The sequence below is a fragment of the Vulpes vulpes genome, chromosome 1, assembly GCF_048418805.1.
Source record: "Vulpes vulpes isolate BD-2025 chromosome 1, VulVul3, whole genome shotgun sequence".
NCBI lineage: Eukaryota > Metazoa > Chordata > Mammalia > Carnivora > Canidae > Vulpes > Vulpes vulpes.
The window spans coordinates 127,069,212-127,140,246 of record NC_132780.1 but is presented as its reverse complement, the minus strand read 5'-3'; the positions used below and the strand labels follow the sequence as shown (position 1 = coordinate 127,140,246).

Here is a 71,035-nt window from a genome sequence, read left to right as displayed (position 1 = left end):
GGGGCTCGAGCTGTTAGAGCTTAGCAAGTGCAGTCACCTGCACCGAGGCCAGGTGAGGTTGATTTTGTTGAATCACGTTGCTGAGCCTTGAGGAGCCTCAGGGGCAGGGGTGCTGTGAGGCGTCAGTGAGCCTGTTTACTCCTGAGGCCCAGGAGAGAGAACTGCACTTCTCCTTTCTGTGGAAAAGCCCCCACCCCTGCAGGGTGTGGCAAGAGCGGACCTGAGGAAGAAGGTTTGCTCAATAGGAAATGAGCTCCTGTGTTGAAATGCGGAAGTCCTGCTGGGCTTCGGCTGGACGGTGCTGAATTACAAAAAGAAAAGAATGTGTAAAAAGTGAACCTGAGAGTGGAAAAATGCAAGTGACCCAAGCATCCATCAGGAAGACATTGGTTGGGGATCCCTGGGTGGCTCAGCGGTTGAGCTTAGGCCCAGGGTGTGACCCTGGAATCTGGGGATTGAGTCCCATGTCGGGCTCCCAGCATGGAGCCTGCCTCTCCCTCTCTCTGTGTCTCTCATGAATAAATCTTTACCAAAAAAAAAAAAAAAAAAAAAGGAAGACATTGTCTATTTATGTCTCTGTTCAGGGTGCCAAACAACAACAATGTTGGTTAAATAAATTGTAGAGTTGTCCATGCTGTGGCATATTGTGACGCGCATAGAATAAAGGACGTAGAGCTGGATGCAGTGACCTGGAAAAATCTCCTACTTACACAGTTGAGTGAGAACAACAAGCTGGCAAAGGGAGTTTACTATAATCCCATGATTTGAAAAATATATTCTATAATCCCATGGTGCCCTGTGAAGGATGATCACAGGGGAACGTTAACGGTTACCTGTGAAGAGGGGAGGGAGGTTCACATGGGAGGTGAGGAGCTTGGGAGTTGAGGTGGGATTTTTAATTTTTAAAATTGAGTTTCTGAATGGTTTGAGTTTTTTTACATGTAAGTTGAATAAATACTAGCTAATGCTTACTAAGGGACAGGCACTGTTTTAGACCTATGAACTTATTTAATCTTTCCCATAAATCTATGGAGGGAGGTATTATTAATTTCCCCCTTGTTACAGATGAAGCGTTTCAATGGCTACCAAGGCCACACAGGTAATAAATGGAAGAAGTGGGATGAGAACCGAGGTCAGGTGGCTGCAGGATTTGTGCGCTAAACCTGCTACCCGTACATTTCTCATCGGACCACTAGCTAGACCTGCAGGGGGGCCTGGTGGCTCAGTCAGCTAAGCGGCGCCTTCTGTTCAGGTCAGGATCCCAGGGCCCCCTGCTCCGCGGGGAGTCAGCTTCTCCCTCTGCCCCTCTCCCCTGCTCATGCACATGCACGGGTTTTTCTCTCAAATAAATAAATAAAATCCTTAAAAAAAAACAAAAACAAAAACCCTATGTGTAATAGGATACTAACTAAAAAAGCAAACTATACATATAGAAAAAAAATGGAATTTAGGTTCTCCAAAGCTGTCCTTTTAAAATACTGATCTGATCCAAAGATTCATTCTGAATTCCGGCTTAGATAGGATAATCCAGGCATAAAATAAGAGATTTCAGAGCATGGGAAAGCCTTGCTTCTCTTCCCTACCACAAACTATTGGTTAGCATTTCTTGAATAAGGGCCAAATACTTTTACTACTCAAATAGAGATAAGGTTTAATATGCAAATATTTCTCGACAAGATGTAACCATTTCAAATTTAATTGTATAAATCTCAGATTTAATACTACTTAGGTGTGTATAGCAATTATATATAAAGAGCAGGTAGTGATAGGGTAAGGGTTTGAAAGACAGGAAGATGAATCTGAGAGCACTGTAGGTTGATATAGGGAGGCTAGAGGCAGCAGATTATCTGTACTAGGTTTGTTTTTTTTTTTTTTTTTAAGATTTTATTTCTTTATTTGAGAGAGAGTATGAGAGAGGGAGAGCACAAGTCAGGGCAGGGGTAGACTCCCCGATGAGCAGGGAGCCTGATGCAGGCCTCCATCCCAGGACCCTGGGGTCATGACTTGAGCCAAAGGCAGACGCTTAACCAACCGAGGCACCCAGGCACCCATATACTATTTTTAATGCCACTACTTTACAGTGATAAGAGCCTTGCTTTTTTAAGTACTTGCCCATGTACTTTACACATTTGATCTTTTTTTTTTTTTTTTTAATTTTTATTTATTTACGATAGTCACAGAGAGATAGAGAGAGAGGCAGAGACACAGGCAGAGGGAGAAGCAGGCTCCATGCACCGGGAGCCCGACGTGGGATTCGATCCCGGGTCTCCAGGATCGCGCCCTGGGCCAAAGGCAGGCGCCAAACCGCTGCGCCACCCAGGGATCCCTACACATTTGATCTTTACAGTTTCCTATGCGCTAGAGAAAAAAGATCTACCCATTTTACAGATAAAGAAATCAAGGCTCCAGGAGGTTGTGGCTTGGCAAATTATCAAACTGGAGCTGAAGCCCCAAACTCCTAATTGTCCTTCAAGGACTCTTGAATCACACCCAGATGCCTCAGCCACATCACAGTCATATCCAGGGCTAGGCCTGAGTCAGCATTAGTGGAAGACAGTCTAGTCCATAAAAGCTCTAGATGTTTAGGTCGTGATAGGGTCCCAACCAGGACCTGCCGGGGGTTTCCTGGTGCGGCGACAGAACAGGAGCCCTGGTCAACCAAGAGGTGAGGGTGCCAAGGTCTTTGCTCTCACCCCTTCCAGCACAGCACCCCCATTTCTGAGATTTTCCTCCTACTCCTTTCCCTTCTGCCTTTGCTTCCCGTCCTTCCTCAACCCCAAACTCACATTCACAGTCGTGAAAAGCAGGAAAATACATATTTTTAAGAAAGGAATTTGTTCTACCAATGGGGTTGGATTTGTAATCCTATTTCCTTGAGCCCAGTTAAAAGCCCTGATAATTCTTTGAACATCTTTCCACTTAGTCACCTAATTAGGATGGGTAAAGTTCCATAACTCAATTGCTTCACTTTTTGATTAAATTCAATTAACCGATTTACTGCTTTGTTCAATCTTGAATTTTTCCCATAGTCTCTCTACCTGCTAGTGCTACCAGCGTTTTATATATTTAAATGAGCTCCAGATGGATTCTGTATATCTCCCAGGGTTCTGTTGGACTCTTGGCCACACCTCCTACAAAGGCCATGCTAATGACCCAAAGACAGGGCTCTGCTCCCCCAAGGCCTGCGAGCTGGAGGAGAAGGAAACACCCAAACCCAAGGAATGTACTCAGCTCCTGTGGGGTAGGGCCCGGCTCCCGAGCTTCCCTGCAGTGTGTGTGTGGACTGCGAGCAGTAGGAGGGAAAAAGCACCAGGAACAAGAAAATTAACAATCAAAAAGCTAATGTGCATTACAAGGGAGGCAGCTCGGGTTTTCACGGTTTCCACGATTTATTCGGGCCTTTGCCACAACCGGCATGGTTCCAGAACGACCACCAGGGTGCAGGAGTGTGCCAACGCCGGATGCTTCAGTCTGGGGGATTAGATTTCAGAGAAGTTCCTCACAGAGGAGTTTCTGTTCAGATTTTGCAGATTAAGGGACCAAGGCCGAGTGAGGCCTACAGTAGGCAACCTAGCCTCAAGGTGGTAGCGGCAGGATTTGAACACTAAACACTAAAAGAGCCACCCAAGAGGCTCTTTTAGAACTCACCTGACCTTGTAGCTATGATTTCTGCATTTCCCCCCTTACAAAGCAGACTTTTAGAAAGTTTTTAAAACATATTTTATTTATTTATTCATAAGAGACACACAGAGAGACACAGAGACCCAGGCAGAGGGAGAAGCAGGCTCCCTGCAGGGAGCCCAACATGGGACCGATCCCAGGACCCCGGGGTCACTCCCTGGGCCCAAGGCAGATGCTCAACTGATCAGCCACCCAGGCATCCCGAGTCAATTTTTTTTTTTAATTTTTTATTTATTTATGATAGTCACAGAGAGAGAGAGAGAGGCAGAGACACAGGCGGAGGGAGAAGCAGGCTCCATGCGCCGGGAGCCTGATGTGGGATTCGATCCCGGGTCTCCAGGATCGCGCCCTGGGCCAAAGGCAGGCGCCAAACCGCTGCGCCACCCAGGGATCCCCCAAGTCAATTTTTTTTTTAAAGAAAAATCTTTCATTCTAAGTAATCTCTACACCCAATGTGGTGCTAGAACTCACAACCCTGAGATCAAGAGTTGCATCCAGCCCAGCGTATACCCCAAGTACATCAATTTTATTTTATTTTATTTTTTTAGATTTTATTTATTTATTTGACACACACACAGAGAGAGAGAGAGCACAAGTAGAGGGAGCAGCAGGCCGAGTGAGGGAGAGAAGCAGACTCCCCACTGAGCAGCAGCCCAATGCAGGGCTTGATCCCACCAACTGAGCCACCCAGGCGCTCCTCAAGTGCATCTATTTTATTTTATTCATGAGAGACACAGAGAGAGGCAGGGACACAGGCAGAGGGAGAAGCAGGCTCTCCAAAGGGAGCCCCATGCAGGACTCGATCCCAGATCCCGGGATCATGCCCTAAACTGAAGGCAAATGTTCAACTGCTGAGCCACTCAGGCGTCCCTCTTTTTGAATATATCTAGAGTCTTCTAGTTCCTTTGGATTTCTGTATGAATTTTGGAATCTTTCCATCAATTTCTACTAAAAAATTCTTGCTAGGATTTTGATTGGGATTGCATTGAATCTATAGATCAATTTGGTAAGATGCAGTATCATAGCAGTATGAGCTTTCTAATCCATGAACATGGTGTATTTCTCCATTGATATGGGTCTTTAATTTCTCTTAGCAGTTTTGTAGGTTTTAGTATAGGGCTCTTGTGCATCCCTCATTATATTCATTTCTAGATATTTGGTGTTTTTATATTATTATAAGTTCCATTTTTAAGATTTTTCACTTTCTAATTGTAAAGCATATAAAAATACAGTTAATTTTTGCATATTGATCTTCTATCTAGCAATTTTACTTAATCTATTTATGAATTCTAATAATTCATTTGCGGATTCTTTTTTATTTTCTACATATATTATCATATCATCTGTGAATAATGACACTTTTAGTTCTTTATTTCTCATTTTTATTCCTCTGTTCTTATGCTGTATAGTAATTGCTAGAACCTCTGGTACAATATTAAATATTGGTGGTGACAACACCACCAATTAGTCATTTTTCTTTTTTTAAATCTTTTTTTAAAGATTTTATTTATTTATTCATGAGAGAGGCAGAGACACAGGCAGAGGGTGAAGTAGGCTCCATGCAGGGAGCCCGACGTGGGACTTGATCTGGGAACTTCAGGCTCTGGTCCTGAGCTGAAGGCAGATGCTCAGCAGCTGAGCCACACAGGCATCCCTAATTTTTCTTTTTTGATATCAGGGCATCGTAAAACAGATTGGAAAAAATTCTCTTTTACTCTTTGAAAGTATTTGAGCAATATTTTTATTGTATCTTTCTTAAATATTTTGAGTAACTCACCAATGAAGCCATCTAGACTGGGAATTTTCTTTGTGAGAAGATTTTATTTTTAATTTTATTCTTAAAGATTTTATTTATTTATATGAGATAGAGAACGAGTAGTGGGGAGGGGCAGAGAGAGAGAGAGAGAGAGAGAGAAGATTCCACACTGAGCAGGAAGCCCGATGCTGGGATAGATCCCAGGACCCAGGAATCATGACCTGAGCCAAAGGCAGACGCTTAACTGACTGAGCCACCCAGGCACCCCCTGTGGGAAGATTTTAATTACAGATTTAATTTATATGACTATTCAGATTTTTTTCTTTCTGCTGTACCAGTTTCATTTATTTGTATTTTTTAAGGACTTTGCTAATTTCAGCTAAATTATTAAATCTATTGTACAAAGATAGTTATATCATCTTACTACCTTTCGAATGTTGTAGGATCTGTAGCAATATTCTTTTTTTGTTGTTTTAGATTTTATTTATTTATTTGTGAGAGACACAGGGAGAGAGAAGCAGAGACACAGGCAGAGGGAGACGCAGGCTTCATGCAGGGAGCCCGACGTGGGACTCGATCCCGGGACCCCGGGGTCACACCCTGGGCGGAAGGCAGATGCTCAACTGCTGAGCCACCCGTGCTACCCCTGTAGCAATATTCTTATTTATATTCCTGATATTGATAATTTGTGGGTTTTCTCCTAATGAGTCTTGCTAAAAAACTTCTTACATGAAATTTTTGTTTTAGAATAATTTTAGATTTATAGAAAAGTTGTGGAGACAGCATAGAAAGTTCTCATACCCTTCCCAATTTGTCAAAACTAAGAAACTGACAGTGGCATATTACTATTAGCTAAACTCTAGACACTCATATTTCACCAGATTCTGTCATTAATGACCTTTGTCTTTTTTGGAAATCAAACCAGGGTAATATGTTGTGTTTAATTATTAGTTTCTTAGTCTTTCTTTGTTTTTCATGACCAGGAGGTCTTGAGGAGTATTTATAGAATGTCCCTCAAGTTGGGTTTGTCTTCTGTTTTTCTCATGATTAGACTAAAGTTATGGGCTTTTGGAAAGAACACCACGGAGATGAAGTGCCCATCTCATCACATCATCTCAGCGGGTGCATAATATCCACATGACACGCCTGGTGATGTTAGTCTTGATCACTTGGTTAAAGCAATACCCGCTATATCTCTCCACTGTAAAGTTGCTACTTTTCCCTCTCCATATTAAAAAAAACAAAACAAAACAAAAAACAACCAAGTGGGGATGGGAGGAGGCTGAGTTTTGCCTGTTAGAGTGGGAGATATCTACATACATTATTTAGAATCTTTCTGTAGGGAATATTTGTCTCTCCTTCATTTATTTATTTATTTACTCAGTCATTTCCTTATGTTAGCGTAGATGGATCCAGAGCAAAGCAGTAAATAGTCAGTACTACTATTTCCAAGTAGTATAGACAGGCAGCTGACTGGCACCAAGGCTCAAGCCAATAGTACTTGTTTCCTAGTTTCTTTGAGATTCTGAGGCTCAGAGTCGGGACTAAAGTGTCTTTTGGATGACTGGACCTGTGAGGGACTGAGATAGGCTGATGTCGGTGTCACCCAGCTTCAGGATCAAGAATGGAAAGAGGCCACTGTGAAGATTTGTATTATGTGGCAAATGCATGGTTGACACAGGAACAGAAACTCTTTCATCTTTCAGGAGTACAGTGAGAAAAATGAAGACACAGAAAAGAGCACATGTTATACTCGTGACACTCTTTTTGTAACCCCCCAAATATGGGAAGGAGCACCTCAGCCCTGTACTCACCAGAGTTGTTCAGGACTCAGGTCTCCGGGATACTGAGGAGAATCAAGAACAGTGGAAGGGGACACCTGGTGGCTCAGTGCTTCAGCATCTCCCTTCAGCTCAGGGCGTGACCTGAGGTCCTGGGATGGAGTCCCACATCCGGCTCCCCGCAGGGAGCCTGCTTCTCCTTCTGCCTGTGTCTCTGCCTCTGTCTCTGTGTCTCTCATGAATAAATAAATAAATAAAATCTTTGAGAAAAAGAAGAGCAGTGGAAGGCTGAGGAGAGGGAAGTGAAGACAAGTAATTATAAACGGCAACCAACGAGAAGAAAAATAACTGTATGTATCCCCAGAGCCACGTACTGCCTGGCACATAGCAGAGCTCACTAAATACCTACTGAATAAATGAATGTCTCAGGATCCGTGAGATCCATTTCCTCATTGTACAGCAGTGAGGGGCATGGAACAAAGAGTTAGGTGTTTCTGGGCATTTGGACTTGGTACAAGCCCCAAGCAAATGAATGACTATTATGAAAAGTTAAACGAAACTAAAATGTCTATGTTGTTGAAATCATAGGGAAGACACTGAGCTAATTCCCTGATTAGGACATCAGATTTGAGGATGTGACAGTGAGGTGATGAAGCTCGCTTGCTTGCTTGCTTGCTTGCTTGCTTGCTTTCCCTCTCTCTTTCTTTTTTTTTTTTTTTTTTTAAGCTCCAGTTGACTGATACCAAGAAACTTGTGGGCAGTCCTCCAGCAGAGCACCCCTTGTCATGCTTGGTAACTTCTAACCTTCTAACTTCTAACAGGCAGAGGGGAATTCCAACCCATTTTAGGGGCATTAAGAGAGAGGTTTCTGGTCACTATCCATTAGGTAAATCCTGGGATCATGAAAAGAATGGTAGAGCTCAGACACACCAGTCTAAGGGTTACTGGGCCAAAATTGGCTAAAAGCTTCACAGGCAACAAACAAAAAACCCATATAAGTGTTCTCAAAAACCCAGAAACTCACAGTTATACACAAGATAAAGCGTGTAGCAGAAGCTAAAGCTGCTTCATGATCATCTTTGGGTTATCAGCAAACCAGGCATCTTTATACCACTTCATTTCTTACCTAAGCTGACCCTTCAAATTTTCCTAATTTTGTTTTTTAAATTAATATTTTAGGGGCGCCTGGGTGCCTCAGCGGTGGAGCATCTGCCTTTCGGCCCAGGACGTGATCCGGGTCCTGGGATCGAGTCCCACGTCAGGCTCCCTGTATGGAGCCTGCTTCTCCCTCTGCCTGTGTCTCTGCCTCTCTCTGTGTCTCTCATGAATAAATAAACTCTTTTTTAAAAATAAAATTAAATTAGTATTTTATTTATAAATAGTTATAATAGTTGCTTGCTTCATTCACAAGGTCAGAACCATGGAAGGTTGGATTTGCAGAGCACTACCCTGCAGAGCAGAGCACCTCCTGCTTTTGTAGGTGGGGAAGGCGAAGTCCAGGAGAGCAATGTATGGATTCAAGGGGACCCATGAGTTAGAAGCCACACTGGGACTACAGCCTCAGCTATAACTCCCTGTCTAAAACTCTTGCCCTGCTGCTGCTCCTCTGCCATGAGTAACCTCGGAAGAGATTCAACAGCCAGACCCGAGACTGTCCTGCTTTCCTACTATCAGTGCTCAGGAACTGAGGTGGAAAACTTTAACATTAAAAGGTTATGTTAAAAAAAAAAAAAAGTCATTTGTGTAGAAAAGAATAGCTTGGGCTTGGGAAGAAGACTATGTCCCATGAAAGGTAGAAATTGTTAGTCATTGAGGACTCAAGGGAGCAGGATCATCCAAACAGCAACCCTCCCTCATTTGATACAAGCCCCCAGAAGAGACCACACTCAGTCACCTCACAGGAGGTGATGAGCAAGCATCATCATTCACCACCAGAAACTAAGCAGGATCTAGAATTTAATATTGAAACCCAGTAATATGAGAACCTAGTAGTTTCAGCTAGCAACTCAAACTTAAGTTGTCCTCTAAAAATGAGCAAACCTTATGGACATGAAAGTTCAGGCATCACTTGAGTCTTAACAAACGAGCCATGACAGTCACCATCTTGGTTACCAAGCAACAGAAATACATCTCCCTAAATGACTCAGTGATTAAAACTACGAACAAAATACAAAAATAAACAGTAAGAAGTCCAACATTTTGCAAGGGTATAGAGACTTACATTTATGGGGCAAATAAATCAATGGAGAGCTAAGCCCCCCAAAAGAAGCAAAATTTGATCTTGAGCTCAAAAAATAGACCCAAAGAGAGCACCTAAAAATGTAAGAAAAGGGAGGTGAGTGGGTTCAAACTGGTGGGGAAAGATTAAATAAATCAGGAAGGGAAAAGATGATAAAATCTGAAAAAACAAACAAACAAACAAACAAACAGAATTCAATGCCAGCCAGCAGAGGCTGAGCTCAAATAAAGTATCAGCAATATTCTTCCTTTGGGGGCTGAGAAACTGTACCTGTCTACAGGGTCTTAAATGCCAAAAAAGGGGAGAGTACTCAAGTTAATAGCCATCCGAAGAAAATAAAATTGAGTCGTTAAGAGATTTCACCATTTGTCTGAATTAACTTAGAAAGTACTAAGTGGTTCTACCTCTTAGGGGAGGGCGGTGGGGTGTAGGATGCCCCACAATTCAGAGAAAGCTGAACAGTTGCCGGAAATCCTCTCCCCTCGAGAACCTGAATAAAAGTACCAGCAGCCAAAAGTAGACAAAGTATATTTTATTTTATTTTTTATAATGTGAGCATTTTTTAAAAAAGATTTTATTTATTTATTTGACAGAGAGAGAGAGAGAGAGCACAAGCAGGGGGAGCGGCAGGTGGAAGGAGAGGGAGAAGCAGGGAGCCCAGTGCGGGGCTCCATCCCAGGATCATGACCTGAGTGAAGGCAGGTGCTTATCCGGCCTGAGCCACCACCCAGGTGCCACCCAGGTGCCCCCAGACAAAGTATATTTTAAAGAATCTGTGCCTTCATTCCTTTCATGTACATGATTCTATTCCAGGAGTGACTTCACAAATAACCAGTCTCTCCGTGGTGAACACACTATGCAAACAGTCCTTTTTTTTTTTTTTTTTTTTTTAATTTATGATAGTCAGAGAGAGAGAGAGAGAGAGGGAGAGAGGCAGAGAGAGAAGCAGGCTCCGTGCACCGGGAGCCAGACGTGGGATTCGATCCCGGGTCTCCAGGATCACGCCCTGGGCCAAAGGCAGGCGCCAAACCGCTGCGCCACCCAGGGATCCCAGTACTTTTGTTTTTTAAAGCAACTATCTTTATGAAATCCAAGATCTTTATTTTCTTCCCCTTCTAAGTTTTTTTTTTTAGTTATCAGTTTGTCCTATGCACTATTTCCTATCTCCACTGCACTATTTCCTATTACCGTGCCTTTTGTATTTCCACTGTTCTGTTAAACTTTTATCCTTTAATATTTATAAAATGGTGATATACCTTCTTTTCTTTTCTTTTCTTTTTTTTAAGATTTTATTTATTTATTCATGAGAGACACAAAGAGAGAGAGAGAGGCAGAGACCCAGGCAGAGGGAGAAGCAGGCTCCATGCAGGAAGCCCGATGTGGGACTCGATCCTGGGATATCCCGGGGCCCCAGGATCACGACCTGGGCCAAAGGCAGATGCTCACCCGCCGAGCCACCCACGCATCTCAAGTGCATTCTTTTTTCCATTTTTGGACCCTCTTTTTTCTCCCCTTCACATATAATTTCTTCATCAGTCTAACCTCATACAATATCCAATTGGCATTATAATCCATATGAAATTGGAACTTAGGTAAAGGTCTCTGTGTCCACCTTATCTCGGGCAACTGCTTTGCCTAGATCCGTTAGACACATTGATCTTGCTCAACAATTTGTCACACGAGCTGCAGTGTGTTTTCATTTCTACCCAATCCACACAACCTTAAACCTTTTTTTTTTTTTTTAACATCATAATCATTTAAGCTTTCAATCCCTGGACTATATCTATACAGTATTTCTTTTTTTTTTTTAAAGATTTTATTTATTTATTCATGAGAGACACAGAGAAAGAGAGAGAGAGAGAGGCAGAGACACAGGCAGAGGGAGAAGCAGGTTCCATGAAGGGAGCCCGATGTGGGACTCAATCCCGGGTCTCCAGGGTTACACCCTGGGCCGAAGGCAGCCCTAAACCGTTGAGCCACCTGGGCTGCCCTATATAGCATTTCTCTCTCTCTTTCTCTCTCTCTTTCCCTATATAGTATTTCTCTTTTTTTTTCTCTCTCTCTCTCCCTTTATTTCTTTCTTTCTTCAGTAGTCTCCACGCTCAGTGCAGAGCCCAGTGTGGGACTTGAACTCACAACCCTGAGATCGAGACCTGAGTTGAGGGCAGACCTGGTGGCTCAGCAGGTTAGCACCTGCCTTTGGTCTAGTGCGTGATCCTGGAGACCCGGAATCGAGTCCCACATCGGGCTCCCTGCATGGAGCCTGCTTCTCCCTCTGCCTGTGTCTCTGCCTCTCTCTATCTCTCATGAATAAATAAATAAAATCTTGAAAAAAAAAAAAAAAAGGCCTGAGCTGAGAGCAGAGTCAGATGCTTAATCTACTGGGCCACTCAAGTACCCCTACGTTTTCCTTTCTTAATGAACTACTTGCGTTTATTTGTTTCAATTAATGCGTTAGTAGAATTTGTAGCCATTTTTGCAATTAATGACAGTTTTTTGTTTCAATAGCAAAAAAGGGAAAGAAAACTTAACTTGGTCTTTGTCACAGTGCTGCCCACTCCCAAGGAGAGCCGGCTGAGAGAGCCAGGCGCCTCCCTCTGCAGACCTTCTGCACTTCAGGTTGTCCCTTGATAGGAACATCAGGCCTTTTCTCTGGGATATGATACATATTGCACAATAGCCGATAATCTTTCGGAACTGTCAGCCCAGAAGATAATTTAAATACCGTTGGAGTTTCTGGTAAAGAAGAGTAGAATGAGGTAGAAAAACATTCTCTTTAGAAACCAAGTTGCGTGTAACAAAAAAAGAAAGCAAAATGATGCTGGCAGTCAGGATGTCTGTGTCTCTGCCTCGTCATCACATCCCAGGCAGCCAATACTTGGCCTGTTAGGAAAACTGCAGGACGTGCAGTTGGGGGATTACAAACTTAGTCATATTTCAAGGGGAAAGTATGACAATTTTTAAAAGTTAGAAAAAAGTCAGAGGGAGTTTCCTTTTCTAATCGACTGTTATGATCATGGTGGAATTTTTGTTGTTTTTATCTCTTTCGGAGGAAGGATGTTCTGTGATGTGAAGCACAGGCGGTAGAGGAAGATAATGTTTAAAAAATCTAGTTCAGGAAAGTCAGGGTTGGCTTGAACATTTAAGAGAAGCTTCTCACATCATCTCTCAAAGTCTTAGGGGAGGTGGTATTAGCAGACCCCACTTTGAGAACAGCCTTTCCCCCAGATCTCCAAAAAACGTGATCTAAGAGGAGGGCTTGGAAGGTACATGGCCAAAGCAGATTTTAATGGGAATAAAACTGGACTGGCTTTGTGAAGAATTGAACCAAAAAGCTGACCAGTGAAAAAGCCAGGTGAGGATAGGCTATTTTGCTAAGTGATAAGTTATCTGATGATACAAATAAAAAAATAAATGTATGTGTATGGCCACCTGCTAGGACCACCTCTTTACCTCCAGGGCCAGGCTGTTATTTCAGCTAAATCTCATCAAGTATCTCATAGTTGGCTAAGATGCTCACGGCAGCAAAACAAAACAGAATCCGATCCTTTCCAACATTGCAAAACATTGGGGATGAAGTCTCACAGACATGAGGGCACTGAGGCAGGGGGTAGGTGCAGGTCTTTGGCAGCATCTCCCCACACACATTTCTTTATTCTTTTTAAGATCTTCTTTGTTGGCTACTCTGTTGGTTTTCGAAAAGGTCCTTTTCATAGAGAGAGATTATTTTCTGGATCCTGGTTGATGTGAGATGCAGCTGACATCTGGGATGTGCCTTTTCCTTTACGTCTCCAGGAAAAGGCGAGCGGTGTTTCCTCCTGGGGACTGGTAGCCCCGACCTAGCCAGAGGATCTTCCTATTTCTTCCTCTTTTCCCCATTTTTAAAAATTTCTAACTTGCATTTTGCAGCATTGGTAAGACAACAGGAAGCTTGGGGCTTCCTCTCCAGGGCATTCAGCTAAAGGGATGTGCTTACCGCATCGATAACAGTAGCCCAGTAGCCGGAAAAGAAAGAAACACACCCACCCTCCAGAAAGCATGACCCTCCTGCTCACTCTCTGTGCCCTCCCCAAGTTTGGCCCTACTTCTCCCTTGAAGGCCTTTGGGGTTGCACTTTTCAGGCCAGTCCAGTGTTCAAGCCAATTTTACCTCCACTTAAATTTGGCTTGGCCAAGTACCTTCCCCAAGCCCTCCTCTTAGATAATGTTTTTTGGAGATCTGTGGGAAAGGCATTAGCAGATCTGAACTGTGATCTGGATTTGGATCTGTGATCAGTTTGGATCTGCTAATGCCCCTTCCCCTAAGGCTTTGAGATGATACAAGAAGCTTCTCTCAGTCTCAGCGACATGCGGGGCGGGGGCGGGGGATGGCCTCAAGTAAGTAGTGGTTAATCATTGTGACACAGACTCAGCTGGCATCAATGCTGCTGTGCGGGGTCTTGTACGTACAATGGTTGGTGTTGCCCTTTATCAGCTACACACTCTTGAAATAAGCAAAGAGAGAGACTGTCATGTCCTGGGATAAGAGTTTTATTTTTTATTTTATTTTTTAAAGATTTTATTTATTCATGAGAGACAGAGAGAGAAAAGGAGGCAGAGGCAGGGAGAAGCCGGCTCCCCATGGAGCAGGGAGCCCGAAGCAGGGCTCGACCCCCGGACCTGAGCCCAAGGCAGCTGCTTAACCAACTGAGCCACCCAGGGGCCCTGATAAGAGTTTTAAATATGACAGGGGTTTGGAATCTAGTTTTCCATATTTCCCACATTAAGAGACCTGAGGGCAGCCGGGGTGCAGGCCGAGCCCTGAGGAATATCCACCGACCGAGGGCGGCGGGAGGCTGCTGAGGACATCATCACACTGACAGGGAAATGGGAGGATTGGGAAAGTGGGAAAGCCCCACGCAGCTCTTGGGACCAGGCACTAAGGAGAGTTTGAGGAGTCCTGAGAAGTACAGGGCGAGCCTCCAGCGGGAGGTGAAGGACTGCGTGTGGCAGTTCCCCTCTGCATGTTCTTTATTTTTTTAAAAGATTTTACTTATTTGGGGGGGAGGGAAGGGCAGAGGGAGAGGGAGAAGCAAGGCGCCCCCTGAGCAGGGAGCCCTATTCAGGGCTCCATCCCAGGGCCCCGGGATCATGACCTGGGCCAGAGGCAGATGCAAGACCCACTGGGCCCCCCAGGCCCCCCCACCCCCCGTTGGTCTTTTCTGGGGTTTGGTGGCCCTTGTCACCACGCTTGGTAGCGCTGGGATCAAGAGCTGCGTGAGCTCCCAGAGACCTCCAGGAGGGAGGACGCGCTCCCCTGGGCCCCCTGCGAGCCCCCAGCCGATGGCCTGGTCCTGTGGGGCCACCCGTGGGGTGCTGTCCACAGACGGTGTGTGGACTTGACAGTCAACCTGCCAGAGCTCTTCTCTCCCCCTAATGACTTGGGCCAATCTGAAGGCTCTCAGCCTGAGCTTTTCCCAAATTAAGTGAAATTCTCCATATAAAAGCTTAGTCCAAAACTAAATGCTTAGTAACTGATGATAAGGTTGGAGTAAAAAATAACCTAGTTAGTGAGGAGTATTTTCCTTTTTCTTTTCTTTACCACACTTTTTTGGGACGCCTGGGTGGCTCAGCGGTTGAGCGTCTGCCTTCAGCCCAGGGCGTGACCCCGGGGTCCTGGGATCAAGTCCTGTGTCGGGCTCCCCGCATGGAGCCTGCTCCTCACTCTGCCTGTGTCTCTGCCTCTCTCTGTGTCTCTCATGAATAAATAAATAAGTCTTTAAAAACAAAAACAAAACAGCCACCGTTTTCCCTAGCCCTGTTGCCTGTTTTCGTTGGTGCCATGCCATCACAATACCCATACTTTTAACATATCCTATTTATGTATTTATTTAGTGCAAGCAGGAGGATTTGGGGAAGGGGCAGAGGGAGAAGGAGAGAGAGAACCTCAAGCAGACTCCACACTCAGCGCAGACCAGAGAGCTCAAGATCATGACCTGAGCCGAAATCAAGAGTCAGACCTTAACCGACTGAGCCACCCAGGCACCCCACGATACCCACACTTTTTAAAAGAGGGTCACCACACCTGAGAACATCTCCCTCTCCAATTTGGGTCACATCTGAATATATCTGTAATATGATGAGGGGTACCATCTTCCTCATGCCCATTCACAATGGACCACAGAGACAACCATGTCCTGGGCACTTGCCTCTGTACCTCTGGCTGGATCCTTACCCTTCTGTGGTTTTCCGACACAAGTACCGAGACTTCTCTGGTTCAGAATTACTAAACAAGTGGCCAACTGCCTTGCTCAGGGTCCCAACAGGAAACAGATGGTGAATGTGGGAATCATATTAACCCAAGGATGGCTCGAGGAGGATTTAGGAGACTGTGTATAAAGGGATGGGCAGGGAAAGGCAAACCACAGGCCTGATGCAATGACCTGGGGCTGGTAATGACGGAGCTGTTAGCCTTCTTTAGTGGCTCCTGGAACCTCGAGGCAGAGGTTTGTGTAGAAAGGGGCACCTTAAGGGGAGTGTGAACTTTGGTTGTAAGTGCCGCCAATTTGAGACAAATCTAGAGGGAGCAGTGGGAGAAAAATACACCCTGACCTCACCACCCTTCTTCCCTCTGGTCTGCCAAGGGCCCTTCTTAGCCAGTTACAATTGGAAACCAGAGAGTAACGGGGCCTATTGAGGTCAGCCTCCTGGAGCAGGACAGAAGCGTGGAGAGTGGATCTGTGGGGGTAAATGGAAGATACTTGGTACTTGGAACAAAAGTGGGCCCTGTATGGATCTGTGAAGACAAAAGATGACCAGTGATATGAAACAAGGATTATAGTTTATCCTTTTTTTTTTAAGATTTTATTTATTTATTCATGAGAGGCACAGAGAGAGACACAGGCAGAGACACAGGCAGAGGGAGAAGCAGGCTCCATGTAAGGAGCCTGATGTGGGACTTGATCCCGGGTCTCCAGGATCAGGCCCTGGGCTGAAAGCGGCACTAAACCGCTGAGCCACCTGGGCTGTCCTAGCCTTTTTTTTTTTTTTTCCAACAGGGGCCTTAAAAAAAATCAGTTGACCCTAGTAACCTATTTTGGACCTCCAGGAAAATCTTAACTCTTGTTTTAGGACTGGATTTTCAAAATCTGGATTATTATCACTCAGGTTAACAGTTCAATCGCTGACATTATTTTTGATTCTGAATATCCTGGCATGTGGCAACTGGAGGTGGCCTCCACTTCCCACCCACTGAGGAAGAACCACTTGCTGCCCACTCTGGCTGTCCGGGAGGCCTTAGGCAGACACCATCTGGTCCTGCCAGGGAACCTGAAACAGGCTGTGTGGGTCCTTGTGCCTGTGGCCTGCTCAGAGTGGATGGTAGAGTGCACTCTTCTCCTGTAGGCGGAGGGAGGGGTGGGCAAAGGAGGACAAAGGTACAGAATTTGCTGGTGAATCATAGCTCAGGACTGGATGCAGAAATCCACCTGCTGCTCTCATTCTTTTCACCATACTGAAAGAAACCTAGGCAATCACCTTTGGACTCTTGTGACAGACGATCAATTTAGGAAACAGCCTAAATTGACAGCCTTCCACAGTCACTGCCACAGACGGGCTCTGTCCCAACATCTTTGCAATTTGCCACTCTGCAAGGCTAGGCCCTAAGCACAGGTGGAGTGGGTGGTGAGCTACACGCTGTGACCTGAGTGGTTCTGAAAGGCCTGCCCACCCCAGACTACCTCCCTTGCTGGCGTGAGGGTGTGTCTCAAGTTCCCATCACTCGAGTCCCTCCTCTAGGCTAAGAATGTGCTTCCAGGAGTCCTCTGCTAATGCACATGCTGCCTGAAAGGGTGTGCTGCACATTTGTCTTTCTTTTTGCCTTCTCAACATTGAACTTCCCTTCCTGTTTTAAGAACTCCACCCCTTGTAAGTATTTATAGGAAGCAGAACCCATTTTCTACTGCCAGGGCAGGGGCACATGACCTAGGGTCAACTGACCGGGTCCACTTGCCCCAGACTGTGTGTCAGGAGCTAGTGATACAAGACGGCAGAATTTGGGAGGCCATTTATTTTGGCAGTGGGTGGCAGCAGCGACAGTGGCCCTGTCCAGAGCTGTCCACGGCACAGGGCAAACTGTGGTGTCCAGCAAGAAGGGGGTGGCTGCGGTCACGTCCTCATGATTATCGTCTATGGGATGATTTGGGCTGCGGTCCCAGCTGCTGGGTAGCATCCTGGCTCCTGCCCGTTTCCCAGCTCTCTTCCTCAGCCTTCCTGGAGAGTCTGGAGCTTCTCACTAGCCTTTTACTAAAGCCTCACGCTGCCTAAGAGTCATCCTCAGTTTCAAGAACCTAAGACCGTTATCTCTACGAGGGGGGGCAGGGGAGAGGCACAAATTAACTCAAGAGAAGCCATAAATGTACAAACCACACATAGATTCGTTTGTCGAATTAGCTAGTTGTCACCTCGGGAAACAGCAGGACCCCAGAAAAGTGTGTTTGTGTTGATGGGGACAGAGGCTCAGGGGAGTCAGGTCTTTTGGGCACAGGCTGACGGGGTCGCCCAGAGTGACACTGGACAGAGGCTCCAAGGGAACCCGAGGGACGTGCAAGGCCCAGGGCCAGGGCAGCGCTGGCCGGGGAGAGCCGCGTGGGCAGGAGGGGTGCAGGGTGGGCCTCGCGGAGTGGCCCTTCTGCCCTTGCAGGACAGCCCAGGGAAGTTTCTGTTTTGTCAAATTAAGACCACTGTTCATCTCTCTGATTTGCCTAAACATTTCTGCTGACATCTAGTCTCCATGGTAATGGTAACAGCCTGTGGGCTTCCCTTCCCCACCCCGCTCTCCCCTCCCCCCACGCTCCCCCTGCAATCGCCCCTCTCTGGGTTGAGAAACAAGGATAGAAAGTGCAAGGCCAGCAGAGATTGAGCTACCCAAAGGGCAAGGCCTGTGTCTTCGTCGCCTTTCCCCAAGGAGCTCAGCAATTGCTCTCTACTCACCGTGGAAGGAGAAGGAAAGCAGGGATGTCCTGGGGGCGGCTGCTCAGCCTCGGGGGAGTTGTGGTTTTGGGGAACAGTGGGGGTACACAGGTTAGCAGAAGCCACTCCTTCCTCCACCGCTCTTTCCTTTCCCTCAGAACAACGACTGTGCCTGGTGCTCAGTTCCTTGCATGAATAATCTCAGGGTCGGGTTATCTTAACTTTTCCATGCGCTGGGGGGGGGGGGGCGGGGGAGGGGCGGTGAGACTGCAGGTGTGAGCGCAGGGCACTCCGAGAGGGCGGTGCCCGAGGCCACTCAGGCTGCACTTGGCAACGCGGGCAGTGACAGGAGGCCACCGGAGGCCAGGAGGACTCTCATCTCGGTGCTCCTGCCCTGCTCTGCATTTGTCATCCTTGGTGACCCCTCAGGGCACTGTCTCTCATCTCCACAGGACATGCTCTTGGAGTGGTTCTTGCCCTAGGATGGCTCCAAACTGCCCCCCTTGAAGGAAGGGAAGGGAAGAAAGAAGGAAGGGAAGGAAGGGAAGGGAGGGAGGGAGGGAGGCAGCCCGAGTGGCTCAGTGGTTGAGCGTCTGCCTTTGGCTCTGGATGTGACCCGGGGTCCTGAGATCGAGTCCCACATTCCCCCCCCCCCCCCCGGAACGGAGCCTGCTTGTCCCTCTGCCTGTGTCTCTGCCTCTCTGTGTCTCTCGTGAGTAAATAAATAAAATCTTTATATAAAAGAAAAACATCTGGAAGACGATGAAGATCAGAGAAGTTAAGCAATTTACCATATAAGGGCCTCTGAAGACACGCAGAATCCGAGCTCTCTGTTACTATACGGGACGGGCGGTTTCTATTTCTAGGTTTACCATGTTAGCGGTCTGTGACTGTGGGCAACTTAACATCCCTAAACCTCAGTTTCCTCATCTGTAAAATACGGTCTAGGGGTGCCTGGGTGGCTCAGGGCGTGATCCCGGAGTCCCTGGATCGAGTCCCGCGTTGGGCTCCCTGCGTGGAGCCTGCTTCTCCCTCTGCCTGTGTCTGTCTCTCAGTGTGTGTGTCTCTCGTGATCTAACAAAATTTTTTTCAAAAGAAAAAAACACGAGCCGAGTTTCATTTAAAAAACATTTATGGAGAGACGTTGTTTTATCGTCGCGGGGCGCCGCTTAATAAATATTTTCCCAGTGCGGGAGGGCGCGCCCGGATACCACCAGCGTTGGCGACGTCGGAGGCTTCAACTTCCACCTCGGCTCCACCCCGGTTCGCGGGGCCTGTCGCCTGCACCGGTCGGTCGCCGGGCCGGGCCGGCTCAGTAGACGGACGGCCAGCGGCAGCGGCTCTTGATGAGGCGCAGCAGGGGCTCCCTGAAGGTGAGGGAGAGCACGGCGCCGGCCACGAGCAGCGTAAGGCCGCTGGGGAGGACGAGCACCAGGTACAGCAGGCCCGTGTCCACGCGCTCCCAGCGGCAGTCGCGGGGCGGGCCGCCGGGCAGCTCGGCGAGGCGCAGCACCTTGGAGGACAGGCTGCAGGTGACGGCGGCCAGGTCGGCGACGGCGTGCAGGCGCTGCAGCGCGGCCCAGCCGTCCAGGCCGCAGCAGTCGTAGGGGTTCTGGCTGAGGTAGACGGTGCGCAGGCCCCGCGCCAGCGGCTCGGCCACCGCGCTCCGCGGCAGCGCCGTGAGGCGGTTCCCGCGCAGGTCGAGGCGCCGCAGGGCCGGGCCGCCGCCGAGCCGCGGGAAGGCGCGCAGCGCGTTCCCCGACAGGTCGAGGTCCCGGAGGCGCCCGAAGCCCGTCAGGTCCAGCTCCGGGAGGCCGCGGCCCAGGCCCACGTTCCTGAGCGCCAGCACCTGGAGGGTGGCGGCCACGGCCCGCAGCGCGCCCACGGAGCCGTTGAGCACGCCGCGGTTGCCCGACAGGTCTAGGTGCGTGAGCGCCGTGCCCTGCAGTGCGCGCTCCTGCAGCGGCGGCAGCCCGCAGCCCTCCAGCGCCAGGCTCCGCAGCGACGCCGCGTGGCGCAGGTCCACGCAGGCCGCGCGGCCGCGGGGCGCGGGGCACAGCGCGATGCGGTTGTGGCTCAGGTCCACGGCGCTGAGGTTGGCGGCAGCGGCGAAGAGGCCGGCGGGGACGCCCGCGAGCCGGTTGGAGCTGAGGTTGAAGGCGCGGAGGCCCGGCAGGCGGCCGCGAAGGCCCGGCGCCACACGCAGCTCGGCCAGCAGGTTGTGGCTCAGGTCCAGCTCCGCGAGCGCCGCGGGCGGCTCGCGCGGCCGGAAGTGCAGCGACGCCAGGCAGTTCCGGCGGAGGCTGAGGCGCGCCAGGGCCGGCATGGCGCGCAGGAAACCGTCGGGCAGGTACCGGAAGCGGTTGTGGCTCAGGTCGAGCACGCGCAGCTCGCCCAGGTCGCCGGCCGCCGCCTCGTCCCACAGGCGCACGGTGCGCACGCGCGTCTCGTTGCCGTCCAGCAGGACGAACCGCGCCACGGCCTCGCGCGGCGCCGACGCGTTGTCCAGGCGCGCGTAGAAGCCCAGCAGGTTGTCGCGCAGCAGCAGCGTGCGCAGGCGGCCGCAGCCGGGCAGCAGCGGGAAGAAGAGCAGCTGGTTGTGCGACAGGTCGAGCGTCTCGAGCTGGAAGGCCGCGCCGCCCGCCGCCAGGAACCACTCCAGCGCGTTGTAGCTGACGTTGAGCACCCGCAGCCGCGTGAGGCGGAAGTCCACGATGCACGGCAGGTTGTTGTAGGCCAGGTTGAGGCGCCGCAGCCCCGCCAGGCCGTCGAAGGCGCCCGCCTCGATCTCGAAGATGTAGTTGCGCTGCAGGTCGAGCTCGCGGAGGTGCCGCAGGCCCTCGAACACCGACTCGTCGAGCCGCATGATGGCGTTGCGCGCCAGCGCTAGCGACTCCAGCGACGCCACGTGGCGCAGCAGGGCGGCCACCATGTCTTCCGTCAGGGCGTTCCCCGACAGGTCGAGCGTCCGCAGAGCCCGCAGGCCCCGGAAGGCGGCCGCCGCGTCCCGGTAGCTCTCGGCCAGGCGGTTGTCGGGCAGCGCCAGGCTGCGCACGCGGGCCTGGCCTCGGAAGGCGGCGCGGCCGATGCGCTCGAGGCGGCAGCCGCGCAGGCTGAGGCTCTCGAGCGCCGGGTAGCGGCCCAGCGAGTGGTTCCACAGGGTCCCGAGCGGGTTGGCGTCCAGGAGGAGGCGCCGGCAGGAGGCCGGCAGGTCGGCGGGCACAGCCTCGAGGTTCCGGCCGCGGCAGTCGGCCCCTCCGTCAACCTAGGTCCCCGGACACAGCAGTCAGCGCGGAGGAGGCCCCGGGGCGCGCGCCTCCCGCAGGGACCCACAGGGACCCGCGCGGCACCGCCGCCAGCGGCCCCGGACACCCTCTTTGCTTCTCGGAAGAAGCACGGGGAAAAGCGGAACGAGGGGGGAGCTTCGCTTTGTGCAAACGGTCAGCTCGGCAAGCCGTCCAGTGACCTACCTCCACGCCCCCCGAAGTGCCCACAGACACGCCGCCAGGGCAACGAAAATAAACCCCAGCCCGTCCTACTGGGCGCCCGGCTCTCAGCGCCCCCTGCGCGAGTAGGAGCAAGCATCCCGGCGGCAGCCCCTTTCGGTTCTGCTCTTCATCAAACGGGTGACTTCGGGCTGGTTCCCTAACCGTTGGGACCTTCGTTGCTCCACTAAAATGCAAATTACGGTTTTCTCATAGAAGCTTTTTTTTTTTTTTTCCTTGAGGACTCCGTGTGATTGTTTATGTCAAACAATACAGAACCCGGCCCCTAAGTGCTTGATAAACGTTAGCTCCGATGGTTAGCCTGACTCGATTAATCTACTGTTGAGCGTTTGAACTGTTTCTAATTTCCAGAGGAACATCGGAAAGAATGTGTCAACTTCCTTTCACACTTCCCCTCCCCTCCAATGTCTTGGGCATCTTGATTGGAATCGCATTATAATTATGGGTGAATTGGGGGGATAACTGCCATCTTTACAAAGCTCGATCTCCCCCAGAAATAAGGTGTATTTCTTTCTTTGAGGAAGTGCTGGCCTTCTCCTAACAGGGACTCTCTGGAGAATGTGGTCAGGGGCTTTTCTTCAAGCTGTGAGACCCTGTGAGACCCTCACCACAGCTGCTGCGGCTATGGCATCACACCTCTGTGATTCCCTGCACCCCCACGGAATGGCTGTAAGAGCCTGAGACCTCACCATGTTCATTCTCTGATAACATGGGGCTTAGGCAAGGGGGCCACCTGAGCTCTCAAACTCTCAGCCTTCAAAGAGCCTCACCTAATCCACTCTTGGAGCTCCCTGCCAGCCGACCCCTGACCCCTGCTCCTGCGCGCCAGGCTGGAGAGGGTCAGGCAGGGGGTCTAGCCTGAACCCTAAAAGGCTATCCAAGAACTCACACTTTATTCCCTCCTCTTTCCCGAATTAGCTCCCTTCACGGGAATTAATCTTCCATTGCTTCTGTAAGGGAATAATGGAAGTCTGTAGTAGCACAGCCTAACAACAAGAATAACAGATAAGACACGCAGCTGCTACTACATACAAGGCTCTGTTCTGGGAGTTTTATATACACTAACCCATTTCATCATCATGACAATGCAGGGTTAGGGTATCATTGGTTGGTACCACTACTCCATATCTCACAGAGGAGGAAACTGAGACACAGAGTGCCCCTCCTGCCACTGTCACCAGCCAGTAAGCTGGGGTTCAAACCTGGTCTGGCTCATAACCCCCACTCCATACTGGAAAATACCACACAGCATAGTGGTTAGAGGTTACTAAAACTGGCTAAGAATCAAGACCAGCTGGGTTTTTCAGATTTATCAGCTTTAAGAACATATTTTCGAACGTAGGTATTAACCCCAACATTCAAGTCTAGTATATAACAGGACCTACCTGAGAAATGTTTATTAAATGTATGTCTCCCAAGCAGACTTTTGGTATCATGGACTTATAGGCAAGGGAGAAAATTTCCAGAAATGTGCTCAGTTGTTATGAGCCAAGTCTGTTTCCACATATAGGCTGAAAGCCCCGGAGAGGGTAAACTGGAAAAGCTCAGCTCTCCACTCCCTGAATCATCTTAAGCCTGAATGTGATAAGGATGTTGGTCTGCAGCACAGCGAGGGCAGCTGTTTGCATGTCTGCTGTTGGCTCATAGACAAGCTCTGAGTCAGGGTTTACCCAACTTTACTTCTATGCCCTAGACAGGGATTCTGATACCATTAGTGGAGCTCAATCATCCAGATTTTTAACAAGGTGTTCTTGTTCCGGGTATCTGACCTAGGCCTGGCCCTTCCCAGGTATCATCTTAACCTTTGGTTAAGGAGCAGCTTGCACACAGCATCGTGCCAGCCAGCTACAGAGTGATTTCAGGTTTCTTTATTCCCTGCCCTCTTTGATGGACAATCCACCAGTTTTCCAAACGGACCAATCCTTGTCAGGACAGAAGCAACAGACAGCTCAGACTTCCCGGGAAAACTCACCAACTCGCAGCCGCCTTGGGAAGCTGCTGTGGCCATTCCACTTCGATTTCTCCATTCCAAGGTCAAGAAGTGAAAACCCAGGCAGAGCCAGAGGGGCAGTAACTCCATCTCAAGTGCAGCACTGTGGACAGAGGGCAAGGAAAAAATGGGTAAGAGAAGGACATGCTCAAAGGCTGCTTTGTGCTCTTGGTAGAAGGAGCCAGTTCCCAGCTATGTCTGGTCTTGGAGGCCCACAGCTATAAGGAGGTGGAAACCCACAGATTATTCAAATACCTCGTTAGCCAACACTTTCAAGCTTTCATCGCAACTTATTTTTGTTTTGCCTCTACATTTGATGTACAGGTGGCTGAACGCTGAAACTTTAAGATCCCACCAACAGAAGAGAGAGGCAAAGGACTTGAGGAACTAGGTCTGAAGTCACCTGGAGTTTGGCATGTTTTGTAGTTCTGCTGAAGTTTTCCTCCCAGACCTCAAATCTGCCTGAAGCATCTTCTGAGCTCCATAAATATTTGCCAAATGAATAAATGAGTGAAAGAATGCTGAAATGGGATTGAAACAATAATTGTAGCTTCTGGTCCCATAGAGTTAGTAATTACTATGTTGACATGAGGTTTTTAGGAGGGTAGATCTCACTGGTTAACTCATTTGGATACAGCCTTCTGGAAAAAAAAAAAAAAGGACTTTGGTATTTTGCCTGGATAAGAGAAAACACTGAGGGGCAAACGAAAAGTAATCTTCAGATATAGTAAGTATTATTGATGAACTTTGGTCGCCAGCCCTCTTACCTGGCCAGTAAACACAAAACAGGAACCATGAGAAGGCTTAAAATTACACATATAGCAACAATTTTAGAACTGAGAGAAACCATGATGGAAATCTACTATACCCTCTGCCATCACAGCTCTAGAGGAGAACGTTCAAAGGCCCAGAGACAATAGGGCCTTATTCGAGGCTCCAGATCAACTTAGGAGCAGGGCTGAGAACAGACCCCAGGGTCCCCCCTCTGAGCTCCAGGATGAGGAACCAACATAGTTTCCCTCCCTGAAGGTGCTGTTGAACTGACTGCCCTCCTGTTGGGAGGGCTTATAGCCCAGTGGCATTTCCGTCTCAGCTCTGCGTTCCTCACAATCAGAGGAAGTGCCTGGCCCAGCATTTCATCTGCCCCGTCCTCTCCTTGCCATCTGCCTCTGGAAGGACCACAGGGCCTGTTTCCTAGTCTCCGAAGCCAGCAGCACGAGCACTAATCTGAACCTCCTCACCCATTCCAGGGGACCCACATCCAGGCCACCTTGGGCCCCTTCCTCTTTCTCTTTCTTTGAATGAGTTTACACATCTCTGAGGCTAACTTTAACTTCCTAGTCAGATCTGAATACTCAGCAGTGAAAACAGACTAGCAGAAAAACAAAGTGAAACCAGGTAAATCAACTTTAGCCTTCACTTCAGGTCAGGTCAGCTCTCCTTACCACAGAGGGAACCTCTAATTCAGAATGCATCAGTCTGTGCCGGACACTGGGAATCCCCTTCCTAGCCCTCCTTCCGCTTCTGCACCTGTGCAGGAACTACTACCTCAGGGCATGTACAGGGCACAGATGGCAAAAGGAGAGCCATATGGGCTCTGTCCTTAGGATCATCCCAGGAAACACACACAGGCACAGGAAACAACCTTGGGATCACTGCCCACCTTGAGATAAGGTTACCAGATTTAGCAAATTACAGGATGCCATTTGGATGTAAGATAACAACTTTTTTTTTTTTTAAGATTTTACTTATTCATGAAATACACACACACACAGAGGCAGAGACACAAGCAGGCTCCACACATGGAGCCCGACGCCGGACTCTATCCCAGTTCTCCAGGGTCACACCCCGGGCTGAAGGTGGCGCTAAACCGCTGAGCCACCCGGGCTGCCCCAAATAACTTCTTAGTGTAAATATGTCCCATGCAATATTTCGGTCATACTTATACTAAAGAAATTCAATGTTTATATGACATTCAAACCTCACTGGGTGTCCTGTATTTTATTGAAGACAGATGGACGCCTGGGTGGCTCAGCGGTTGAACGCCTGCCTTCGGCTCAGGGCCTGATCCTGGAGTCCTGGGATCGAGTCCGACGTCGGGCTCCCTACATGGAGCCTGCTTCTCCCTCTGCCTGTGTCTCTGCCTCTCTCTCTCTCTCTCTCTCTCTCTCTCTGTGTGTGTCTGTCATGAATAAGTAAATAAATCTTTAAAAAAAAAAAAAAAAAACAGGGAACCATGGACTTGTCCCTTCCCTTCCTCCCTCACACCCTCTGTCAGGCTTGGGATGGTACATGCTACTGTGACAATGACCCTTCCAGAACAGTCAATTTCAATTTATACTGAAGACTGGAATGCTAGATAGGCCTGATGTCATGCCCAGAGTATGATTTTAATTTCTGGGTCAATGAGAAAATTTCTGCAAATTTAAAATCTATTTTCTCCTTCCTCCTAAACTTAGCCAACCAGGAAAGAAAAATTATTGCCCTTCCCTCTGGGCAAGTCTTTCTCTCATGAGGCAGCATGGGAAAATTATGGGATTTAGAATCAGACAGACCAGGGTTTGAATTCTGGCTCCAGTATTTGTTTTTTTGTCCTTGAGCAATTCATTTAAAGTCTCCAAGACTCAGATAATCCTTCTATAAAGTGGGGATAATAATAACTATTCAGAGTTTTTATAAGATCAAGCAGTATATGTGTAAGTGCTTCATTAACTATGAAGGTAGTTAATAACATAATTACTATTTATGAGTTTTAAACACCATTGAGCCCATTGACTGGTGGTTATGTGTAATCTCCAGGGTTATTTAACAGTTGCACAAAGAAGGGAAAAGAATGAAAAATTTGGATGGAAGAATAAATATATCATTATACCAACTGAATATGTGAAAAGTATGCAGGAAGATTGCATTACAATTCTATGTTAATTATTTTTTATGTTAATAAATTCTATAACAAGGTTAATCCCAGTAACAGATGAGTATGCTGTTGAGAGCTGTTTGTCCTGATAGATGTCTTACCCTGCTCTGTATCACAGGGAGCTGACTTTTTTTTTTAAAGAATTTATTTATTTATTCATGAGACACAGAGATAGGCAGAGACACAGGCAGAGGGAGAAGCAGGCTCCACACAGGGAGCCTGACGTGGGACTCGATCCCAGGACCTCGGGGTCACGCCCTGAGCCAAAGGCAGCCGTTCAACCACTGAGCCACCCAGGCGTCCCCGTCCTTGAGCTTTTGCTGGCGACTCCTAGACTCCAGTAACATCTTCCTGCCTTTACCTTTCCCCTACCTAGGGCAGATCACAACTTCCTGAAATTGCTAACCTCTGAGTTGACTACTTGCCAGTTACCTTCTCAGCCTTTTCTATCAGGTGAAGCCAATTTCCTGCATTAAATTTTCTCTTTAGAGACGCCTGGGTGGCTCAATGGTTGAGCATCTGCTTCGGCTCCGGTCGTGATCCCGGGGGTCCTGGAATCGAGTCCCACATCGAGCTCCCCGCAGGAGCCTGCTTCTCCCTCTTCCTGTCTCTGCCTCTCTCTCTGTGTCTCTCATGAAAAAATAAATAAAATCTTTTAAAAATAAAAATAAAAAATAAATTTCCTCTTTAAAAAATAATCTAGGTGTTTCTGTTTCCTGGTTGGACCCTAACAGATACAATGATGTAAGTGAGAATGGCTTTGGATCAGTCCTAAACAAAAAGGCATACAATGACTCTGAAAAGAATAAAAAGCTTTCAAAATTAATAACCATTCAGGTTGAGAAACACTATTTCAGGAGTATATAGGATTCCTCGAAGCCATTGCACTGCAAAGAGTACAAGATGAGTTTGGATGCCAAATCTCACTGAAAATCCCATGAACCTTCTACTGTGTACATACAACTGCTTCCCCCCACACACACCCAAAATTAACTTCCTTTGGGTGAGGATCACTCAACAGAGTCTCTAGCTATTAACAGAGAATCTAAGCTTGTGGCAATAATAACTGCCCTTCAATCTCTCTGACATCTTCTAGAAAATACATCTTTTATAAAGTCAAATCATCTTAACTACATATTTTGTAGAGAAAGAGAAGTGAAAGGAAAATAATTATAATGGAGGGCATACATGGCAGTATAACATTAATAATTTAAATGAGATAACCTGAAACCTCCCCTCACTATAATTAAAAGGGCCTGGATCCATGGTTCCCATTTCATGGACTGTGAACCATTGCAGGAGCCACAGAGGAACTGTAGCCACAAGGAACTGCAAATCAACCCAAGTAGGGCTTGAATAAGTATCACGTCTCCTCCTGGTCTGGGTGACCACTGGGAAAGTCCCCCGTATAAAAGCTGAGGTCCTGACACGAGAAGCAGATGGCATTAACAGACTCTGCTTGTATCTTCCTAAACCAGGTAACAAGATCGAAGAGTTCCTTCCAAGTGTGAAGGCAAAAAAATGGTAAGTCCTGCTCTCTTTTATACAATCGACAATTCTATATTCTTTTATTCAGTTGACAATTTCTATACGGTCTCTATATATTTTTTTTTATTTTATTCATGATAGTCACAGAGAGAGAGACAGAGAGGCAGAGACATAGGCAGAGGGAGAAGCAGGCTCCATGCACCGGGAGCCCGACGTGGGATTCGATCCCGGGTCTCCAGGATTGCGCCCCGGGCCAAAGGCAGGCGCCAAACCACTGCGCCACCCAGGGATCCCACGGTCTCTGTATTTTATCCAGTCATGGTTTTCATGATCATGGCTAATGCCAGAGATTGTGAGCTTCTGATTAATGAAAAGCTTTGAAAGACAAGGCACTATGGAGCCAGGTGCTAGCAGGACAAGCACTGTAGCACGTCTGTAAACACATCTCACTTGGAGATATTAAGATTATAAATCCTACCTTCTGGGAGAGTCAAGTTCTCTTAGTATTACATTTATATTTCTTCTTCATCTTCTAACTACTCTGTGTTCAATCATCACAAAATGTTCTTGTCGGTTCTTCTCTATGAAGTCCTTGCAATATCAGGACCTCCAATGCTTCATGGCATCCCCTATGCAGTCATTAGTCTTGAGACTAAGCATTCTAATTGGCTATCATGGAAACCTGTGATTCGACCCACATCAATCCCATGTCTATACAGTATTTCTTTTAAAAAAATTAATGTATTTATTTTAAGGAAGCTCCATGCCCAACGTAAGGCTCAAACTTTGGACCCTAAGATCAAGAGCCGCACACTCTACCAACAGAGCGGAGCCAGCCAGGTCCCCCTATAGTGTTCCTTTTTATTTTTTATTTTATTACATATTTTTAAAGATTTTATCTATTTATTCATGAGAGACACACACAGAGAGAGAGAGAGGCAGAGACACAGGCAGAGGGGGAAGCAGGCTCCATGCAGGGAGCCCGATGTGGGACTCGATCCGGGGTCTCCAGGATCAGGCCCTGGGGTGAAGGCGGCGCTAAACCGCTGAGCCACCCAGGGATTCCGCCCCCCCCCCCCCCACCAGTGTTCCTTTTTAGTCAGAAATACAATATAGCTTTTTATCTGGTTCTTCTCTGTTCACACCTAGTTATAATAAATAAGTGGTGAAAACAGTTTATTTCATAAAAACAATATGAATCAAGGCTTTATAGAATAAGAGAACACTAATAGTGAGGAAGAATGCATATCAGCCATAAAAATTCCTCTTTGTTATAGAATGTATGCTTGTTTGCCTTTTCTCTTTCCACAAAATAGTAGGAGAAGCTTCTGCTTCACTGAGCCACAGAAGGGAAAGGAAGACCGAGTGGACGGTCCTTGCAAGCTGACAGGGATGGGGACATTTACTCCTTTTGGACAGGGTGCCCGGATCCGGCCAGCAGCAGCTTAGCTGTATGCTGGGGGAGCACTTTCCATATGCATTCCCATGACCACATCAGTTCTGGGCTCAGGACCACTTGAATGGAAGACGATGGCGACATGCAGGCTAAGGAATGGCTTCAGTGAGGGGACATGCGGGTTTTGCTTGCTTTTGCAGTGGATAGGGAAGAAAGTTGTGAGTGCAATCTTTAAACAGGTCTCTGCTTCTTGAAGTCCTGAAATTTCCCTGTTCCCACCATCACAAAATTCAAAATTGTTCAGGGGGTGCAGCAGCATCCCTAGTTTTGTTAGATCATCTAACACTTAAACATACACGTATACTACTTTTTTCCCCCCAAATGCATGTAGATTTTCCTGTATTAATAAAATAAAACTTTTTTTAAAGGGTAACTCATTCCAAATATTCTTAATCAGTGGGTAGTAAAACACAACCATATGGAAAGGCCAATCTACAGGTATTTTTGTCCATAAAAAGATCTCCTCAAACTAAAAGTTTGGGAATATTAAGTAATAAGTCTGACTTGCGTTTTGGTTTTGTTGTGTGGGAAGGTTTTAATTCCTTTTCAGGAAAGGATGCTGGATTTATAGTATTCAGGGGCACCCTGAATATCAGCTCACTCCCACATCGTCACCTGCCCACCCCCTCTCACCCCTGCTACTACAGAGCTGGGACTGCACCCTCTTTGCTAAAGGCGCTATCGCTAAGTATTAAGAGTGTTAAAATACATTAGCATGTGAGTGTTAAGAGTGTCAAACATACATTAGCATGTAATTGAGAATTTTCTCCTCTAAATAATCAGATAAGCTGAACAAGCTGTAAACAGAGGGGTCTTTGGAGAAAGCTAGTAACTCTCAGAGGTGCTATGTCAGGAACAAATCTTTGTAGACCGGTCTGAGGGGAATTAATCTCTAGAAGCAGAGAAGTGCGGGGGTGTGAATGTGTGAGGTTGACACACACCAGTGAATGTGAAAGGTACGGGTGCTAGTGAGAGGTCTCCATAGAAAGGGAATCTGCCTTTGTTTAAAAATAAAAGAGCAAATCCCACCTGGGATCCTGGGAGAAAGGGAAGGGCAGCTGGTCACACACCACAGAGACTAGATAATAAAGAACAGAAACCCCAGTCTGTGACCACTTCAAATAATTCCTACTACCAAGAAATATTTGAAAGCCCCAGACAAATAGCTTTGGTCTCTTTGATCCATAGCAAAAAAATTAGAGTGACTTTAGCCCTCACCAAATGTTCAAACTTAGCATCTCCCACGGTGAGACCACCTGACACTCTGAGCTTCCAGGTGTGGCACCTTGGGAAACACAGAGCCCCATGTCGGCAGATAGCTTTGCTGGAAATGTTTGCCCTGGATCCAGTCATAAGGAAACAATCAGACAGACCCAGGCTGTACATTGTCCTATAAGACAACTAGCTTGGGCTCTTCAAAGAAGTCAAAGTCTTGAAACACAAAGAAAGGCAGTTAGGAGGAAAAAAAGGAGATCTGGTTACAAGTGACTAAGAAGCATAATAACCAAGTGTAATGAATGTACCTTGAGTGGATTTTGGATTTTTAAAAATCTCTAAGAGAAAAATTTGAGACAACTGAGGTAAATTTACATGGGTACTGAATGATGTGTTTTCAGATGGTATTACGTAGAAATGATATTATCAGATTATTGCTAATTTTCTTAGGTATGAAAATGACTTTTTGGTTATGTAGGAGAGTGCCCTTATTCTGGAGAAATGCATGTTGAAGTATTTAGGGGTGAAGTTTCATGATGTCTATAAGTTATGTAATCTCCTTTCACATGGCCTGAGAGAAAGAGAGGAAATAAATATGACAAATGTTAACAGCTGGTGAACAGAGGTGAAGAACTTATGGGAATTCTTTTAGTTATTTTTGCAACATTTCTGCAAGTTCAAAATGGTTTCAAAATTTAAAATTATGAAAAATTAACACATAAAAGCACAAACAGGGATGCCTGGGTGGCTCAATGGTTGAGACCCTACATTCCACCCAGGGTGTGATCCTGGGGTCCTGGGATCGAGTCCCGCATTAGGCTCCTTGCAAGGAGCCTGCTTCTCCCTCTGCCTGTGTCTTTCATGAATAAATAAATAAAATCTTAAAAAAAAAAAAAGATTCTTTCTCTACACTCCCCACCTGCACCCTCTGTAAACAAATAAAAGAAAAATAAAAGAAATAAAAAGTGCATTCTAATGAGATTCTTATAACAGGAAAATTGACCTATTTGCATACTGACAAATCATCGTGTTAGATAATTGTAGACATCATTTCTGTTTTATCTGCACATAAAACTAACTTGATTTGCAAGATTTTTGCTTGGAGAAATTGTACTGACACCAAGCAAATGGTTTAGCAAGGTATATTTACTGCTTAAAATGTAGTCTGGAAAAGGAAAGAAGAAAGGGAGGGAAAGAGGGAAGGAAAAAAAAGAAAAGTAAGAATGACATTTTGGGTCAAACTTTAAATTCAAGACGAGAGGGGCTCAAGTCCTCTGACTGAGGCCCTAGAGAAGAATGAATGAATGAATGAATGAATGAATGAATGAATAAATAAATAAATAAAACTATTCAACTCTTGAATAGTGAGTTTAGGATTACTTTGATAACTAGCTATGAAATCTCAGAAAAATGCCTAAAAATTTTAAAGACACTTTATGTTTTAGTATAAATAAGACACAAGGTGTACTTTTCAAATTGGTATATAATTCACAAACCATCTAATTCACCCTTTTAAAATGTACAATTCAGTGGTTTTTAGTATATTCACAAAGTTGTACAACCATCACCATTAATTCCAGAACATCTGCGTCACCCCACAACGAGACCCTATACCCATTGGTAGTCACTTATCCCATCCCTTGGCAACCACCAATCTACTTCCCATTCCTATGGATTTGCCTATTCTAGACATTTTATATATATTGAATCGGACAACATATGGCTTTTTTATGTCTGGCTTCTTTCACTTAGCCTCATGCTTTCAAAGTTCATCCATGTTGTAGCATGTATCAGTATTTCCTTCCTTTTATGGCTGCATAATATTGTGTTGTATGGAAAAATTTACCACATTTCTTTATGAATTCACTAATTGATGAACATTTGGATTGTTATCACCTTTTGGTTATTATGAATGATGCGTCTATGAACATTCTCGTATGAGCTGTTGTGTAGCCATGTTTTCAATTCTCTTGAGTATACATCCTGGGAATGAAATTGCTGGGTTGTAGCATAATTCTGTTTGATATTTCCAGTTTCTACATCATTTTACATTCTCACTGGCAGTGTATGAGGGTTCCAATTTCTCCTCATCCTCATCAACACTGGTTATTTCCATTCATTTTTAGTCCAACCATCCTACCAGGTATGAAGTGCTATCTCTGGGATTCTGATTTGCATTTCCCCAGTGACTAGTAATGTTGAGTATTTACATGTTTTTATTGGCCTATTTCCACATCTTCTTTGGATAAATGTCCAAAATGTACACTTTTAAATCCAAAGATTTTTAAAATTTGATTTTGGTTTCATATGTGAAAGAAAATGAAAAATAGTTATAAAAGTAAAGAACCAGTTGTAATATTTGGTCGAATTAGTATATTTCTGTATATTGCAAAGAATCAATGTTCACATGGTGAATACATCCAAAAAGAACTTGCAGGGTCGCCTGGGTGGCTCAGTCAATTGAGTGTCTGCCTTTGGCTCAGGTCATTATCCCGGGGTCCTGGGATCGAGCCCCTGCATCGGGCTCCCTGCTCAGTGGGGAGTTACTTCTCCCTCTCCCTCTGCTGCTCCTCCCTACTCATGCTCTCTCTCTCTCAAATAAATTTTTTAAAAATTAAAAGAACTTGCATACTGAGGATTGGGGTAACATGGCATTTAGAATTTTGATGTATGAATTCAGACTTCATAATTTGCTTCCCTGGCTTTCTCTCTTTTAACTTGTTAAAACATAGGCAACAATGGCTTTTAAGGACCCTTCGCCCCCAGAACTGTCTTATACCCGAAGATGGGAGAGAAAATTGGCACACTTTTTATTAAAGACAATTTTACAAAATTTATCAAAGACTGAAACCGTAGATTACTTTTGATTGAATAATTCCATTCCTAGGGGTTTATCCTAAGGAATTATAATGTATGCAAAAATATTTTTACAGAGATATTCAGTGCAATATTAGTAATAATTTTAAAAAGCAGAAACCATCTACAAGTCCAACAATGAAAGGACTGGCTAAATATGTTATGATACAACCATATGATGGGGATAATGTGCTGCAATTAAAAATGCTTCAGTGGCAATGTATTTAGCCACATGGAAAGATGTTCAGGAGCACCTGGGAGGCCCAGTCAATTAAGCATACCTTTGGCTCAGATCAAGATCTCAGGGTCCTGGGATCAAGTCCTGTGCCAGGCTCCCTGCTTAGTGGGGAGTCGGCTTCTCCATCTTCCCAACCCCAGCTCATGCTCTCTCTCTTCTCAAATGAATAAAATCTTTTTTTAAAAAGAAAGATGTTCATAATAAAATACTAAGAAAAAGAGAAAGATGCAAAAAGAGAATGCACAGTATAATCCCAAATTTGCAAAGAATATGTGTTCATCTGCATGTGCACGGAAAACAGTTGATAGGGTTCCACACCTGAATCTCAACAGTGGGGGAGAAGTCCACCTGATATTTACTTTTATCAAATCTGTATTTTTGCTTCCTTGTGTTTTCTAATTTTCCAACAATCAACTTTAATTACTATATTAAGATAAGTTTTTAAAGAATGAAATTAATCTATTGTTAATTAAAATATGTTATAATCAGAGCCTAATAAATATCACTAAAATAGAGAATTTTTTTTAAGATTCTATTTGAGAGGGAGAGAGAGAGAGAGCACGCGTCTGAGCATGAGTGTGGGAGGGGCAGAGGGAGAAGCAGACCTCCCGCTAAGCAGGGAGCCTGGTGCCGAGCTCAATCCCAGGACCCCGGGATCATGACCTGAACTGAAAGCAGACGCTTAACCGACTGAGCCACGCAGGTGCCCCTAAAAGAGAAAATTTCTTATAGGTACTTAGAATTGAAATTATTTTTTGAGTGTGCTTAAAATGACCATATTTGGAGTTAATGGAAGAAAAAAATATTGACTAGTAACTAAAGTAAGTTGTTTAATGACATTATTTTTCTTTTTCAGGGTCCAAGGGATTTAGATTTGGGGCTACCCAGGCGCCCCAAGAACTGCAGCATTTCTGAAGGGACTACCCACCAGTATTTGGAGGTGCGAACACGCAGGCCATGGAGAGGAGGTGGTACGTACAAAGCGCCGCAGGGAACGCGGTGCAATGGCTTCCAGGCACCGGTTTCAAATGCAGAGGCCTTGTTCCCACCGCAGCCCCGCACACCTGACCAGCTAGACTCCACCTGACCTTGGGAGAAGAGCCTTCACCTGGGAGGGGCCGAGGTCCGGCTGCACCTGCGTGGAGGCTGCAGGCCACAGCAGATTTTCTTCTCTTGGGCTCTTCCTATGACAACTCGGGGCAGTCAGAGTGTGGAGTGATGCTGAACTCTATCCTGCCAGACTTCGTCTCAGGGCTGTGAATGAGCCCGCGGCTTCCCTAGGTGCTCAGAGCTCAGCCCCCTAGAACCAGCGGGAGGGGACGCCTGGGGGGCTCAGCGGTTGAGCGTCTGCCTTGGGCTCAGGTTGTGATCCTGGGGTCCCGGGATCGATTTCCACATCGGGCTCCCCGCAGGGAGCCTGCTTCTCCTTCTGCCCATGTCTCTGCCTCTCTCTGTGTGTCTCTCAAGAATAAATAAATAAAATCTAAAAAAACCCAAACAAACAAACAATGGCGGTCAGTCAGTTCATTCTGTACTGTTCCAAGGTCACAGGTTTTTAAAAATGCAAATATGCTCCCTCTGGGGCAGCAACACCTTGCTCTTACGGGGCTGGTGGTGGGAATGAGTGTGTTGTCACCTTTGTTTACGAGAGACCCGCACAATCTCTGTGGACAGGCGCCCAACCAATGATGCATTACTTTCAAACCTGTCATTTCCTTTCAGTATCACAGGTTTGTTCTTTCTCACACCGCAGTGGGGCCGGAGGTGCCTCGCTCACCTCACAGGGTTGTGGGTTGTGTCAAGAATGAATGAGAGAATGGATGTGAGAAAGCTCGATATAAGGGAATGTGGAGACTTCACTGGTAAGACAAAAGTAGTGTTGGGACTAAAGGGGAGGCACAGTTCCTCTGTGCAAATAGGGAGCTGGTATTGGAATAAAGAAGACAGAAGAGGGGATCCTTGGGTGGCTCAGCGGTTTGGCACCTGCCTTTGGCCCAGTGTGTGATCCTGGAGTCCCGGGATCGAGTCCCACATCGGGCTCCCTGCATGGAGCCTGCTTCTCCCTCTGCCTGTGTCTCTGCCTCTCTTTCTCTCTGTCTCTCATGAATAAATAAATAAAAAATATTAAAAAAAAAAAAAAAAAGAAGAAGACAAGAGCAGCAGTACATTCCCCCATCCGTCTGCACTGTGGGGTGTGACCTGGGGACGTTGGGAGGAGGACACACCACTCAGTCTGTGGGAGACTCTGGGCAGGAAAGGGGTTAGAATGAGAACCAAGGCCTTACCGCCGCCCCTCCAACCTGGGTTCCCTTGAGAAGGGGCTCAATGGGGGAATGAGATGACACAGCATCCAGATAGCTGACCAGCGCGACCGGGTAGTAGTCAAGCTCCCAAATTGCTACCCAGGCTCTCAGTGGCAACAGCTAATGTTCATTGAGCGCTCACCTAGGGATAAGTGCTGTGCCAGGTGCTCGACATGTAACAGTCCTCCCCGAATCCCAGCAGGTAAATGTTATCTCCATTTCACACATGGTGAATCGAGGCTCACAAAGGCTCAGGTGATGGAGCCAGAGAATGTCAGAGCTGCTGCAGTTGAAACCCAGTCTGTGAATCCAGCAAAACTCAACCTCAACCACAAGCCCCAGCCGCCCGCGGACACTTGCTACCCATGACTAAATCGTGTATTCTCACATACTGGTTCCTCTGTGGGAAAGGCCCTTTCTCTGGTCTTCTCCAGCTGCCAACCTCCTATTCATCCTTCAAGGCCCAGTGCATGTGCCACCTCCTCATCACATCCTAATAGTTCAGGTGAGCAATGATCCATATAATAGCATAGAAAGTTGCAGCTCTTATGGAAGTTCTTTTTATCTTTTTATTATTTGCTTTTTATGTTTATGAAAAGGAATATGAGCAGTTACTAGGTATTGTTAGTGATTTAATTTTCCCCCAATATTTTATTAGGAACATTTTAAACACACAACAAAGTTGAAAGAATGTGGTACCACCGAGATTCTACTATTAACATTTTACCAAAAAAAAATTACTACTCTTGCTTTTTTCACACAGCTGTCCATCTACCTATCCTTCTATCCATTCTTCAAACCATCTTAGTTTTTGATGCATTTAGAAATAGATTGCAGTCATTGCCATTCTTCCCCCTAAATATTTTAGAATGCACATCAAGTGATTTAACTAAAAATAAAGTTACTCCTTGTTCAATCTTCTGGATCGGTTTAGTTAATTTAATGTCAATTTATTGAGATTGCAAAGTCAGCTATTTGGGGAAAAGTTTGTCTTGTTTAAAAAAAAAAAAAAGATTTGATCATCACTGCCTTACTGTTCTCAGCCAGAATTAGGAAGAAAGTAGCTTACACTGCAGTGTGAGTGGCTGATACCCTCTTTAACGAATTCACAGAGGAAAGGGAGCAATCTTTCCTCCCAAAACAACAACAACAAAAACTTCCCTCCCAAAAGAACAATGATTTTTAGGGAATTCTTGGATAAAGCCAAAACAAGTGGATCATAGCTTATTGCTATCGGGTAATAATAGCACTTGAGGTTGCAAAGGTTTCTCACAGACCTTTGATCTCAGGACTCTGCAACATTTTTACAGAATAGGCATTATTACCTCCAGTTTTTACTGGGTTAAAATACACATATAATCTGCCATTTCAACCCTTTTGAGTGTACCACTCAGTAGCATTAAATACAGTCACACTGCCATGCAATCTCACCATCATTCTTCTCTAGAACTTTCCAGCATCCCGGGACGCCTGAGTGGCTCAGTGGTTTAGCGCCACCTTCAGCCCAGGGCCTGATGCTATAGACCGGGGATCGAGTCCCACACAGGGCTCCCTGCATGGAGCCTGCCTCTCCCTCTGCCTGTGTCTCTGCCTCTTTCTTTGTGTCTCTCATAAATAAACAAATAAAATATATTTTTTTTAAGAAACTTTCCAGTATCCCAAACTGAAACTCTGCCACTAAACAACAGTAACTCTCTGCATCCACTCCCCTCAATTCCTAGTAGCCACCGTTCGTTCTTTCTCTATACATTCTCCTATTTAGGCACCTCCTGTAAGTGGAATCGTGTCATATTGGTCCTTCTGTGCCTGGCTTATTTCATGTTCCCAAAATCCCTCCATGGGGATCCCTGGATGGCTCAGCGGTTGAGCATCTGCCTTTGGCCCAGGGCGTAGTCCTAGAGTCCCGGGATCGAGTCCCACATGGGCTCCCTGCATGGAGCCTGCTTCTCTCTCTGACTGTGTCTCTGCCTCTCTCTATCTCTCATGAATAAATAAATAAAATCTTTAAAAAAAGTCCCTCCATGTTGCAGCATGTATCAGAACTTCATTCCTGTTTATGGCTGAATAATGGTCCCATTTTATGTATAGATCATGTTCTGTTTGTCCCACTCACCTATCAGTGTGATCTTGGGCTATTTCCACCATTTGCCCATTGTGAAGAATGCTGCTGTGAACATGGGTATAAAACATCTATGTTCAAATCCATTTTCTCCATTTTACAGATAGGCAATTCAAGGCTTCACTAATTGCTCAGCAACGCCAAAACCAGAGATGAGTTTTGGCCCGGATAGGAAGTGCTGGATATGCATCTGCCTGGGAGGAATATATGTTGAGTGAAAGCTCAGCTGGCTTGCACAAGTTTGTATTTGTTGGTAAATAGGTATCCCATGAGCCTGGCCCCTCTCTTAGAACTGCCAGGCCCCCACCATGATCCAGCAACCAAGGAGGTACGCATCTGACCCAGCAGGGGCCCCAGGACCCTGCTTCTTTTTTTAAAAAAATTTTTTTTAAAGATTTTGCTTATTTATTCATGAGAGACACACAGAGAGGGAGAGGCAGAGACGTAGGCAGAGGGAGAAGCAGGCTCCATGCAGGGAGCCCAACGCGGGACTCGATCCCGGGACCCCAGGATCACGGCCTGGGCTGAAGGCGGCACTAAACCGCTGAGCCACCCAGGGATTCCGGACCCTGCTTCTAATGACAATGTCCATTCCGATTGGACAATGTCTGTACATGCGGTGTTTGATGTTCTGAATGGCACCCCTGAGTGTTCATGGGGCCATGGTCTTCGGTGGGGATGAGGTAACCTGTGTCAATGCCATGGAGTGGGGATCCCTGGGTGGCGCAGCGGTTTGGCGCCTGCCTTTGGCCCAGGGCGCGATCCTGGAGACCGGGGATCGAATCCCACATCGGGCTCCCGGTGCATGGAGCCTGCTTCTTCCTCCGCCTGTGTCTCTGCCTCTCTCTCTCTCTCTGTGACTATCATGAAAAAAAAAAAAAAGCCATGGAGTGTACCTATGACAAAGATGAGGTTCTGCAAAAGGAGCTAGAAAGTGTAAAAAAATCTGGGAATTTAGAAGTAAGAAGTAAGAAGCCAGTATTATTAAAGAGAGTAACTAGGGATTGGAGGAGGGGCTTGAGAAACTAGAACAAGAGAAAGGCCATCAGGCGAGTCCCAGGAGGAGGTCTCAGGTGTCAGTCCGGGCAGTGATAGGGAGACCATTACCGTATCTGAAGCTGAAGAAGGTGACCCAGGGCCAAGCATGGAATGACCTGAGGAGGAGAGCTCAGCCTTGGCATCGGGTGGGACCCGCAGGGAAACATCAGGAAGGCAAGAGAGACCCAAGGGACTATGATGGGTGGACCAGGAGGGGCCAGTGTCCAGCCTGACATCTAAAAAGGGGTGACATGAGGTTACTGGAGAACATGATGCGTATGTACCCCAAGACGAGCCCCTGCTGGCTCTGTGGGTATGGGGCTGCCTCAGACACTTAGGTCCTGCTTGATCAGAGTCAAGGTAAAAAAGAGCCCAAGGGCTAACTTCTGTGGAGAAGCCCCCTCCCAATTCTCTTCTTGGAGGCACAGCCGAGTTTCTTGGGGCGCGCAGCTAGCACCTGAGCACAGCGACGTTCTGGGCTGGGGCTGGACGGAGGTGTCCCTGGGTCCTCTCAGGGCTTTGTGGCCACATTCAGGCCATCGCAGGTACCAGCCTGCTCCTCACGTCCACCTTGCTACTGAGAACATGACAGGGTTCTACTTCCTCCTTCATTCCCTTTGTTCAGTCTGAAATCACTCATGCATTTCGGTGAGAAGGCACATGCGGTTTGCTCTGGAAATCAGTTGGTTTTTCCCACCCACATGCATTTCTCCTTCTGGTAACAACTCCTCAATTCCCCTTTAAGGAAACAACCCTTCCTTTTTCTTTTATCTCTTTTTTTGATTAAAAATAAAATTATTTATTTATTTAGAGACAGTGTGCAAACCAGCACGGGGGAAGGGGGGACAGAGGGAGAGGAAAGAGACTCCCAAGCAGACTCTGTGCAGAGTGCCGGGCCCGGTGCGAGGCTCCATCTCACGCCCCTGAGATCATGATCCAAGCCGGAAACCAAGAGTTGGATGCTTGACTAACTACACTACCTGGGTACCCTTATTTTTTATTATTTTTTAATTGTAAAATACACATAACATAAAATTTACCATCTTCTCCATTTTTAAGCTTTATAAAGCACAGTATTGTGAAGTACATTTACACTGTCACACAACCAACCCCCTTCCTTTCTTAAGAAGTCCATGTTTGTTTGGGTTTGACCTCAATCCCTGACTCCAAGGAGGGGCCTAAGCACCTGGCTGGGCCCATCAGAGCCTTTTATTTCCCCGATCACAGTGATTGGCTTATGATGGGTACGTCACAGACCACAAGCCCTGAGAATCAACAGAAGGACTGTTATTAGAACTATTGGGAAAGAAGCTTTCTGTTCCTGTTCCAGATGCCAAACTAGTGGGAACTAAGATTGGAGCTGCAGTTCTTTGAATTCATAGAGAAATGGGAGTATCTTTGTCACCAGCTTTAGGACCTGCCTCATAAGAGAAAAAAAGGCAAAGCTGGCAATGTTTGAGCACCTAGATCCAGCCATGCCTGAAGTTATTCCACATAGACTTTCCAGTTATCTAAAACAATAAATCTTTTTTTTTTTCCTGAAGCCAGGATGAGTTGGGTTTTTGTCATTTGCAACTAAAAGACCCCTGACCTCAGGTTTACAGTTGCTTGTGAAGCTTGATAAGATCCAAGTACCAGTGTCCTTTTCCGCTCTCCTCACCTCTGTGAGCTTTCAGAGATCACAGTGTAACCTACCCCAGAAGCCTCCCCCCAAAAAACAATGGACATGTAACATTTGTTCAAGGATGTTGAGAATAGTTTGTCAGGTGGGAAATGAGCATAATAAGGAAGTTCTATCAAAGGCAAACATTTGTCACTAATCTGCACACGTGTCCGTAAGCATCACTGAGCACACAGCATGTCCCGAGAAAGATGACATTTGTTGGTCGTGGTTGAAAGCCCAGTGTCGTCTGACTTACGTGGTTATAATGCGGGTCAGGGGACAGTGTGAGGCACATCCAGGTGTCCACCCAGAGTCTAGTTTACACCATGTGGCCTGAATGCGCGCTGCAGCCAGAATGAAGGTTATCATCCGTCCGGCCATCGCTCTTCTGTGATGAAGGAGGAGGCCGGACAGACGAGGTCCTGCATTCCCGACCCACCGGGCCCAGGCCAAAGCCGCAGGCCCTGCTCTCTGCTTGGGATCTTCCTGCTTTTGGAGGAGGCAGGCGCAGTCTGTGGGATCAGGTTTGCTTGGGTTTTCCTGACATTCCTAGGAGGGCACCTACTAGATGAAAGCAACCTCCTGTGAAACAGGCTTTTGTTTTGGTTTGGTTTTGACCTAAAGGCAGGAATCAGGGTTTTGTTTTGTTCTATTGGGGTTTTTTCTCCCCCCTTGGCCCAGGATGGCCTAATAACCTCTAGGAACTCAGACCTACGCCCCAAGCCCTGGTGTGTGCGTGTGGGGGGGGGGGGGGCTGCCGGGCGTGGGGGGGGGCTCAGGCTCGGGCTCCGGCCCCTCCCGCCCCCCCCCGCCCCCTGCAGCTCCGGCCCCGCGGCCACGTGGCCGCCTGTCCGCGCCGCTGCCCCCCACGTCCGTCGGTCCGCCCCGCGGGGAGCCCCAGGATCGGCCCACGAGGTCCCGGGGCGCTCCGGGAAGGGGCTTCGCGGGTCTCCCCCACTCGGCCCCCAGCACCGCGAACACACGCGCCGTCGGTGCCCGGCGCCCGGCCCGCGGGAGGGGAAGCACGTGGAAGGCGGCGGCGGGCCCGGCAGGTGCAGGTGCGGGCTCGCGCTGCCCGCAGCGCCCCGCGGCCCATTTCACAGGTGAGGACGCTGAGGCTCCGGGTCCCCCCGCCCCGCCCCGCCCCCGGGGCCCGCGCCGGCCTCGGGGCACAGCGCCCTGCGGAGCCCCGGGCGCCCCCAGCCCCCCCGCGGGCCCCACTCACGGCTCCCGCGGGCGCAGGCGGCTCCGCGGGGCGCATCCTCTCGGGCCGCCGCCTCCCTCCTCGACAGCGCGGCCGCGGGGCTGCGCCGCTCCTCTCCGGCATCGGCTTATTTTAGCGCGTGCGGAAGGGGCAGACGGAAGCTGAGGTCACATGGGGCGCGGGCGGGGGCGGCACAGGGGCGGGGGCGGGGGCGGGGGCTGCCCTGGGGGGTGGGGGGGCCTCCCGGCAGCACCGACCCAGACAAGCGCGCTCCCCAGTCCCCCAATACCCCCAATTCTGAATCCCCCAATCCCCCAGTCCCCCAATCCCCCAATGCCCCGAATGCCTCCAATCCCCCAACCTCCAACCCCCCAATCCTGAATCCCCTAATCCTGAATCCCCTAATCCTGAATCCCCCAATCCCAAATCCCCCAGTCCTGAATCCCCCAATCCCCCAATCCTGAATCCCCCAATCCCCCAATCCCCAGTCCCTCAATCCCCCAATCCACCAATTACCCCAATCCAGTTCCCCCAACCCTCCCACCCCCATCCCCCAGTCCCCCAATCCCCCAATGCCCCGAATGCCTCCAATCCCCCAACCCCCAATCCCCCAATCCTGAATCCCCTAATCCTGAATCCCCCAGTCCTGAATCCCCCAATCCCTCCAATCCCCATGGCCTGTTTGATCCCCTCCACACACCCCTCCCTCTGGTAACCCTCAGTTTGTTAAGAGCATGTTCCCTGGTTCACTTCTCTTTCTTTCTCTCTCTCTGTCCCTTTGCTCATCTGTTTTTTTTTTAATATTATTTATTTATTTATTTATTTTTAAAGATTTTATTTATTTATTCATAGACAGAGAGAGAGAGAGGCAGAGACACAGGCAGAGGGAGAGGCAGGTTCCCTGCAGGGAACCTCCTGCAAGATCAATCCCAGGACCCCAGGATCACACCCTGAAGCAGGCTCCATGCAGGGAGGCCAACGTGGGACTCAATCCCGGGTCTCCAGGATCACACCCAGGCCGCAGGCGGCACCAAACCACTGAGCCATCAGGGCTGCCCTGCTCATCTGTTTTTCCCTGAAATCCCACATATGGACGAGATCACATGGTATTTGTCCTCTGACTGACGGGCTCAGCCCCACACTCTCCAGCTCCCTCCGTGTGGCTGCAAACCCCAGATCCCCGCTCTCTTGGGGCAGGGAGCAGAGAGCGGGTTCCCACCTGCCGCCTCCACTCATGGGGGCACCTGGGCTCCTTCCACCTCTGGCCCAATAACCCCGCTGTGCAGTAGGGACAGGGCATCCCTTTGAAATAGTGTTTTGGACTCTTTGTACTGGGATTGCGGGATCATAGGGGATCCCTACTTTTTCTTTTCTAACTTTTTGAGAAGCCTCCGTACCATTTGCCACAGTGGCTGCAGCAGCGCCCGGGGCTTCCTTTGTCTCCCCATCCTCACCGACACTTGCTGTTGCCCATGTTTTTTATTTTAGCGGTTCTGGCGGGTGTGGGCAGCGTCTCACTGCGGTGTTGATGCCGGTTCTCTGGTGAGAAGTGATGATGAGCATCTTTTTTTTTTAATTTTTATTTATTTATGATAGTCACAGAGAGAGAGAGAGAGGCAGAAACACAGGCAGAGGGAGAAGCAGGCTCCATGCACCGGGAGCCCAATGTGGGATTCGATCTCAGGTCTCCAGGATCGCGCCCTGGGCCAAAGGCAGGCGCCAAACCGCTGCGCCACCCAGTGATCCCGATGAGCATCTTTTCATGTGTCTGTTGGCCCTTGGTATGCCGGCTTCTTTTTTTGAAGATTTTATTTATTTACTTACTTACTGTAGAGAGCGCTGGCGGAGGGAGGGGCAGATGGACACGGAGACCCTCTAGCAGACTCTGTGCTGAGCACAAAGCCTGACAAAGGGCTCAGTGTCACAACCCTGAGGTTATGACCTGAGCTGAAACCAAGAGTCAGACGCTTAACCTACTGAGCCACCAGCCACCTCCATCGCGTGTATTCCTTGGAGAAGTGTCTGTGTGTTTTGCGCAATTTTAATTGGATTCTTTGCTTTTTTGTTGTTGAGTTGTGTAAGCTCTTTATATATTTTGGATACTAACCTTTTTCAGATGTCATTTGCAAATATCTTCTCCCATCCAGGAGGCTGGCTTTTAGTTTTGTCGATCGTTTCCTTTGCTATGCAGAAGCTTTTTATTTTGACGTTGTCCCAACAGTTTATTGTACTTCTGTTTCCTTTGCATCAGGGGACCGAAGTAGAAAAATTTTGCTAGGGCCAATATCAGAGAAGTTATTGCCTATGCTCCCTTCTACGATTTTTATTGTTTCAGGTCTCATATTTAGGTCTTCAATCCATTTTGAATTTCTGGTCTTGGACATTTTGAGGGGTGACGAACCGTTGCCTCTGAGCTCTGCTGATCCAGAAACTCTTCTCTAAGGGTTAAGGGGGAGCAGACTAAGACATGCATTTTTCCAAACAGGAGAAGAGTCCACCTTTGGATGAGTCATCACTCAGATAATCTTTACTAATAATCTCCTTTTTTTTAAAATAATCTCCTTTTATGTGTCCTGCATGTTGAAGATGAAGAAGAAGAAGAAAAGAAGAAGAAGAAAGAAGAAAGAAGAAGAAGAAGGAGGAGGAGATGATATTGCTCTGTGGTGGACTTTCAAGTGCCATGAACTCTTGATCTTAGGTTCATGGATGAGTTTTTTTGCACCTGAGATGTACAACATTCCCTGCCAGCTCTTGACAAGGGATCAATAGAGTAATAGAATTAATAATAGCCGCCATCACGGGGGTGCCAGGCACTATGGTAAGAGCTTTATGTGCATTAGCTCACAGCTCCTGTTCTCAAAGAGCTTGAATCCAGTGGAGAAGGCGACATATTTACAGCGTCTGCTGCCTCCCAAGTGAGAAATGCAGGCAGCCACCCTCGGAGGGGCAGAGAAGGCATCTCCAGTTCTGTTCTTTCCCATCAGAGCGAGAGGGCTGAAGTACCCTGGAGGGTTGGCTTGCATCGCTTGGAGCCTGTTGATTTGTGATTCCGTATGGCATTAGTATCCTTGGAATGTCCATCCTAAGAAAACAAGAGCAAGTCCTTCCTGCTCCAAACACCCAGCAGATTGTCTTTGCTCCTCCCAAATATTTATTCATAATGGTAATAATGATGATGTCGATGAAAAAAACTAAATAAAAGTCAAATGAAAGAGAACTAAGACTCTCTTCCAGGCCTTTTTCTTTGTGTGGTGTGCATTTTCTGCTCCTATGTCTTTTGTGTCTACCTGTATCTTGATAACTCCTGGATTATAATCTCTAGCTCCAACATTCTCTCCCAAGACCTTCCCAAGAAGATCCAGATTTATATTCTTAACTGTCTGCTATTGAATCAACTCCTCCCAGAGTGGCTGCAACACAATGTATCCTAAATTTAATTCCTAGCCAGTGTCTCTCCCTGTTTGGTTATCACTGTTAATGGTATTAACATCCTGCCTGTGTCCAGGACGTCCGGCCCCTGAAGACTCCACCACTCACATCCAATTGGTCACCCATTCCTGCTGATTCTAATTCAGAAATCTTTTCTTTAAAAAAAAAAAGAGAGAGAGAGAGAGAGTTTTATTTATTTATTTTAGGGAGAGAGTGTGTAGGTGTTTTTGTGCACATACACACACTCCTGTGAGCGGGGGCACGGGGCTGAGGGAGCGGGAGAGGAACCCTAGCAGACTTCCCACTGAGGCTGGAGCCCAACACAGGGCTCCATCCCACAACCCAGAGATCACACCCCGAGCTGAAATGGGGAGACGTTCGCTTAGCTGCCCGAGCCACCCAGGCACCTGAGCTCGGGAACGTTTCTTGAATCCAAACCAGGTCTTCATCCTTTCCACCGCTGCCGTGGGTCTAGAACCCTCAGCCCACACCTAGACTGTTGCCACCTTCAATGGGGCTGTCTCCGATGTCGGTCCCACCCGGCAGCCACGGGCATCTTTCTCAAGTGTATATGGGATCGCCCTTTCATGGCCTGCCGTTGCCTTTCTTACCTGCAAACCAGGTTCAACAGGTTTGGAGGGTCCTTAGGTACCTGAAGACTTACCTGTGGGACTCCAGGCCATCCGTCCCCTCCTTACCCCAAGCAATTCCACTTGTAAATGTTTTATACGTTTAGGTTCTTCACAGAATCTCTTCTGAGGACGGGAGCTGCTGCCCCTCAAAAAAGTCCTTAGAAAACAATCGGTCCTGATGGACGAGCGGGGACGAGCCAGGCTGTGGGCAAACAGCACCAACGTCCCCGCCCAGTCGGGAGCAAGCTGAACGGACCACGGACTGTCGACGAGGCTGTTTCCCTTCCAGAAGGCCAACGGCTGCACAGCCCCAGGCCGGACCCCTCCCGAGCAGGCCGCTCAGGGCGGAGCAGCCGAGGGCGCTGCCCCAGAACCCACTGGGCTGCCCGGCCAGGCACGTCCGTCCCTGGGGTGCAGGCCGTCGGGGCCACGCGCCCTTTGCCTTGAGCCCGCTGCGTGTACGGCGGCCCGTGCTGTGTCCTCAACCGAGACAAAGCCAAGTTTTGTGTCAAGCAGGACGCCAGGATTTCTGAGGAGCCTGAGGTGGAAGCAAGGACCTGCTGCTTCTCAGCGGGGGAGAGAGTCCAGGTGCCTTGGGGGCCGGGCCTCGGCTGCGGCCTGTGCCCGGTGTCACCTTCCAGCCTTCGCTGCGCATCTGCCCGCGGTTCCCTCGGGCCTTTGTCTCCTTATTTGAAAGAGAACGTCTCATTACGATTCCGATTCCGTGAGGGAAGCTCAACCAGCGTCGGCCCGGCCCAGTTCGCAGGCCAGTTCCTTCGCCTTTGTCCTTCCCAGCGTGGCCGCCTTTGTCCTTCCCAGCGTGGCCCTGTGAGCCACCCAGCGGGCCGCACGTCGCATCCTCGTCGCGCTTGGTGCCCATGGCCTCCTCGGCCTCGCCACTCTCCTCCGTCTTCCGGGCTCACCTGTGTGAGGGCGACAGAGGGCCAGGCCTCCACGGGGACAGTGCCCTTCCCGGCGCTGCCCTCCATAGCGCGATGGGGACCCATCCCCCAGCAGGACACACAGGACAGCCAGCAGCTCGGGGGGGACACGCGCCGCGGGACTCGCTACCGGCCGAACCGGATGGCGGCCTCCGAGTGGAGCCACGTCTCTGCCCGCAACTGTCCTCTCAGCCCAGGCCAACGACCTCCGCCTCTTCCCTCGCGTCCCGGCTGAGGCAGGCGAGTGGCCCGGCGGGCTCGGGAGGCGCTTGTGGCCGCGGCGGACACCGTGGCGGGCGAGGCCCTCCTGGGCGGGAGTCCTGCCCCAGGCCAAGACCTCGGCCTTTTCTCCAGCAGGGCCTGGCCGCCCTCTGGCCTCCTGCTTGCTCACGACCAGGCCGGGCGCCTCCTTGCCCCAGCCCCTCCCTCTGCAGGGCTGGGGAGTCGGCGGCTCCATCCAGCCCCACCCGCTCAGGTTCCCTAAACACAGGGCAAGGGTTGGCCCCCGACCCCCTGTCAGGCCGCTTCCCTTACTCGCAAGGTCTCTCCCCGCCGCAGCCCTCCCCACCGCATCCCCATCCCCAGGGCGTCTTGGGCCCCCCTTGGGGAAGGCTCCCCAGCGACCTCCGCCTGGGGTGGCCCCCCCTGCACCCCGCCGGCCCCCGCCCCGGCCTCAGCACATGACCTGGAGGGGATTTCCTCTGGGGCCCGAACTGGGAATCGTCCTCTTGCCCCACGTCAGCTGGCGGCTGGGGAGGCTTCAGGAGTTTCATTTCCCTCTCGGGGACCAGCTCGTTTCCCTCCCTGGGTTTTAGGGACCCAAGTCAAAGACGGAAGGAGGACAGGCTACGGCCGCTGGGCCCCTGGACAAGCTTAGGGGTCAATGCGGGGACAGGGGCACGGAGGGGCTGGCCGAGCGCTCCTCGGGGCAGCTCACCACCCCCACCCCGGGCGCACAACCCTCCCGGGACCAGGACGCCGTGGCCTCCCTCAGCCGCCACCCCGGGGTCCGGGCTCCGCGTGGACGCCGCCCCCTCCTTTCTGGAAACACTGACACCAGCGACATCTGATCAAAGATTCCGTGTGGGGAAAAGATGACAAGATTCTGGACAAGATCCCCGGGGGGGTTAAGCGATTTGGCACCTGTCTTGGGCCCCGGGCATGACCCCGGGGTCCCTGCGTGGAGCCTGCCTCGCCCTCGGCCTCTCCCCGTGTCTTTCATGAACGGATGGGTTAAATCTTTGAAAAAATAGAAAGATTCTGCGGAAGTGTCCTGTCAGTGCCGGCGGGGGAGCACTGGGGCGCTGACAGGGACGGGATGGACCACGCACACAACAGGCACGTGGGGTTCAGGCCAGAACCGGGGAACTGGGGCGCCCGGGGCTCAGCGGAGGGGCGTCTGCCCTGGGCCAGGCCGTGACCCGGGGTCAGTCCCCGCAGGGGGCCTGCCTCTCCCTGGGCCCCGCCTCTGCCTCTCTCTCTCTCTGGGTCTCTCATGAATTAAAAAAGAACTGGGGGGATCCTGGAAAGACACGAGTGAGGTGCTGGGAGTCACGCGAGAAGCACCCACGACCAGGGGTGCCCCCGAGGGAAGCTGTGGGAGAGGCAGGGTCCGAGCTCCGTCCTCCCAAGACGGGACTGCGCTGGGGCCACAGCCTGAAGAAGAGATGAGGAAGATGATGCTCGGGGTGAAGCCGCGGCCAGGAGAGGCCAGAGGGGCGGTGGCGTCACCTCTGTGTCCCCACAGGACCCCGATCTCGCTCCAGTTCCTATTCCGGCTCTGCCCTCCTGGCGGGGGCCCCCAGTGAGGCCCGTCCCAGGACCCCGGGGGACCCGCAGGGCTTTGTCTTTTTTCTTTTCTTGATTGCACTGTAGTGGGCACCCGGTACGGTGCGGACAACATTGTATTTGTTCTGGGGCAGGACGTCCTGGTTCAACGTGTGCATACGTTAAGACCTGACCACCGGGAGGGCCGCCTGGACGCCTGGCTCAATCGGTTAAGCGCCTGCCTTCAGCTCGGGTCATGACCTCAGGGTCCTGAGCTGAAGGAAACCCAGGCGGAAGCCCAAGTCCGGCTCCTGGCTCCAGGCTCAGTGGGGAGTCTGCCTCTCTCCCTCTGCCTCTCCCGGCCACTCCCACTGCCCCGCTCCCCCCTCCTCTCCTTCCTCGCACCCCCAAGAGGAAAAAAGTGGTCACCGTGATAGGCCCAGGCCCAGCTACCGTCTGTCTTCGCACAGGTTGTGGACATTGTTACCAACATTCCCTACGCCGTATACGACATCCCCTTGGTTAGTTCTTATACCTGGAAGTTATAAGGTAACTTATGGGTATATAAGTATATACCTGGTATAAAAGTTATACCTGGAAGTTCTTATACCTGGAAGCTATAGTTAGTATCTTATACCTGGAAGTTTGTGCCCTTTAACGCCCTTCTCCAATGTTACCCACCTCCCCCAATCCCTTCCTCTGGCAACCGCTAGGTTGTTTTCTGTCTGTTTTGTTTTTTTAGCAACAACGATTTCTTAAATGAATGAAGGTTAAAGTGTCCTTTGCTCTGGACTAGTTGGAGAGGTTGAAGTTTTGAGAACGATCACTCGTGGGTGGGTCATTGAGGAATCCTTTTTTTCATAATTGATGAATACAAATCTGAGTCCTTACCAGGGGCTCAAGGCCTCGCATGATCTGGTCCCGCCGGGGAAGGCGATGGAAAAAGACATGACCACGGATCGGTCTGCGAGCTGGACCTAGGGACCCCGGGCTCCTTGCCACCGCCGCTGTCCTGGGCACGTGGGTTCCTCTTGCCTTTCCGCCCCCAGAGGCTGCCCTGGGGACTCGGCCTTGAGTGGCGCCAGGATGTTGAAAACCCCTGCAGGGCATGTGAGGCTGGGGAGGTCCCCTTCATGGGCTTTTAAGAGCAGGCCTGGGGATCTACTCATCCTGCTGCCGCCCAAGAGAGCCTTGTACGTGGGGTCCCGGTGCTATTAGTAAAACTGCCCCCACCAAGCCTGCCTCTGCCCGGGGACTTTGTCTCTCAGCAACTCTGAAGTCGGCACTGATGGTCTCAACTTACAAAAGAGAAAATCGGGCTCGGGTTGATCACGTGTTTTGTCTGAGACCACACGGTCAAAAGTGTCGGTACCAAGTTGTTTTTAGTAACAGTGGTTTAAAAAAAGATTCTGTTATAAAAGAATTACATAGATCCTGGAAAGGCTAAAACCAGAGGCACCACACAGGGACAACTCCCTATTAACATTACGGGAAGCTGCATTCCAAGCTTTTTCTATGCATAAGGAATATTTTTTAATGTAAACTTAAGATCAGATTCCATGTGCTCTTTTTCAAATTTACATAAATAATTTATAACAATCTGCTGGAGATGTTTTCCTATGTCTTTAAGTTTTCACGGATTTGCTTTTGATTAGCTCCGTAGTACTGTGTCACAAGGATGTCTAGAATTAATTATCCAGTCCTCTTTTGTGTGGCATTATAGGACAGGGCCAAAATGACCGTATCCTGAAAGTATTTCCAAAATCATAGTTTTTCATGATTTACAAAGGTAACACAGTGCACGTCCCGACTCCTTCTTTCAATGGGGTCTAGGACCACACTCCCAAATCAACACATTTTTTAAAATTTTTTTATGATAGTCACACAGAGAGAGAGACAGAGAGAGGCAGAGACACAGGCAGAGGGAGAAGCAGGCTCCATGCACCGGGAGCCCGACGTGGGATTCGATCCCGGGTCTCCAGGACCGCGCCCTGGGCCAAAGGCAGCCGCCAAACCACTGCGCCACCCAGGGATCCCCTCAACACATTTTTTTGGCAACAAACATCAATAAATATTCATACTAAGTGGATAAATGATAAAGTGAACAAAATAGGCTTTTGTCAGTTCAGGTCAGGTTTTGCAACCAAGTAAGTTGGTGCCAAACTCGTCAAAAAAAAAAAAAAAAGACAAAACAAAACAAAACAAAAAAAACCACCTTTGGTTTTTCAGAGCTTTTTAGATTTCAGAATGGTGGACACCCATCAGGATTTGAAGTCTGGCTTGTTCCATGGCCTGGCGGTGTTTCCCAGCAGCTCCGGCTAGAAGGAAAGAACGGCAGCAGAGGGAAGGCCTGGAGCACGAGCCAGCGGGGAGCTGAGAACCCCCAAGTGGCAGTGGGATGCCCTCCTCACCGGGAGGGCTGCAGGCCTGGAGGTCAGCTGCAGAACACAACAGGGCCCTGGAAGTGAGGGAGTGCATGGGGGGAAGGAAGTGCTGGTTAGGGAAGCCAAAGGGGCCTTGGCAGTGGGGCAAAGTGCAGGAGCCCCCAAATTCACTTCACACACAAACACACGCACGCACCCCCAGAAGTTCCACACGGCAAAAAGCAAACTACCACGGGGGGCCCCTGCCAGGCCTCCTGAGGCCCTGGGAAAGAGGAAAGAAGGGCAGGAGCCTCAAAGAAGCAGCTAGTGTGGGAGGAGAAGGCAACCTGTTGACTTCAGAGAGGGGCAGAGCCGTAGGCCCCATCTCCTCCCTGTTCCTGTGTCAAGTGTGGTTTGCTGTCAAGTGGTAGCAGGTTCAGCCGCAGTCGAGGGAGGGAGTGGGGAGAGGCCCCCAGAGAGCGAGAGGCCCAGGGGTGGGCGTCCTGCAGCTGGAAGGTGATTTGCTACAGCTGCTCTCAGCTGGGGAACAGAATGAATGGTGGGGACTGGGGCTTTGGGTTGTGCAAGGCATGCTGGGAAGTGTGGGTTTTAATTGGCAGTTGGGCAGTTTAGCCACAGGCTGGGGGCAGGGTGGGGGCTGCAAAGGAGGGGAAGCCAGTGAGCTGGAAACACAGAGGATCTTTTTTTTTTTTTTCACACCAGCACACCAGGGGATGATTGATATATCAGAACCAATTATTATTAGCCTAACACTGAGCACCAAGGCCGACCCCAGGCCCTTCTCCACCCTGAAGGACCGGGTGAGATCATATAATTGTCTTTCTCTGATTGACTTATCTCCCTTAGCTAATACCCTCTAGTTCCATCCACATCGTTGCAAATGGCAAGATTTCAGTTTTGATAGCTGAGTCCAACTATCAACATCTTTTTTTTTTTTTAAGATCTTTATTTATTTATTTGAGAGAGAGAAAGTACAGAGGGAAAGTGAGACGGAGAAGCAAGCTCCCCACTGAGCAGGGAGCCCAATGTGGGGCTCCACCCCAGGACCCTGAGTCTATGACCTGAGCTGAAGGCAGACGCCTAACCGGGTGAGCCACCCAGGCGCCCCAGCCACTGTCAACATCTTAATGCTCAGAACATTATACATTATACTAAGTGACAGAGTGACATAGTATTTGACCATACTATCTTGAAACTGTACAGAATTTCTCTTCGTAACTCTGGAGTATTTTGAGTATATATATTCAGCTTTCCAAAGTAAAAATATTTCCCTACAATAGACCCCTCCCTTTAAAATCTATTTAAATATTTTTAGATGTTATATTTTGAAGATTATGAAGTTATAGATTTCTTATTTATCATTCCAGTGTTAGTATATGTGCTGCCTCAGGGAGTGCTATAGATTTCTTATTTAAAATACAATTATTTTAAACTGCTCAGCGGTTGCCTGAGTGGATGCCCGAGTGGCTCAGCGGTTTAGCGCCGCCTTCAGGGTGTGATCCTGGGGTCCCAGGATTGAGTCCCACATCGGGCTCCTGGTGAGGAGCCTGCTTCTCCCTCCACCTGTGTCTCTGCCTCTCTCTGTGTCTCTTATGAATAAACAAAGAAAATGTTAAAAAAAATACAATTATCAAAAAAATTTAAAATAAAATACAATTATCCTTGTGGCACTTGCATGGTTCAGTCGGTTGAGAGTCCTACTCTTGACTTTGGCTCAGGTCGTGGTCTCAGGGTTGTGAAAATGAGCCCTGAGTGGGACTTTGAGATTCTCTGCCTCGCCCTCTGCTCCTCCCTCTGCTTGTGTTCTCTATCTCTCACTAAAATAAATAAATAAAATCTTTAAAATACAATTATTCGGGGCAGCCCCGGTGGTGCAGCAGTTTAGCACCGCCTGCAGCTAGGGGTGTGATCCTGGAGACCCAGGATCGAGTCCCACGTCGGGCTCCCTGCATGGAGCCTGCTTCTCCCTCTGCCTGTGTCTCTCCCTCTCTATCGCTCATGAATAAATAAATAAAAATTTAAAAAAATACAATTATTCATAATCTTATGTTGGAGATGGTTGCTAAGGAGATCATTAATGCATATTAATTATACCATATTGGCTTATTATCCAATTATTTTAAGTATAACGTGAAGATTAAAAACATAAATATTTATAAAATTATACAACTTAATGTAAAAATTAATTATATATCATTATATATCAGAAAACTCCAGGGAGGGGAGCCCGGGTGGCTCAGCGGTTTAGAGCCACCTTCAGCCCGGGGTGTGATCCTGGAGACCTGGGATCGAGTCCCATATCAGGCTCCCTGCGTGGAGCCTGCTTCTCCCTCTGCCTGTATCTCTGCCTCTCTCTCTCTGTCTCTCATGCATAAATAAATACAATCTTAAAGAAAAAGAAAACTCCAGGGACGCCTGGGTGGCTTAGTGGTTGAGCATCTGCCTCCAGCTCAGGATGTGATCCCGGACTCCCAGCATCCAGTCCCACATCGGGCTCTTCGCGGGGAACCTGCTTCTCCCTCTGCCTATGTCTCTCTGCCTCTCTGTGTGTGTCTCTCGTGAATAAATAAAGTCTTTAAAAAATAATAAAATAAAATAAAAATTAAAAAGAAAGAAAACTCCAGGCAGCTGGTATTCCTTGTTAAAGGGAAAGGGGCACTCATCCCTCTGAGAGCAGAAATGACTCCTTTCTTCCTTTTTTTTTTTCAAGACTCTATTTATCCATTGATGAGAGATCTACAGAGAGAGACAGAGATATAGGCAGAGGGAGAAGCAGGCTCCCCGCTGGTAGCCCGATGAAGGACTCAATCCCAGGACCCTGGGATCACGACCTGAGCCGAAGGCAGACGCTCACCCACTGAGCCACCCAAGTGCCCATTATTCCCTTCTTCTGTTTGGAGAAAAGAAGACTATGTACCTAAGGCTTAGATCCATAATAGTATTTGCTGGGTTGTTTGAGGAGTGGTCAGCATCCAAACCCCCTTACTATGTAAGAGAGTCTTTCTTTGCCTGGTCTTGGTAGGGAACAGAGCCCCATCCCTTGGAAATTAGGGTATGATTGCATGATCCGCGCTCAACCATCTGAACCTGTGCTAAGAACCATGGGTCTGTAGTAAGTGACATGAAGAAGCTGACTGCTCAAGGTGAGAGGAGCAGCCTCCGGTGTCTGAGGCAACGACGGCAGTAGTGCCAGGAACAGTGCTCAGCAGCCACGGTGACACAACTTTCCAACCAGGCTGTCCCCATGGCATGACCATGGCTGTGGTTACGGCTGCCCACTTCCCCTTGGTGCTGCTTACTTGCTCATCAGGATCTCCGGCCTTCACATTGACGCCTACCTACTATCCTTCCAAGAAGCCCTTTCCTGCTCAAAGGAGCCAGATTCCGTTTCTTTGGGTGCAATCAAGAATCTTTGTAGTCAAGAACCCCTCCAAATGGGAAGAAAAAAATATATAATAAAACCCTTAAGGTTGGAAAAGTCGATGGGGGAGAGAGGATGGGCAGGGGAAGGAAGGAGGTATTGCTATTTAGAAAGGTAAAAATAAGGTTTTTCCTGGAATTAGCAGAAAACAATGACAGCAGCAACCCTTGTTAGAATAAGAGCACATTGGGGGGGCTCCTGGGGCGCTTAATCAGTTGGGATCTTTCTCTTGATTTCAACTCAGGTCATAATGGCTCAGGTCATGATCTCAGGGTTGTTGAGATCGAGCCCCGTGTCGGGCTCTGTGCTGGGTGTGGAATCTGCTTCAGATTCTCTCTCCTGGGGCACCTGGGTGGCACAGTAGGTTAAGGTCTTGTTTTGTTTTAAAACATTTTATTTATTTGAGAGAGAGAGTGCATGTGATGAGTGCAAGTAAGTGAGAGAGTGAGAGCAGGGCTGGAGGGAGAGGGAGAAGCAGACCTCCCCGCAACCCCTCTTCCTCTCCCCACCCACCCCTGCTCTCTCTCTAAAAGAAACACATAAATCTGGAGAGGAAAAAAAAAGAACTTCTCTTTTTTCCTCTCCCTCTGCCCCTCCCGCCCTTCTTTATCGCTCTCTCAAGAAAAAAAAAAAAAAAGGACTAAGAGCACATTACATACAGCTAAACAGAGCTGCTGGACTCCCAAGGAAACCAGGGCTGCAATTCAGTTGGCACAAGTGAAAAATCTGAGTCCAGCACCCTAGAAGGAAATGAGTTGTGTGAGGGATAGGACTCTTCTCAGAGACAGTTGTGTCTGAGGTTCTGAAATGGTGTTTTTGGTGGGTAAACTTTCGGGTAAGTTAGGCCTGGAAACACATCAAAGAATAAGAGTTAAATGTTAGCCAAAACTTGATAATAGTACAGAAAAACTGACATATTTATTTGTTTTTTAAAAAGATTTTATTTAGGGATCCCTGGGTGGCGCAGCGGTTTGGCGCCTGCCTTTGGCCCGGGGCGCGATCCTGGAGACCCGGGATCGAATCCCACGTCGGGCTCCCGGTGCATGGAGCCTGCTTCTCCCTCTGCCTATGTCTCTGCTTCTCTCTCTCTCACTGTGTGCCTATCATAAAATAAATAAAATTAAAAAATAAAATTAAAAAAAAAAGATTTTATTTATTTATTCATTCATGAGAGTCACAGGGAGAGAGGCAGAGAGACAGGCAAAGGGAGAAGCAGGCTCCATGCAGGGAGCCGGACGCAGGATTGGATCCCAGGGCCCCGGGGTCACGCCCTGAGCCGAAGGCTGACACTCAACTGCTGAGCCCCCCAGGCACCCCCTGACCTAACTTTAGAAGGGAAAAAAAAAAAAAAAGCGGAGCTGTGTAGAGGAGGAGCCGCATGTATAAGCATTCTCCTGGGCGGTCATCCTCGACCTGAGAGGCCGGGGGCGGCCCTGTGTCCCCCCAGCAGCCCCGTGATGGCAGGATGCTCCATCAGCAAGGGAGGCAAAAGCGTTTGAGAAAAGCCTCTCAATAAAAAATAAATAAATAAATAAATAAATAAATAAATAAATAAATAAATAAATGAATAAATAAATAAAAATTAAAAAAGCCTCTCAGCATGACTTGTCCGGGAGGGGAGGAAGGCGTCCTGGGAGGCCAGGAGTGCAAAGGGCGTCAGATCGGAGGCTGAGTGTGGAAGGCGAGGAGAGATCCAGAAGCAGCCGCCAGCCTCGCCCCATCTCAGAAACATGCAGACGCTGCCGAGGCCTTGGGGCGAGCTTCAGCCTTGAGGCCGCTGCCCTGCATCCAGCTGACCCGGGCTGGGCCATGAGCTGTTTGAACCAGAGACGGAACTTGGGCACCGCAGTCAGGCTCTGGGCCTGGGCCTGGGTCAGCCGCTCATGCCCCGGCACCTGTGGGGGAGCAGCTGCGCGTCGCGGGCCTCCGGCCTCCCCGCAGCCAGGGCGCCCCTTGCACAGCAGGCGCTCGCCCTTGCCCTTAGCCCTTGTTGCTGCTTGCGGGCAATTTTCATATTCCAGAGAGCAGGGGAAGTAGGAAGGGGAACTGCCACTCTGAGCCTAAATTTGGCCAAAAGGAGGAATTGGTTGGCAAAGTGGAAGTGACAGGAACCTTGCCAGGAAGCAACGGTGGCTTCTTGAAGTTTGTGATGGTGAGAAAAGTGACAGAGCAAGGGAGATGCACTCCTTTGATTTTGATGATTGAAAGAAAATCTATGGCTTGAGATTTTAGAAAGATGCTCAAGAATTTAGTAACTTTGGGCGGCCCTGGCGGCCCAGCGGCTTAGCGCCGCGTTCAGCCCAGGGTGTGATCCTGGAGACCCGGGATCAAGTCCCACATCAGGCTCCCTGCGTGGGGCCTGCTTCTCCCTCTGCCTGTGTCTCTGCCTCTCACTTTCTCTGTGTCTGTCATGAATAAATAAATAAAATCTTTAAAAAAAAGAATTTAGTAACTTCTTAAGAACAGTCACTTAAGACACACCCATAAGACCCCAAGTCAATGACAAAGGGAAAGGAGCCTAAAGAAAGTACGATATGTCGAGCGTGTGAGCAGCCCAAGGTGAACAGGGAGGCGCATGACCATTGGTGAACACGAGACCCTGGAAGAGATGCGGAGCGGCCTTCTGAGAAAGTGAAAGCCTCACATGAAGGAGGCCCCTTACGGGCTCCGTAAAGTCATATTCAAAGCAAAAAAGGGATACGCTGTTTGTGGTCAATGTTGTCATGTTGGTGGGTGACAAAGAGAAAGCAGAACTCCTCAATTTATGTTTTGCTTCTGTTTTTTTCTGTCAAAGGGAATGTTCTTAGAATAGAAACACCCAGAGGAAAAGTTAACCCAAGGTGGGAGAAAAGGTTGCAAGAGTCAACCAGTGTCTCCCTATGAATTCCAGGAACCCGATCGGACAAATTATCTTCCAGCACGTGGAAGGTTTGCGAGTGAGCTACCCTTGAAGCGTCATCTAAGGGACAGAAAAAATACTGAGAAAACCCAATTCCACACACCCCAAGCCATTGTTTTCATTTTGATTCCTAGAACCCAAATGAATTATTAGTTAGATGTTCGTGGGCACCTGAAAGGGGGCAGTGGTCGCTAGGAGTCAGTGCAGGGGACTAGAGAACATTTTGATCCTTGCCATCTTGTCCCCAAGGATGTTGTGCCATGCAAACACTTCAAATGAATTATATCAACGTTGATTAATTTTCATCAGGAAAGTGTTTTCTGGAACAAACACTAAGTCACTTTAATGCTTCGGTCTTCTCTCTATGACACTGAAACATTTCCCTTTTATCTGTTTTTATTTTTTTATTTTTAGTCAACTGAAACATTTTTCACCAGGATCAATTCTTCCTCATTTAATTTTTTTTTAAGATTTTATTTATTTATTCATGAGAGACACAGAGAGAGAGAGAGAAGCAGAGACACAAGCAGAGGGAGAAGCAGGCTCCACGCAGGGAGCCCGATGCAGGACTCGATCCCGGGGTTTCCAGGATCCCACCCTGAGCGGAAGGCAGGAGCCAAACCCCCGAGCCACCCGGGGATCCCCTTCATTTAAATTTTTAAATTCGGTTTTGTTTCATTGCTTGGCTTCTTGGTGTCAGATCTGTATCAACTTTTACTAAAGTTTATGTCATTTTAGATGACATTGCAATTGTGTCTTCCCTTACCACCACCACCCCACCACCCCCGCCACACCTATTTCCTTATTCCTAGTGACTACCCCAACTTCTGTCCAGGAACCATATCTCCTCCAGGCAATCTGGGAACTTTGAGGGAAGCTAACTTCACTCCTGGCCAAAGCAGTGGAATATGATTATGGCAGGAGGTAGGACATGACTTAATTCAGGCCAATGAGATTTGATAAAGCTTTTTGTGAAGGCTTCTAGGAAAGCAGTTCCCTACTTGTCCCTGTCTGATGTAGTAGGGAGATGCAAAGCCTAGAAACACTGCAGCCATTGTGTTGCCCTGAGGAATCCCGGCTGAGGACTAAGCCATCACACACAGAGGAGACTAGGACATGGAGGCCTGCATGGAAACTCTGACCAAACTAAATCTGAAGGAGTTATTTATGGGCTTTACTGTTGTAAGAGGCATTACCTTCCCTCTCTGTTCCCCCTTCTTGAGCCAGTTTAGTTGAGCTTTCTATTCCTTGCAACTGAAACTGCCTTAACAACTATTGTGAGTTGTTTAAACAGCCATTGTGTATGTGAAGTCCACATTTTCTTAAGGTTTATTTTTCTTAGTAATCTCTACACCCAATGAGGGGCTTGAACTCACACCCCCAAGACCAAGAGTTGCATACTCTTCTGACTAAGCCAGCCAGGTGCTCCTATGAAGTCCAAATGTTCTTTTTTTTTTTTTTTTTTTTTTTTAAGATTTTGTTTATTTATTCATGAGAGACACACAGAGAGAGGCAGGGACACAGGCAGAAGAGAAGCAGGCCCCATGCAGGAAGCCCGACACGGGACTCGATCCGGGTCTCCAGGATCATGCCCTGGGCTGAAGGCGGCACTAAACTCCTAAGCCACCCAGGCATCCCAAGTCCAAATGTTCTGACTCAAATTTTGTAGGCCTATATTTTGTTAAAATTTTTATTTTCAATGTATAGTTGAATTTTTAAAAATGTTTCATTATAAAGAATTATCAGTTTTATCAGTGATAGTCTATATGAATTGGATAAGAGATTAAAGATAATTTATATTTTTTTTGGTGAATTCATGAGGATATTGCAAGCAATGAGTCAGAAAGAAAGAGGGAGAGAAACAGGTAGAGGTAAGTGCTGCAGGCATACGGTGAGAATCTAAATGCAGGGTGTCTGGGTGACGCAGGCAGTTAAGTGTCCAACTCTTGGTTTCAGCTCAGGTCTTGGTCTCAGCGTCATGAGACAAAGCTCTACATCGGGCTTTGCACCCAGAGTGGACTGTGGTTGAGACTCTCTCTTTCTCTCTCCCTGCCCTCTCCTGACCTGCACTCTCTCTCTCTAATAAATAAATCTTAAAAGAAAAATAAAGAATCTAAATGCATGTGGCAAAGGAAACAGTCAACAAAACTAAAAGGCCACCTACAGAATGGGAGAAGATATTTGCAAATGACACATCAGATAAAGGATTAGTATCCAAGATCTAGAAAGAACTTATCAAACTCAACACCCAAGAAACAATAATCTTGTCAAGAAATGGGCAAGCGACATGAACAGACATTTCTCCAAAGAAGACATACAAATGGCCAACAGATGTGCAAAAATGCTCAATATCACTTGGCATCAGGGAAATACAAATCAAAACCACAATGGGGGGCACGGGGGGCTCAGTGTTTGAGCATCTGCCTTTGGCTCAGGTGGTGATCCTGGGACTCTGGGATCAAGTCCCACATCAGATTCCACAGGGAACTTGCTTATCCCTCTGCCTATGTCTCTGCCTCTCTTTCTGTGTCTGTCATGAATAAATAAATAAAATCTTCATTAAAAAAAAAAAAAACAACCACAATGAGATACCACCACACACCAGCCAGAATGGCTAAAATTAATAGCATGGGAGACAAACAACAGATATTGGCAAGGACGCAGAGAAAGGGGAACCCTCTTACATCAGTAGTCAGGATGCAAACTGGTGCAACCACTCTGGAAAACAGTATAGAGTTTCCTCAAACAGTTAAAAATGGAGCTACCTTACGACCCAGCAATTGAACTACTGGGTATTTATCCAAAGGATAGAAATGTAGTGATCTGAAGGGGCCCCTGAACCCCAATGTTTATAGCAGCAATGTTCACAATAGCCAAACTGTGGAAAGAGCCCAGATGTCCATCGACAGATGAATGGACAAATATATATATATATATTTACCACACTAGGATACTACTAGGATATACACTAGGATACTACTGCTCAGTCATAAAAAAAAATGAAATTTTGCCTTTTGCAATGATGTGGGTGGAACTAGAGGGTATTATGCTAAGCAAAATAAGTCAATCAGAGTAAGACAATTATCATATGATCTCACCTATACGTGGAATTTAAGAAACAAAACAGAGAAGCATGGGGAAGGGAGGGAAAAGTAAAACAAGATGAAATCAGAGAGGGAGACAAACCATAAGAGACTCTTAACTCTAAGAAACAAACTGAGGGTCACTGGAGGGGAGATGGTGGGAGGATGGGGTAACTGGGTGACGGGCATTGAGGAGGGCACGTGATGTAATGAGCACTGGGTGTTATATGCAACTGATGAATCACTAAATTCTACACCTGAAACTAATAATACACTATATGTTAATTAAATTGAATTTAAAAAAAATTGTTTTTAAGTCTCAACGCATGTAGGGAGAGTGAGGTTGGAGAACTCTTTATTCATAAGGGATTTGGACATGTTATTGGTGCTGGGGATAGACTAAGTATTCAGAACTTCAGAACCCCCAGCCCTAAGAACATGATTCTATGAAGGTCAAATTGCACAATGACATATTGGGGGAGGGATTAACTACCGGGAGGTAATACCACCCGCAGCACCAGTCCAGGGCTTCAGCTAAACAATGTCTTTGTCTGAGCTGGAAGGAATGCCCCTCCAGCCAGACACAGCGCCCCCTCCCCAGGAAAACAGAGGGTAGATTTTAGCCTTCACCCCCCTGCTCTTCTCAGTGCTCTTTGCAAGAACCCAGCATAACTATATGGTATGAGTCTCGGCTTGGCAGAGGCTTTGGCCCCGGGCCAAGTGACTGGGAGCACCCAGCTGAGGGACCCAAAGCCTCAGGGACATCAGTCTGGGGGTTGAAGGGATAATATGTTGAAAGAAGCAATGACTGGCCAAGTAGCCCGGCTCAAGGCTGGGTAGCCTCCCAAGAACAGGGCAAGGATGAAGAGGCCCAAGCATTGGTCTGATTTTAAGTATAGATTAAGTATTAGATCATTGGAATTCGTTTTGCTAGGTATTATATTTTGATTTCAGCTCTGCCAGAAAATATTCTTATGTTTTATTCTTTGAGGATATTATTTATTTATTCATGAAAGACATGGGGAGGGGCTGAGGGAGAGGGAGAAGCAGACTCCCTGCTGAACAAGGAGCCCGATGCAGGACTGGATCCCAGGACCTTGGGATCATGCCCTGACCCTAAGGCAGACACTTTGCCCTTCAGCCACCTGGACATCCTATTCTTATGTTTTAAAGGCATATAGTGAAGTATGTAGGAGCAAAATGTCATGATGCCTTTATTTTTTTTTTTTAAGATTTTATTTATTCATGAGATACACAGAGAGGGGCGGGGTGTGCAGAAACACAGGCAGAGGGAGAAGCAGGCTCCATGCAGGGAGCCCGATGTGGGACTTGATCCCAGGACTCCAGGACCACGCCCTGGGCCAAAGGCAGGTACCAAACCACTGAGCCACCCAGGGAGCCTGCCATGATGCCTTTAAATATATTTTTAAGTGTTAGAAAAAATGAATAAAGTGAGCTGAATACGGAAAATATTCTTCCCAGCAGTGCTGGGCACACAGGAGAAGGAAAAGGCAGCGTGTCAAGGTCGTAGCAAACATCAGGGTAAACCCCAGATCTCCTTGGCAAGGAAAGAGCTCAGAAGGGGCATTGTTCTCAGCATTTCCTTCCCATTTAGGTTCCTGTCCCGACTCCTTTGGGTGTGCGAGTTTCTGAGAAACTCATGCTCTTAAAAGGATCTTCCCGGGGCTGGGGGTGGTGGGCCTGGAGACTGAGGCATCCTCAAGGGCTGTCCCATGAAGAGAGGGCAGGAAGGAGAGCAAGAAGCAGATTTCAGCTGGATAAAAGGCAAAATGAAGTGGATTTTTGGGGAAGCAGCAGAACTCCCATCTCTGGACGTATCAAGCACAGGCTGGAAGGCCTGAGAGTATGGGCCTTGACTTCTACTGTCCCTCGCCAGGGCCCAGGGATGGGATGTGAGGGCTGAGGTGGTGGGAACAAGGCCGAGCCCACTGTAGGGAAGGAGCGGCGGGGCCAGGCCCGCCCAGCTGGGCCTCGAGCTCATTCTCTGGTGTCCCTCCTGGACCCTGCCTCTCCTAGAGCTGCTTCCTGTCCAATTTCCTTCAGCGGCGGATTTCATTTGATAAGGAAAGGGAGGGGAGTCCACGCTAAGGCATCATGGGGGCTGTCCTTTGGCAGACACGGAAGATCAGCCTTTCCAGTTTCTACTTCCATCCCACTAGGTCCCCAAAGGAGGGAGAGTTAGGAGAGAAGTTGCAAGCCAAATTACTGCAAGGTTTGCTTTGAGCTTTGCAAAAACTGTATTTCAAGAATGGGGACCAGCATGGGACTTGGGTGGCTCGGTCAGTTAAGTGTCTGCCTTTCGCTCAGATCATGACTCCAGGACCCTGGGATCGAGCCCCACCTCGGGCTCCCTGCTCAGCAGGGAGGCTGCTTCTCCCTCTTTCTCTGCACCGCCCCCCCAACCTGTGTGCACCTGCATGCTCTCTCAGACGCGCGTGCTCTCTCTCTAAAAAGACAAAATCTTAGGGACACCTGGATGGCTCAGCAGTTGAGCGTCTACCTTCAGCTCAGGGCATGATCCTGGGGTTCAGCAGTGAGTCCTGCATGGGGCTCCCCGCAGGGAGCCTGCTTCTCCTACTGCCTTGTCTTTGCCTCTCTCTGTCTCTCATGAATAAATAAATCTTTTAAAAAGTAAAATAATTAAAAAAAAAAAAGTAAAATAATATAAAATCTTAAAAAAAGAAAAAAGAATAGGGACCAGCTTATTTTCCAGCTCTGGTGAGGACAGAACAATACATACCAGGTCAACAAACTGGGCCCCAGGGCCATCCATTTTGTGCTGGGCTTAGATGGGATATGAAGATGAATAGAGGCTTTCCTTCCCTCAGAGCATTCAAAACCTTCCACTGCAGCCAAAGGGCAAAAATAAAATATACAGACTCACTATAAAACATACTTAGTTCTGAGTTACCAGGAGAGGATATGGAATTTCCCCAGAAACACCTAACAAACCGACTATCTATCTGCCATATTCTTTCTTAGCCATCTGGGTAGTTGAGGTGCAGGCTAAGGTAAGGAGCAGGGAAATGGCCTAAGACTAATGACTCTGTGGTGGTCTTGTCCAGACCAGAATTCTAGAGGTAGGTCTCCCTATTAGTCTTTCTTGGCTACAGGGGGCAAAAAAAAGAAACCCCTCCTCTCAGAAAAGACTGGAAGCCAAGTCCCTAGAAATAGTTCCACTCTGCTCTGTGACCTGCCTTGCCTCTCCATAGCCCTGGAACCTTCAAGAATCCAATTTGTCCCAATATCTAATTCTGTGCCTGTGAAACAGGAGCCAAAGAACTCTTGAGAAAGAGTCATGATAGGGATCCTTGGGTGGTGCAGCAGTTTAGCGCCTGCCTTTGGCCCAGGACATGATCCTGGAGACCCGGGATTGAGTCCCACGTTGGGCTCCTGGTGCATGGAGCCTGCTTCTCCCTCTGCCTGTGTCTGTGTGTCTCTCTCTCTCTGTGTGACTATTATAAATAAATAAAATTTTTAAAAAAATTAAAAGAAAGAGTCATGATAAATGATGTTTTGAAAGATTCCTACTGTTTATAAAACCATAGCATATCATTATCTTACGTCACTATCTCAATTCTGTGAGGTAGTTGTGGAGGGCATTATTAGCTGCCATGTGCAGATGAGAAAACCAAAGTTTGAAGGTAAGTGATTTGCCCAAAACCACAGTGGGAAAATCAACATATGATTTGTGGCCAAGTCCCACCAGGCCCGAGGTGATAAACTCCCATGTGCTTTCCCCCCACACGCCTCTACTGTGATATGCCAGGATAGAGATACTGCAGAAGGGCATTGCGACAGTGCTTTGGGGGGAAAGCAGTGAGAAGGCACTAGGGTCATATTCTTTTGGAATCTCTGCAAAACTATCCCTCACCAAATCCACATGTTCCGTTCCCCGGGATCCCTGGGGATGTTGGAATAGACCAAACTACAGGCCAAAGGACAGTCGGGTACCCACATTCTCATCCTGTTTCAGCAGAGGATCCAGCAAGTGAGTGAAGATGTGTAAGAGATTGTCGAAGGTCTTTGATTAGAGGAGATTAAAGTCTTGAAGAGAAATGTGATACTTCTGGGGGGAGGGGAAAAGCTAGAGAAACAGCTGGCTTAGCCCTTCCTCTCATTGCATCTCTACTCCCCGAGGGACTGGGTGTCAATAAGGTGATTATGTAGCTTGGTTAATAATCATGGCAGGGGAAATGAAAGAACCAGGGAAAGAAAGCTTGAGGAACTAGAACTTTCATGGGCAAAAGCAGAAGGTAAAGAATTGGGAAAAGCAAAGAACAAAAAGGTTTTCACAACTATTGAGCATCCTCCTCCCTGTAGAAGAAACTGTCAGCTTTACAGAAAACATGGTGTTTGTGGCTTAACCCACCACAAGGGTGTGTGTTTGGCTCTGAGGTGGGAGTGGGGAACTAGTTAACTTTTTCCACTCTATGGGTTTCCTCCTACAAGCTCCTCCCCACAGGGCCCCTTACAAACACCTCACCCTCCCCAGACCACCTGAAGTGTGCCACTGCTGCCCCCTGCTGGGAGAACCCTGCTGGACTTGGGGAAGGGAGGTGCCTTGGGAGGGTGGCCCCTTTCCACATTAGGGGCATTTAAAATACTTCAAGGAGTAGGAAATAAAACACAGTAATTTATTTTATTTACCTTTTTTTGTTTTATTTTAAAGATTTTATTTGTTTATTCATGAGAGACACAGAGAGAGGCAGAGACACAGGCAGAGGGAGAAGCAGGCTCCCTGTGGGGAGCTTGATGTGGGACTGGATCCCAGGACCTTGGGATCATACCCTGAGCCAAAGGTAGATGCTCAACCATTGAGCCACTCAGGCATCCCCAGATTTTGTTTTCTAAATACCATTCCCTACTAAAATAAAGCAGGGCTCCTTGTTAAAACAATTGACTCCAGTTTGGGGCAGGAAATGTGCAAGATGAACCTAGGACATCTTGTTATGCCAAAAATTTATCCCATGTGTATTTAAAACCACACATGTACAAGGTTATTTATTACAGCATACCTATAATAAGGAAAGACAAGGAATAAGCTAAATGCCCATCAATAGGAACTGGGTAAATAAGTGATGGGTCATCCATCCGATGGATACCATGCATTAGTGTGAAAGAACTTTGTGTGGGGATTTAGTGTGATGACTCTGGAATCACACTGCCTAGACCAGAGCAAATCTCTACTACTTTCTAGATTTGTGACCTTGAGCAAGCTACTTAAACTCTTCATTGCCTCAGTTTCCCCATTTAGAAGAGAAATAATTACAGTGCATAGCCCATAAGATTGTTCTAACATTGCTGAAAATGAGGCCATCATAGATAAACCAGTAGAATTCCTATATACTGTTAATAACCAATGAGAAAATGTAATGGCAAAAGAATTCTATTCTTAATTTAAAGAAAGCAGACCCCTTAGATAACCTGCAAGAAAGAACACTTCTTTCCTACCTGTAAGATTTTCATCCATTTGAAAGGAACTCTACTGGTGGGACACTCTCTCTCTGTTCCTTTACGCATTCTGCAACTTGGAGGACAGGTTGACACACATTTAGAAAGAATCATCTGGGCATGTCAGGTTCAGTTCTGCTTTTCTTCTTCTTGGGGAGAAAACTGCCCTATATATAGTTAACCCAATTTAGACTGTTTGCATACATCTTTAGAATGCCTACTAATATTTGTTGGCTTGATCTACCAAGCACTTGACTATCTAACCTAAAGCCATATCCTCCAACCTGGTCTCTATCAGCAGTAAAGATAATATTCTGGCCTCCCAGGTACTACTCCTTACTCCTTTTTTTTTTTTTTTTTTCTCAATTTGTTCCAAATCTAAGCAGGGAACCCTATTCAATTATTGTATCCTCAAAGATAATATTGAAAGATATAAAAGATGGTGAGATGTACCATGATCATGGATAAGAATACTTTACTATAAAGATAACAGTTCTTCCCAAAGCTATCTTTTTTTTAAGATTTTACTTATTTATTCATGAAAGACAGAGGGAGAGAGAGAGGCAGAGACACAAGCAGAGGGAGAAGCAGGCTCCATGCAGGGAGCCCAATGTGGGACTCGATCCCGAGTCTCCAGGATCAGGCCCTGGGCCGAAGGCGGTGCTAAACCCCTGAGCCACCCAGGCTGCCCATCACCAGAGATTTCAAAAAGGAAAAAAGAAGAAGAAACTCATTATTTGGAAGCTTTGGTGAAGAAAAAAATCCAAATTGTTATACATTCTAAAAAAATAAAATAAAATAAAATAAAATAAAATAAAATAAAATAAAAATAAAAAATATAAAAAAAACCAAATTGTTATAGATTCTACAAATAGTTAAAAGAAACAAGGTTTTAGTGAGTTGATCATTTGAGGAATGGCTAAACTGCTATTTATGAGTTAGTGTTCAACAATCTGATTTTTAACAAATTGAAAGACATTTGGGCAGCCCGGGTGGCTCAGCGGTTTAGCGCCACCTTCAGCCCAGGGCGTGATCCTGGAGACCCGGGATCGAGTCCCACGTCGGGCTCCCTGCATGGAGCCTGCTTCTCCCTCTGCCTGGGTCTCTCTCTCTCTCTCTGTCTCATGAATGGATAAATGAAATCTTATAAAAAGTAAAATGAAGAGCATCAAAGCGCATAAGGCAAGAAGCTCTTGTAGGTAAAGCACATGGCAGGTGCCCAGAGGCCCGAGGCCTAACATGCCCTAGGCCCTGAGCGCGGGGCCTCCTTCCAACCCTGCCCTTTGTCCCCAGCGGGGCGCCCGACACAGGGACAGAGGCGCGGACCTGGAGGAGGGACTGAGGCTGAGGCGGGGGGGGGGGCCCCCCCGCGCACCGCAGCGCAGGCCTGGCCCTCAGGCTCGACCGCGGGTCATGACCCGGTGGACAAGGAGCTGCGGCAGCCCGGGCACCACTGTCCACAGCGGCGGCTGCTAAGGGCGGGGGAGGCAGGGCCTGTGCAGCCCTGGCACGGAGGGGCCCGGTACATCCTGGCCGCCGGCGGGGCCCTGGGAAGGGCCTGGATCCCCCTGGGGCCCCTAGGGACAGCAGCCACCCCAGGTCGTGCGAACCAGGGCCCACAGTCGGTCTGGGCAGGGGGGTCCTGAGAGCACAGCAGGTCCTCCCGAGCCCCCCAGGGCAGCTGCCGGCCCTCGGCCCTTCTCCGTCCTCCTCCATCCTCCTGCTCCTCCTGCCGTGGCTCCTTTCCTCCCTCAACACCTGCAGCTCTAGGTCCCACCAGCTGAGAAGCCTCAGGAGCTTCTGTCTGGTTGAAGCAGCAAAGGATCCCAACAAGGTTCCCTTGCTGTCTGTTATGGACTGAATGCTTTCTTTTCTTTCTTTTTTTTTTTTTTTTTTTAAATTTATTTTGAATTTTTTAAAAAGATTTTTTTAAATGTATTCATGAGAGACACAGACAGGCATATAGACACAGGCCCAGGGAGAAGGGGCTCCGTGTAGGGAGCCTGATGTGGGGCTCGATCCCAGGACCCCGCGGTAATGCCCTGGGCGGAAGGCAGATGCTCAACGAGGACTGAATGTGTTCTACCAAAACTCCTGTGTTGTAACCTTAACCCCCTCCTCAAGTGTACCAGGAGGTGGGGGCCTTTGGGAGGTGATTAGGATTAGAGGAGTCTCGAGGGTGGGGCCCTGGGGATGGGATTGGTGCCCTTCAGAGTCAGGGGAGCACTCGCTCCCTCTCTCTGCTCTGGCCTGGCTGCCCTACAACAGGAAGTCTGCAACCCAAAGACGGGCCTTCCCAGAAAACAGCCGTGCTGGCGCCCTGATCTCAGACTTCCAGCCTCCAGAACTGTGAGAAATACATCACTGTCGTTCCTAAGTTGCCCTGTCCTGGTATTTTGTCATCATCGCCGCATCTGACTAAGATGCTGTCCTTTCCCTAAAATTTTTCCTCAGTGTACCCCATCACCAAACTCCCCTCCAGACTGTGACCTTCAATTCACTGCAGTATGGGTGAAAATTAAACTATGGGGTCTTCGGAAAGGAATCCAGTGAAGTAGGTAAGCATAATGTCCACCAGAGGGGGAGCAACGTATTAACAATGCAATTACCCTCATTTTTAATGCTCCTAATGAGCAGCTGGTGAGGGGCTGGATGACCAAGATCGGCCACTCAGAGAGCAAATCACTGAACTGCCTTTCCTCTGAATTTCCAACTCATCCTCCTTTTCTCTCTCTCTCTCTCTCTCTCTGTCTCTCTCAAGGGAACAGGAGCTTCAGCAAGAGGCACGCTGGCTTTTTTCAAGATCCAGAAGACCTGAGCTTTTTGCTCTTGCCCTTGACGCAGCGGACCAGCTCCTGCTGAGATGCACCCCCGCCGTCCAGGCCCAGAGGAGTCTGGCAGCAAGAAGCGGGCCCTCTCCCCGCCTTTCAGCCTCCTTCGTCTTCCCTTGTTCTTGGATCCTTAAGAGAAACCCGGGACATCCAAGCAGTGGTATCCAGGATGCCCCTACTCACTACACCACGCCCTTGCCTCACCCCCAACACGGCTCCCGGCCTGTTGTTACAACAAACCACCAAGCTCAGCATCCAAGTTGTCTTCAGAGAGAAACAGCAGAATCGGTAGAGGGAAAACTCAGCAGGTGTATTATTAGTCTCCTCGGGCTGCTAGAACAAAATGCCCCACACCGGGGCCTGTGACAACACAAATATATCAGATCACTCTCTGGAGGCTAAAAGTCTGAACCCAGGCGTGGGGAGAGTGGTTCCTTCCGGGAGCCGTGAGGGAGGAATCTGTCCTGTGCCTCTTTCCTAGCGGCTGGGGCCTGGCTGGCGATCTCTGGCATTCCTTGGCGCCTACTGCAGCACACCACTCTCTGCCTTCCTCTCCACGAGGTGCTCTCCCCGTGTGTTCGTCTAGGTTCAAATATCCATTTATTTATTTATTTATTTATTTATTTATTTATTTATTTATTTGAGAGACAGAGAGAAAGCATGAGCAGGAGGGCCAGAGGGAGAGAGAGAGAGACTCTCAAGCAGATTCCACACAGAGTGCAGAGCCCAACACCAGGCTCCATCCCATGACCCCAAGACTATGACCCAAGCCAAAACCGAGAGTTGGATGCCCAACTGACTGTGCCAACCAGGCACCCCAAGGACACTGACCTCTTTTAAATGACTCATAAATGTAGCTCATTAAGGGCCATAGAAGGACCAACAGAAGAGATTAGATGCCGTCAGTACTAGCTCTGGCCCTGCCAGGGACTTGCTCTCAGCACGTGGTTAGTTGTTTTTTTGTTTTTATTTTTGCTTTTCTGTACATATTTTCCTGGTCATAAAACAGATTTTGCCTCTACTCTCAGGCTCCTCAAAAGTCAGTCCTGCATGACGATCTCCTAGTTCAAGGGAAGATTTCCTGGGAACTTAAAATGAAACGAATTACTGATGCCCAGGTGCATCCCCCATGCCATCTAATTTCATTTGCCTGGGTAGCCTACTTTTTAAAAGCTCCCCAGGGGGCACCTGGGTGGTTCAGTTGGTTAAACGTCTGCTTTGGGTCAGGTTATGATCCTGGGGTCCTGGGTTCAAGCCCCATATTGGGCTCCATGCTCAGCCAGAGGTCGGCTTCTCCTCCCTCTGCCTGCTGCTTCCCCTGCTGGTGCTCTCTCTCTGCATCAAATAAACAAATCTTTTTACAAATAAATAAAAATAAAAGCTTCCCAGGTATACAGTCTCTTGATTGTGATGAATGTATACAGATGTCAAAACTTAATCAGATTGTATGCTTTAGGGGGGTGGCTCAGCGGTTGAGCATCTAACTTTGGCTCAGAGTGGGATCCCCGAGTCCCGGGATCGAGTCCCATATCAGGCTCCCTGCGAGGAGCCTGCTTCTCCCTCTGCCTGTGTCTCTGCCTCTCTCTGTGTCTTCATGAATAAATAAATATTTTTTAAAAAAAGATCGTAAAAGAAAAGATTGTACACTCTAATATGTATAGCCTATTATATGTCAATTATATTTCAGTAAAGCTGTGCAAAAAATTAAAAGCCTTCCAGGTGATTCTAGTGGGCATCTCAAAATGAAAACCATTGAGCTGGGACAACCTCCTAAG

At 48.1% G+C, this 71,035-nt stretch overlaps 1 protein-coding gene across 4 annotated transcripts; it reads right to left on the bottom strand.

Moving 5' to 3' along the window:
• Positions 1–19,519: 19,519 nt before the first annotated feature.
• NRROS (negative regulator of reactive oxygen species) lies at positions 19,520–42,569 on the bottom strand. 4 transcript variants are annotated; one of them, XM_072725910.1, is made up of 4 exons: positions 42,420–42,569; positions 24,305–24,542; positions 23,884–24,004; positions 19,520–21,670 (listed from the first exon to the last, which is right to left on the bottom strand). In XM_072725910.1, exons 2-4 carry the CDS (start codon positions 24,370–24,372, stop codon positions 19,718–19,720), a joined length of 2,142 nt encoding a protein of 713 aa, XP_072582011.1. In that variant the 5' UTR covers positions 24,373–24,542; positions 42,420–42,569; the 3' UTR covers positions 19,520–19,717. The 4 variants fall into 4 exon arrangements, with proteins under 4 accessions (XP_072582011.1, XP_072582004.1, XP_072582018.1 ...); XM_072725903.1 differs by lacking the exon at positions 42,420–42,569 and adding an exon at positions 27,251–39,320; XM_072725917.1 differs by lacking the exon at positions 24,305–24,542 and having other exon boundaries at positions 42,420–42,515.
• Between the last annotated feature and the right edge of the window lie 28,466 nt (positions 42,570–71,035).

What these genes read in the sequence shown, in the direction of transcription:
- NRROS (XM_072725910.1), bottom strand. Translation starts at nt 24,372, where the DNA reads ATGCTTCAGGCAGATTTGAGGTCTGGGAGGAAAACTTCAGCAGAACTA. An exon ending in CAAAACATGCCAAACTCCAG is followed by an intron (nt 24,005 to 24,304) that starts GTGACTTCAGAC and finishes CTCTGTCCACAG; the next exon opens with TGCTGCACTTGAGATGGAGT. An exon ending in CCCAAGGCGGCTGCGAGTTG is followed by an intron (nt 21,671 to 23,883) that starts GTGAGTTTTCCC and finishes CCGGGGACCTAG; the next exon opens with GTTGACGGAGGGGCCGACTG.